The sequence below is a fragment of the Hyalella azteca genome, unplaced genomic scaffold, assembly GCF_000764305.2.
Source record: "Hyalella azteca isolate HAZT.00-mixed unplaced genomic scaffold, Hazt_2.0.2 contig1557, whole genome shotgun sequence".
NCBI classification, from domain to species: domain Eukaryota; kingdom Metazoa; phylum Arthropoda; class Malacostraca; order Amphipoda; family Hyalellidae; genus Hyalella; species Hyalella azteca.
In genome coordinates, this window is record NW_025931866.1 from 359,145 (window position 1) to 431,233 (window position 72,089).

The following is a 72,089-nucleotide window of genomic DNA, read 5'->3' on the forward strand; positions in this document are numbered from 1 at the left end:
GATGACTCCATTGATGTAGTTACCTGTCGTGTGCCGGTGCACGGTATCGTGGCGGGATGATAAGGGGTGATGACTCCATTGATGTAGTTACCTGTCGTGTGCCGGTCGGTGCACGGTATCGTGGCGGGATGATAAGGGGTGATGACTCCATTGATGTAGTTACCTGTCGTGCACCGGTGCACGGTATCGTGGCGGGATGATATGGGGTGGCGCGGAAACAAGTACTTGACTTTGATCTCGAGCGCTGGTGACGCCTATATGACTGAACCTGACATTAGGCCTACATTGCCTTGCCTCCCAATATAACGGAGACCTTTTGTCTATCAAATTTATTCGGGATGTCTCCATATTAGTAATTGGGATAATTTGTTTCAAGACATTTGCATTCTACTATTGACCAGGAATACTAAATTGTCGAACAAGACGTGCTAAGTCGAAATTAAGTTGCTAAATTTGTTTATGTTTACCGATCCAATTGATATTCCTATTTTCAAGTAATTTTTAATTTTAAAAGATAATTTATGGAACCAGCGTTGAAAATTACCTTGATTTGGTGCATTTCAAAGTTGATTATTTCTCCCATCTTTTTGTCCGGTGATATTGGTTTGAAACTGCCATATATTTCGCAGGTCTGGTGCAGAAGATTTATTGCGTATTTAAATTCCGTAATTATTAACTCCGCAGCGAAGAATAACTAACGAAACTCTGTTCGTTTATTGAACATGTATTCTTTACACAATTTGTTTTATTATACGTTGTTAATATTTATGTCGTTTTAAAATCTCTAGAATTTATTGATGAACCAATGTTGGTTATATGGATGTCGATGGCTGAAAGTTGGTTATTAGAAATGTATACATATTATTTTAGTTTTTATTCAATTAAACGCTTCAATTTAGATAAAAAAATTATTTATTTGTATTATAATTTGTAGAAGAAAGCCTTTTCAAGTTTGATTTTTCTGGCAGGAAAAAAGTAATTATTATTATATTATATATTCTATTATTATATCACATAGTAATTATAATTATTATCAATTCATCGATCAGATTTGGAGCGCTCTACAGGTTCAAACAGACACATCAGCTCAAATAACATATCAGCTTAATTCTCCAATGCTTTTAGGCGCACGAGTTCGGCAGGGCAATAAATGATTGAAGATAAAGTTTTAACGCCAGCTGAAGCTCTGATATCCGAATTAATGTCGTCTAACTGCCTAAACTATCTATCATATTGTCAGCGGTAGAACGTTGTCGTATCGTGTGAAGAACTTTCTTGGGATTGAGAAAGCCAATTCGCATATAAACAGAGCTATGTTATCTCGCTGGCTTTAGAATGGTTCACTTAGTTAACTCACACACAATATAATTTGATAAGCGATTCATTGACTTCTATGATTTGAAAGCGATTCTATTGTTTAATTGGTGAATATATTTCAATTGTTTCCATTCATTAATTGTTATCTCCATCATAAGCTGCCGATTTCGCCGAATTCCAATTTTCTGCACTGCCGAGATTATTTTGACGCTTAGGCTGCGAGAATATTGTAAAATGATCAGTCCAAATTTTTCAATATTAACGAAATCGTTTAAAATAAAATTTCTTATTTTACTAACTGAATTGAATCATGCATATTAAATAAACTGAGTAGACCGAAGTACTTACATGTTTAACTCAACTGTTTTCTACAATAAAAAGTCTTCTTCAGCGAGCCACGGACTCAGGCTGAGCAGCAACTCGCAGTAAAACAAGAAGAGGTAACAATAGAATTACGTTAGAATTTCCATAAGATCTTAGATCGACAACTTGAAAAAAAATCATATATCGATGAAAAAAACGTAGACGCCATAGGATCGCAGAATGCTGATAGCATCTACTGAGTGTGAATCTAGCATGGAAAATATAGAGCACTATAGCTTCGAGTGACAGACAGTCAAATCGGTCGTCGGGATCTATGTCTCAATGTAGATGAAAGGTGCATATGCGAACATTACCATAACACGGAGAGGTGAGAGTTCGGTAAGCTGGGCATCTGTAACAATATAATGATGTGGTTGGGGTTTGATAGAGCCATGTTGAATATCAGGTTTTGATGCCATCAGGCAAGCAGTATTCTATGTTTTTTCTCGCGCATATAAATATTTTCAGTGAAAGCGACGCATACTCAGGTGGCAGTGATTGCAGAAAATGTTTACATTCCGGTGTATAGACTTTTTTAAAGTAATGCAAAAAAAGGATTGCTGCTGTCATGTGTTAAAGCATTGCTCTAGTGATCTAATCTAAATATATAAAGTTTCGACATTAAACATATTACAAGCATTTTCAGGAGCCAATTTCCCGTAACAACCCACAATTTAATTATAAATACATAAGATCGTGTTTGGGACAGTACCGTACCTATAGAGTACTCCACCTCGAGTGCTCTATAAACAAATAATTACAACTTTTGCATATGGCGAGCTACCTAAATAGAAAACTACATTCATAGTGTCGTCTAATCTCCAGGCATATCCTAAATAGAGCAAAATCCTTAGATTCTAGCAGCCCAGTTCTAGCGTCGTCTCGTGGCCCAGTTCTGGAATTCCACCCTTGAACTTGACCGATGCTCAAGGCCCTAAAAAAGTACCAGTTTTTCTGGTGGAATTAGGAAAACAAACTCTCATCAAGTATGGAGGATGTTTTTGACAAGGCGCATTCAACTACTCAGTAGAATTAATTAAGGTTTGTTGGAAGTTTTGTGTAGTAACGCCGTTTGGGACTTACAAAAGACATAACAAACGACCCTGTCCTTCACGTCTGTTCTGGCCTATCATTACGTACTGTTCGCCATGCCTTTATAACCTGGAACCAAGCAAAGGACACCGCCTTAATTGTGAGGACGAAGAAAAAGATTTGTGAAGGAAATTTCTTGTGTACACTGAAGATATGAATTTTACGCAGTTTCCTGGAAATTGCTCTTGCATTATGCTTCCGTTGTCAACCTTCTTTCCTACGATGTGCATTAATTACCATTCAATCAATATAGTCATGCAAATCATAATCTAATTTTTCGTCGTTGCACTAAATATTTATGAGGTCAACAGTCAAGTATTGAATTTCTGAAGAGATTTTATGCCAAATTCGAATAAAATCTAAGAATTTATGTCGAAACTCAAACGACAATGGCACAGCAGTGATTAGTAACTTACTATTTTCAGTAATTGGAATCAATCACTATGGACGACATTCCTTATAAACGTGTGAATCTCAAAAGAAGTGAATTATTCATTAAAAATCTTTTGTGAGTGGAGAATAGGACCAGTAAGCGAATAGGGTAGCAAAATAAGTAAGCTGCAATTGATTATGTTTATCAGCGAGAATCGTGCGTGTGGTCCCTGCTATACTACTCTTTTCGAGAAAGTTGGTTGATGGCATCAATTGCTTTCAGTAGTAAATAGTTATGTTTTACACTCCAACTGGTCATCGACTGACGATTGGAATAGTCAAATATTCGACGAATAAAAATATTTATACAAACAAATCCTGCATATCTATCCTCATTCTAATTCCATTGGTTCTCATCATAACACTTGAATTTACTTCGAACATAACCTTGAATTTCTTCTGGTTTTGAGTTTTTGTAAACATACAGTGGTGTGCACTGAGTCCACGAGAACCTCGACAAGTTCTTTCCTATGTAAATTTTACTTTCAAAGAACTGATTAAAATAAAACGAACCGAGACACCCTGGGAATCTGACCCCATTTACGCATTGAATTTGGTCTTGATGCTTATATTATTTATCCAGGAATTGACGACGTAAAATATTATCGCTCAATTGTCTGATAGAAAACCGGTTCGGTGGCATTAACCTGCCCAGGACGAGCTAATGTCGTTGACGGCTTGATATGGGAACCGCGCAAGCACAGCACATCATTATAAACACGTGTGTTGTATCTGGGATCTAAACTTCCATTAATTATTCAAGCTAACCGAAATTTCATCTCTAGAAGCGTTAAGAAGTTTGCTAATAATGCTCCGCCCATGCTAAGTGCTACCGAAAAAAAGCCACTGGAAGAGTATGGTACAAAAAACAGGTCTGTTTACTGAAGGTCAGAGCTCTTCGTGTCTTGCTCTTAACCGGCACGCGCAGGGCAACTTGGTCGTATTTTTCTCAAGTATTTATAGGAATGTATGATGTTCCATTCTTCTACACGAGTATCATTGAAAAATTAAAACAGCTCTTGAAAGATCCAATAAGCAGGGAAGCGAATAATGATTGCGGTTTGGAAAGATTCGGAAGTAATTTGCATGCATATTTCTTGAGCGTCAATTGGTCATATGAAAAAATATAAGTTCAAATGTTTATTTCATTTTCCTCCATAATAGAAATGATCTTATTTCAACGTAGTTTATTTAGACGCAGGGAATCTAAAAGTTACCAATGTACTAAGACGCAAAAGGTGTAAATAAAATAAAAAAGGCGTAGAAGTATTGCATCAAGATGAATCTCCAAAGGAGAACTCGAGTAACCCTGAGCTTGAAAGCATCCTGCCACGAATGCAGGGATCAGTCAGTCATGGCTGCCCGTAAGATCTCTCTCTAGAAATCTAGACGCCAAGCAACAAGTTTTTCTGCGAAGACATCCTCCTCTGCTTATCACCGCGGTATTTTTTCGCCGTCTGGTTGGTTTTTAGGATAATGAACATAAGCCCCGAATTTGCGAGGCCATGGGAGCGGGCGAACACCGCCCGGCGGTACAAGGCTTCAATTTTGTTACCGATAATTTAACCTTGAATTTTCAGGATCGGCAAGCAGAACCCGAATAGTTTTTCTGTATCAAACTGCGTATGGAATCTATATCTGTGAACTGCATACTAGAACTTCTATGCGCTTCTTTTACTCTAATTGATTATGCACCTTAAGTTCGGAGATGAAATGTGGAAACAAATCTTTTGGTGCGTTAACTAATAACTCCAAATAAGTCATCAGTCGGTCAAATCGAAAGCTATGTTCATATAGAATAATAATATTTATTAATCGAGGAAACCCTTCAACATTTGCTTCTAAATGTATTTCCCATTGTGTTTCATACAACCGTATCTCAGTATTGGGAGGTGTCTTCTCCCTTTCCATTTTTCATACTATTCATACTATTTAAGATCGTAAACACGAGAAGAAATGCTGATTTTTTAATTTTATGCCTGCCATTAGCGATATTAGATACATGCTCGTATAAATTGTTTTTTTCTATATTTAATATATCTTATATTGCCCATGAACTTGTCAATAAAAGTGACGTCATTTTATAAATGCAAAAATTCTGTTTATCACTAATATGAATATATTTTCAAAATTAAGCCCAACTCACTAACACAAACTCGGCTCCGAAAACAGTACCTGTAGGTACCTGTAGTGCTGCTGCAGGCGTCACATCGCATGCTGAACATATGTCGTTTAGAAGCCATTGACTTAACTACCCATCAATGCCACCCCATAGTCGATTTTCGCCCATAGACATTCTATCCTTACATATTTTTTGTATAGTTGCATCGGCCTATGTTTGGTATATTATAAGAAGCAGCTCTTGTGAGGAATGTTGTCACCAGGATGTCTTGGAAGTGCAGGTTTTGAGCGAATTCAATGTCGCGCAAAGACAGCCTGAATTAGAGCGTCGATGTTGCGCCCCTCAATTCAGTTTTTTCTCTCATAGCTGCGTAGTTCATGAGCTCAACGGCCTAGTAATGATAGGACCTAATCAAGTAATTGTTATCGACTAATAAAACAGATAGTAACGATCCATTAGGAGAAATATAGAAAGATGTCGCCAATGCAGTAAATGAAATGGTTCAAATATTTATGTTTTACACACATCGACTCATGTCAAAGGGAGCACAGCCGTGCACCACCAGTTTTGTGCACCAATAAGCCCTGAATCGAGCTCCTAGGATCTTTCCGGACATCCACCAATCAGCCGTGAACCACGTACTCGGCTTTGTCTTCCTCCGGCCTCGCATAGAACCTGCCGTGCACCACCTGGCCGCAGATCAAATCTGACTTCCGGGCATCGTTAAATTACGTAATTTTGCGTTCACCGCATCTGAGCTGAGGTTTCAAATAGCATAGTTCTTTTCCAAAATTTATCGTCCTTCGACAAGTGGCCGTTCGACCGAGGGCTGGTTCGACCCACGGTCTAGATACGGACGGCTTGAAGTGTTGAAGGCTACGTTCCGGAAGGCAGGAATCATGATGGTCCATTACATCCAGGGCAGTTGTGGTCTTCGGCAGGCGACCCATGTCAAATTGTCTTTCCCCAAGGCAAAGTTGTTTGATTTCAAAGTCAACTGCTGAAATCATTATCCAGTTTTAGGAACTAAAAAATATGAAATAAATATTTCTTCCTAATGACTATGCAAATATAGCTTACCCGCTGTAGCAATTAACGGCTTAAATTAGTGCAAGACTCAACTCGATGGTCGTTAAGGTTTTTTACGTCCAACGAATATAATTAGACAAGTGTCCCATTTCAGGTACGAAGTTAGTGTGCCAGCTATATGCAGTGGTAAAAGTTCCAACCATCCAATATGTCGACCATCACTTCGATCGACCACAGGTTGAAATTTTTTTGTGTATGTCTGCAATTTGAATGAGTACAATTTTTGATCATAAAATTCTATAAATTAATTCTAAATTACAATATATCGCAGCACGGAACCATGTATTAAAATCTTTCTATTTATAACACCTTAAATATTTACAATGCCAAATTTTACTGCTGCAATCGTTTAAATGAAAATCGGCAGCGATTAAGCGTTCTAGTCAGAATCGACAGTTAGTGAAGCACGTGTAGATAAAAAAGTGTGAGTATAAATAGTATTTTATTTCATTAAATCAACTCTAGTTTTTCCATGGGCTCGGAGCAGAAAAGATAATTTTTCGAGTATTTTTATGTTTGTTTTTTGAATAAATAATGGGCGCAAATGAGAAGCCTTGTGGTCTGGTGCAAATTGTAGTTGAAATTCGAGTTTTTTGCCAAAATGAAACCTTGTTAACATTTCACACAAAATGAATTTTTCTATAAAGTATTCTCAAAGGTATACTTATAACAGCTATAGTAACCGCTTAATTATCGTCCGATAAGCGGTTACAATTTTCCCTTGAATTTCAGTTGTAAAACCCCGTTGGGTTAAAATTTAGCTAATTAAAATTGGTGCTCCTCACTGTTATAATTTAGAAAGCCGCTTAACTTCTATTGTGTTTGATGATAGCTATGTACGCCATAGGAATTTTTTTTCGCATTCCACCCTGGTTTTGGTCACGCTAAATATCTAGAGGAGTTGATACCCGCTATCCAAGCAATTAGTCAACTAACGACTTGCAGGAGTCTCTGAGCGTTAATTGTGATTGTCGAATATTAAGGCGAGTTGATTCACATTCAATGTTTATTATGAAATTACTTTTTCCTGTGCATATTTTTTGGCCTGCAGTAATTTTGATGAATTTCGACAACTTATAGGTATTCATATAAACAAAATATAATACGACACATGCGAGGGCCAAATTTTCCGAAAACATAAGACAGACGCCAATCAAACGACGAACCTTCAGACCATTTGATGCACCCGCAAAGCAGGCAATTAAATTAGTATTAGGACAGGACACGTATCTCTGAACTAGCATGATAACTTTTATTTTCTCTCTCCGTCCTGTAGTATCGCACCACACTCGTTCTCTAGGCATGCTCACACCTCGTACATGATGAGCACACTTCTTGTTCACAGCGAGAAGCCAATAGGAATTATTTCTTAAACTCGCTTGTTTCTTTCCCCCAGCCCTCCACCCCACCCTGTCAGGCCTCGGCACGCGTCTCAAGGCGCGAGCGACTCCACGCGCCACACGGAGTGCCATCAACCGCCGTGTGACAAATTCTTGCGTTTTGATGACGCTCTTTGATCGCTTAATAATTAATGTTCGGGGCACAAGAAGAAGCACTTCAGTGATAAGCACCCAAGAAGCGTCGTATCAGTTAAGTTCGTACAGATACGAACTTGGGCAGACAGAATTTCTTTGAGAGTCCGGACCGTCGGTAGCACTTGTGGGCGGGACTCGCGCATCGTTTCTTGCGTGAAGCGTCGGTGGGGTTTATCGCGGTTGAGCAGTTGTGCCGAGTGCGCCACGGGGAGTGAGTGTGAGGTGCAAGCAGCCTCCTGTGCCAGCATGTCTTCTCTTGGAGGACATCGACTGGTCCCCATAAGGCCTTCCCCTCAGAGGGGAAGCGAAGGAAAACCCCCACCGTTCGTTTCAAGTGCCTCTCAGTCACCTAATGGGTTCACTCCTCCAAATATATCTTTCAAACGCAAGTTTTCAGACGACGAATCGGACGATTCTGACGCAGAAAGCTGCAAACGTAAAATAAATTTTGCCGTAAATTATGTCGTGTCGCCCCAACCTGTTTCCATTTCTAGAAGAAATGCTAGAGAAAGAAACAGAGTAAAGCAAGTGAATAATGGTTTTGCTGCACTTCGCCAACACATCCCCAGTGCTGCTAAAGCCAAAAAAATAAGTAAAGTTGACACCCTGAAGCAGGCCGTCGAATATATTCAAAACTTACAACAGCTGCTAGCGGAGAATGATGAAGCCCTAATAAGAGAGCAGCAACAATATATGAACGGCTACGCTTCCGACATGTCAGATTTCTCCCAGGACAGGATAGGGAACGAAAGCCTCCAACATCAGACAATGCAAAATATTTTTGCAGGAGGTTCTAATTACATCTTCCAGCCCTATAGCCCTGATGACGAAAATATTTCCCCGACATCTTCTTTTTCTGACCAAAACTATTCTCCTGAGCCACATAATTTTTCTTGTTCGCCTCTTATCACAGGAACTAAATTCAATTTTTCAAATCAACTGCCAGTTCAAGAAGAAATTTCGTCGACCGATAAATTTACTCCAACCAAGCAACCCATGAAATTTATGACATCTCCTTCGGTAGAGTCCAGTCCAAGTATGTTGAATAATTTTCAAAAAATTAGTAATCAACAGAAAGGTATTTATCGGCAAGCAATAGCCAGTTCACCCAAACAATTTCATCGGCCTCCAGGTGCCCCAGGAAATGAGCTTTATACAGTCTCCTCTGGAACATCATCAAAAGAACTATGCATTAACAATCAGTATGATGGGAGTCCTTCAAAAGAAATCTGCGATTCTCGTCCTGACCTCTTATCGAAAGAAATTTACCCGAACAGAGAGGGTAATCCAAGGGAAGACTGTCCATTACTCACGCAAGAGAATTCCCCTAAAGCTATGTATCCAAGAGAGCAAGTCAATTCCTACAACAGGAATGGACCACAATCAGTTCTTCCTGTGGCGTCGGATCCATTCCGTGTGAATCCTACAGGCTTGAAGGGCTCAAATATTGTGCACCACTACAGCTTGAGCGACAAATCAATAATTAACAATATGAACATAAAATATTTAGTGAATTCAAACCCACTGGCAAGAAGTGTCAGAGTTCCATTGATAATGGACGATAACAAGAATTTTAGTAACTCAGTGAACACCCGTGTGATAAAACCTATGCAAACCATTTATGAGAACAAGCAGTTGGAAAATGGAATGAACGCCACTGTCACAAAAGAAATGGTTGTTGATGAGAACAAGCCGCTCACGACGGCCGTGAACGTGATTAACATGGAGCCCGTGCCTGTATGCAAGCCGTTTCTAAACGCAGTGATACCAAGTATCCACAAGCCTAAATCAACAAATGAAAACAACCAATTTATCGATATCCCTACAAGAATGAAAATACCGGTAACACCTCAAGAGGGCGATTGCCCAGTTCTCTCAGGGGATCTTCCTCCTGAACATCTAACAGACATCGACTGTGCTATGGCTTCGGGTTTTCCGTCCTTTGAAAATATTGATGAAGTATACAACGTCATCAATCCAACCTCACCCTTAGTGGAAGAGGACTTGCTAGACGCAATCGACTTGTGGGAGAAGTGCTAACAGGATGATGCAGGTTAGTGAATTATTTTTAAAGTGGTTAAGATAATGTTTTGATAACAACTTTTCCTTTTACTCTGCCTTAAGGCGTGGTACATAGACTTTTGATTTCACTCTGCCACAAAGTGTATATATATTTCATGAGGTTAAGATAATTCCTTGTTAAGTTCTTTTTCATTATGCCTTAAGGAGCATAATTATCTTTTGAACTGTGTCGGATATTTCGAATGTAAATTTTCGTCGAAATTTGCTGCTTTTCTGTTTTGCAAAGACTTTGCTAGCATAATGCTAATTAAATACTCGACCGATTTCTGTTTGGTCTGCTAGTTCAGTAAAAATCTATGGATTTGAATACAAATATTTCGATGCATAGATTACATACACGCACATACACGCATACACACACAAACACATGCTTGATCACTCACTTTATTTTGTGTAAACAAGAATGATTAGTTTATGTAAATTATTTTGTGTTTTCTACATCGCATAAGATCTTATTTTCTTCTCGCGCTGAAAGGGAATCTTTTAAGACGTCTTATATTTATCTACTCCTAATTGATATTTATGATGTTTATAACGTCATAATTAACGAATGACGTATAACATCTACTAAACATTATCAAAGTCAGGAAATTTATTATAATATTTTCCTTAATACATCAATCTCTGCATTTTGTGCATAATATACGAATATAGATGGTAGGCCATATCCAATTAAATCTTGTCCCAAACACCTCGAAAAAAGCTGTCAGGTTACCCATTTCTTATGATCAAATCAGCTGAATTTCGCGGGGAATTTTACAATTTTGGTGAAAAAACAGCGATGCTGTCAAGTTCAAGTCCAAGTAGACCTAAGACAAGGTACATTTCAACCGCTTTGGCGCCTAATGAATTTGGCGGAGATATTTAGATAAGAAAACCGGATTGCATTTTTTATCGATCTAATTTTTTCATGCATTGGAGTAGATAAAACAGAATTGGAGATGCATCTCAATTTTATGCACTAAAAGAACCAATTCAGACCAGAGATAATAATCACCGACCGCGCCTACCATTAGTGTTGAGACTGTTGATAAGGCAAACATTTTTTCTCGAATGTTTCAAGTATTTTCACAGCCGCCTTATAGCTAAGCTGAAGATGTGACGTCTTTCTTCCTAACGACAGATCACAAGTTGGAATTCTCGACAATGAAAAGTTTGAATAACGATTCTAAATTTTTAGTTTTTCGTGTTAGGAAAAACTCCGCAAATGAATATAAAATGGTAGAAAATATTATTTTTGTAGCCGTTAAGCACAAGTTTTTCTGTTAATTTCTACTCAAGGAAGGCTTTTGGCGCCAAAGTTTTTCATTTAGTCTGTAATAAAGAAACGTTTAGCACCAAAAGAGTCCGTATTAAATTTATCACCGTATCAACGATTGAAGAAATTTCTTTTGTACGAACTATGAGGAAAAGCATTCCTCTTTGCAATACCAAACCTAATTGAGGGCTGCTCACTTCCACTGCTCAATTTTCGGCAGAATAACAAACATGGCAGGCCAGCGTCTTCACTATTGCAGCTGTCTGTGCCAGTCCTCTGCAATTGTGTGGCTCGCATCACCTTTATAGTTCAATTAAAGCGTGTTTATGCGTCAAACTCGAGTCTTGGCTCAGCGTCGCGTCGTCTCCTTTATGTTTTCTGAGCATTCCAGGCAGAGGCTAATTTACCTTGAATTTTGCCTAATAAAATGAGCTGCGCTTATGATTTATGAATGATACGCAGAATATTGACACGCACGAACTGCGAGAAATTGAGAAATTCTTTGCCGTCGACTTGAAGTTCGTTGATTTGGTTTATGCGTTGTTGAGAAGAAAAATTTCAAACTGTGAATATTAGTAATTTCATTCGAAAGTTATCCCATCTTGAAATTCGATTGCGAGTTAGAGTCAGTCTGCGCTTAATATTTTGCTAAAGCTAACTTGATTTGAACGTCCAAAAACATTTTATTCATCCCTATATCTCTCGATTTCTATTCATCATTTAATTGGCATAATTAAACAACTGTTGATTAGTTGCATTAATGAAAAGATTCATTGAAAATATGATGCTTATGGTATTCAGCATATTCCTGCCACTGCGTTACAGATGTAAATAATAATGCAAGTGATGCCAGTGCCGACGTTCGCTCATGCCGACGTCGTGTGCCTTTTACCACCGTTTCATCCAAAGGCGATGCCGAAGTCGATAATAAATGGCAGCGATGTTCGTACACTCTCTTCACTATCGCTTCATCCATATCAACCCATAAGCGATGCTAATGTTAACAATTAATGGCAGAGATGATCAGACGTGCCGACGTTCATGCGAAACCGACTTGAATGCAACCGGCTGCCTCCATGATCGGCGCCGTGCATGCACGCAATCGAGTTTTTTGCTTCTTTGTTTTAATTTTATTTGTGCCATTGCACCTGCAGCCTTGCATATACCCTCCCATGCCTTGCATTTTTGATCAGGCTCTGGCCACGTAATTCATGTTTCCCTGCAACTATTTAAAACGAAAAAAACTGTAGAATTTCAAGTACAATTTTCCAGCTATTATAGCGCTTAATCTTCATCAAGTAATCAAGAATAAATTGATCGAATATAGGACGCAACTTTCCTTGTGAGTTTGAATAGCTTAATTCCATCTTAATTCCATATAAGTCATTTGTATTCTCTAGATTAGATAGAAACATCCAGACCACGCGGAAAAAAATATAGTTAAATTAAGACCGCATCCTTATTATTGCTGCAGCAATTTTCAAGTTTATCAGTCATTCCTCGATTCTTTTGATCCATATTTGGTGGCGTCCAGTTTTTGCATTCTTCAAGAGCACTCATCATCTTCGAACAAAACCTGTTTCGGAAATAATTGCTGGGCCACTTCGCTTCTGTCAGTCTTGGCATGGTCAATCATCAAACTCAAAGTTCTTTTATTTCTTGAAACACGCAACTTCGAAGTAAGTGAAGGCTCCTATGAACGTAACTGCCGGTGCATAGCAGTAACATATATCATTATGCAAATACGACCAATGCTAAACAAAACCCAAACCATTGATATTGCACTCCGAGAAAATGGATAATAGTACATACACAGGTTCTATTTAAAGCTTGTACTTGAGTATCTTTGACACAGAATTATAACTGTTCAACCTACTTCGATCCAACGCTGCATTGAAGCTTATGGTATATATAATGCGCGGCCTTCACAATACGCAACTTGACTCAAAAATTTGTTCGTTACTTGGACATGATTTGTTCGAAATTAATCCGTTCTATTGTAGGATGGTATAGATGAGCCTTAACAGTAATTTTGGGAATAAATAATTGTAAAAACTTACCTTAATTTCTATTCCTAAAAAAATTATATTAAATGGCGTAAAAGCCAATTGTTCTAGGCACCGACGTAGATCAATGCTTGGTGCAATAATTTTTATGTTTCATTACAATGAAGCATAATTGTTCGCGCTATTCATAAAAATAGTTTGACCTTGTGCGAATTTACCATATAAGTATTTTGCGAAAAATTTCTTTCACTCGTGAGTTATTTAAAACAGTCAACTTTATTTACAAGTGACCTAGAAGTAGCGTGAACTCTGCTATTCTTGCCATGTTTTGAACCTACCTCATAAATTTCATTATTGAGGAGTTAGATTACCGATCAATGAGCTCATTAAGAAAGCATGCTGTTGTCAGTCAGTTCCTAATCAGCATTAATTGCCCAATTAGTGTTAAATTATTAGTTTATCATCTTGTATATGGCAGGCAACGATAATAATATTATTTATCTTTATACGAATACAAAATTGCTAAGTGCCCAATAATATTTTTTCTTTCTTTTGTCTAGCGTCATTACAAAGGGCAAAAATTGTACGCTAAATTCGCCGTTTTAGGCAAGAAGCAATTTACGGACTTGTCTGCTGCTGTTGCTTCTCACTGTCCGGTCCATACGTACACGTGCCTTCATATTTTCGTTAACGTGGCTTTTATATTCTCGTACACATGTCTTTAGTATTTTCGAACACGTGCTTTAAAGACGTATCACCAGTGGCGTAGAATCAAGTAACTAATGTGCATAAAAAAAACTCGTCTCTCCAACTATATATTATATGTGTTATTTTAACTCGACGCTGTTGAATGAACTATCAGATTATAAGAGTAATGCAAAATATATTTATCTTTAATAGGTTTAAGTATGTCTTTCGTAATCGATTTAATTAATTTTTGCCCATGCGATCTCTTCATTATGATTGATCAGGTAAATACGAAGTAAATGCCCTCGAGATCCTTCTAACTTCCACAGTGTAACTTTTCTGTGCTCTCATCATCACCAAGGTCATTATTGAAGCTAGAAAAAGTTAGTATTCACCTGTGATCAAATTCGATCTAATTCGATTCATCTATGATCAAAATTGCACTAAGCGATCAAATTCCGTGAATATTTTTCTTTGAGGAAAATGGAATAAACAGATTGAAATTTACAATGGAATGTGATCGTTAATCAAAATGAAAATCAACGGTCTTTAAAAATCAAAGGGAAGAATTTTCAAGAGATAAATCCTTCCATCAGGGCTTTACAACGTTCGAACCTTGAGAATATCGTTCTAACCGTCGCACGGGTTTGTTCAAGATGGCGTTTTTACGAGACTCTTCAACGAACGTTGCTTTCAGAGCCATTCACCGAGTTTCAGCTACCAAGCAAGTCCGTTATTTGAGAGTATCAAGTCCACACACAGCCATCCTTTCCGCTCTTCCGCCCGACCATTTATCCCACGAAGCAAAAACCTGCTACACACAAGGATAAAAAGCCTCTCGCCGCACAGGAAATCGTCCTTCCCGTGCCGCCTTTTCTCTTTTCACTCAGTACGTTCACTAGGGTTCACTCCTGTCGTTACTATAATCACTATACCCGAGAATAATTTTGTAGATTTCTAAAAATCTCGCTTTTGAAGTAGTTTTTGAAATGGTTAATACGCAAAATTTCTTTAACTTATACTGAAATTGGTCATCCGAAATAATTAGACTAACTCGTCAATCCTTCGTAATGTAACGATACTAGAATTCAGTTCCATGGCAACTCTGATCCTAGATCGACCAACCTTGATGGCTCTACCATGCGTGCTGCGTGCAATTGGCCGTGAAACTGTCGTGTGGTGTCATTGGCCGCCGCGGTACGATTCACGTTCCGCTGTGTGAACCTTAATGACACGACATGCGTAACGCAGCGATACTAGCGTCAGGTAATTCGGGTGTATTATTTCGTTCATTTTACTTCGCTATTCAGGTTATGATATTAAAAATGTTTTTTTTAATGAATCATTTATTGAAACATAAAACTCACTTTTTGCGCATGACATTGAAAATGTATTTATGCAGAGATACAACGGCGGCTCTGTGTATGTATATTACCAAGCATCCTAAAACGTGCTTCAGTTTTTGTTCTATTATTCAAATGAGTGGGGCTTATTAATTCAGGCTTCGTTACAGATGTAGAGTTTGATCAGTAGCCTGCTCAATCCCAGGACAAGAATAGCCCATGAAGCAGAATATTAGAATATCCATGAACCCAATATCTGTCATGCTCGAGGCAAAAGCAGGATCCCAGCGTTGTGATTTATGCCTTTAAACTTCGGATCTGCAAATACCGATCACGGCAAGAATTTTGATCGCTGTTAACTGCTTTGATTTGTGTTTTTTGCTCTTTGAACAATCGAATAATGACAAATGATTGTGCATATAAAGCGAATAATAACTACGTCCGTTTATTTTTTATTTATTGCTTCGTAAGGCATTCATAAACTGTAGGTTTGCCTCTATAGTTACAGGCCAAACATATGTATAAATGAATATTTACTTACTGTCCAGCTGGCAGGCTGTTGTGACATGATCATTTTTTGTTGATCAATTTTCTACATACACGCGAGGAAATCTCATTCATATTAAGAAAAATATTCCTTAAAGTCGGAGCATTGAGAATAATTTTCAAGCAGGTCGAGTGTTAAAGTCTTTGTCAATGTGCATCCTGCGCATATAAATGGAAACAGATTTTGAAAGTTTCAATGGAGGATTTTTTATCAGCTTTCTCCCTTTCCTAGATTTAGTGTCCTTATTTTTCCATGGCATTAAAGCCACCATAAAGGCGACGACCCAACTCAGGTACAGAGGAGCACAAAATGACTCTATTTTGGCCGATCCAACGGCTCAGATTTGAAGGGCTGATGCATCATCGCATCCCCATGGAAGAATTTTCCAGGCAAGGCCCTGATAGGCCGAGGCGCTCGAATAGAAATTAGTTCTTTTGAGAGACGGGAACGCTGAGAATGGCATGTAGGATCGCCTTAGAATTCCTTTATTATGCCACGCATTGCCGGGACTCGGTCCCATGGATACAAAGGACGTCGTCGTCCATGTGTGGCACGCTTACCTTTAACTCCGAATCTTCGGTCGCATCCACAAGATTATTGAGGAACCAGCCAACGGATGTCTTCAAAATATTGAATTTTAGGATATCACTAACGAAATCTTCATGATGGAGGTGGTTAATATTCAAAATGGGTTGAAAATCTATGGCTTGGCGAATTTAATTTCAATTGCACGGCAGCGGGCATAATAATGCACGTATTGACATTGTTGAAGTTACAATCATTACTCATTAATACGTGCTGAATGAGAGCACCAGGTTTTTATCAGAAATTTTGAGGTACCACATTTTTAAGCATAACCATCATATGCAAAACCATCTTTCTGTTTTATGCTCATCTCCGTACTATTGTAGCACTTATTTCGTCTAAATAAAATTTTTTTAATATTTTATACTGTAAAATGTGAAACAACTGTGAAGAAGTCTTACAGCAATGGACTTTTCATAACTCACATTCTTATAATTTACTCTTTAACACTAGATATCGGCTCTAATTCATAATGATTCCTCTATTTCTGGAAGCTACATATATATTAGGACAGTTGTGCTACATTTGATGGTATTCTTAAATTTAACGGGAATGTGTCACTGCATCGAAAATGACACGGCAACAATCGTAAAGCATTAACTAAGTGTGTCATACATGATACATCGCCCATGTAATACGTATTCACACATATGTATGTTACCCATCCCTGACGCAGAAAATGCAGCTTGGTTTTCATTCAAAATTTTCTTCATTAATATTATAGAGGCTCGGGTGGTGGAGAGTTTGAGATCTCATTCTTCCTTCGTATGAACCCTTATAATTGAAGGTCGCCTTATAAGACGGGAACTGAGCACTAACAATAATTTTAATATGCATCGTCTTTAATTAACTTAGCAATAAGTTGATAGAAATAAATCAATAAATAGAAGCAAGTGCTCGATGGGTTTTTAGAGTAAGCAAGCAACAATTGTAAGCAGGGTATGTGATTGCTTATTATTTCGGATTTTATTTGTTACGTTTAGTGAAGATGACAGGATGCCAGGAAGAAACATGATAACATCGCTCGCAAGTTACAAGAATTTCGAATTTCTGTGAATGTTGGATTTAACCAAAAAACACACTTGAATAAAAAAAAAAACACTTCACTATTATTTTGGTAGCCGAAATTTGGAATACGAATCGTGTCATCATAATATATCGAAGATTTGCAGCCTAGTTAATCTTTAGTTACGTACAATGGAACAACCCATTACAAGATCCCAAAGTATTTTTGACTTTTTTATGGAAAAATTTCATATACGCACCATTTATTTAATGATTAAATAACCTCCTGTTGCAGATAATTTATATGAATTCATTACAGGCATGAATGATTTTGTTTTTGTTTATTATTCCTAAAATGCTAACAATTTTTCCTCTTCTTTGCAGGCTGAAGCGAACTGCAAGAAAGAGTCTCATCATCTAGTCACATCTACAACTTAAAAGACAGCAATTGCTCCTGCGTTGCAAACTGCGAGCCAACAGAATTGACGGTCGACTGGTCTCTAAATGACACCTATATTAATAGTTGATCATTTGTAAGCAACATGTAAGGAGGCGATGTTAAGCGCCACCTGACTAATAATATTATTAGTTTTACCTGGACCTGAGAACAAGAATTTATTGACTAAGTGGATGAGGGATAAGTAAGACACCCCTGTCCAGAGAACTTATCTTGATTCGCGCTGGATACATGAGAGTTACATACATACATTAGAGTTATAAGGCTAAGACGTCGACCGTTACGTAAAAGTAGCTCTAACATGAGTTACATATAGCGGCGTACTTGTCAGTTACTGGGGGGCCTTACTAAGGTTCCCAGCCCTTTTATAGCGTCACGACTTCCTCCCACTACTGAGGTCTTGATCGCGTGATCTGTTATGTGATGTTGTCCATGCTGATTCAGGTCTAGTACTTTTCCATCCATCTCTATAATGTCTAGTGAATACTGAGTATCAATTACAGATGATCTTATCTTAGAATATAATTATAATGAATATAATGGGACACCTGATTTGCTAGATAGAAGCTAATGCAGGTTTTGTTCAAGAACAGAGAGTTTCTAAATATGTATACGCTTAGGTTATTGTTGGCACCAATGATTATTATCATGATATCATTTAGTGAGATCTAGCTATATTTTACTAAAAAATTAAGAAAACATTACAACGCCCAGCAATTAATCTGCGCTTACAATGCCTTACTTTCATATGAACTTAAAACCGTACTCGAAATGTGCTGGCTTAAACCGCCTCCTAGTTAATGCATATTTTGTGCCACATCTCTCTTTTAAATGTTGCAAAAACTCAAATGTGTCTAGTTAAACAATACATGTACGGCTTATTTTTTCCCAGAGGTTCTGAAGAGTCCACAACCTCTTTATATGTTTTGAAGAATGTAAGCTTTTAGTTTGTTACTTCAATTTGTTTTGTTATTGCCAATTCATGTCAGGACTTAATACAATCATTATAAGAACGTCCTGCAGAAGAACGGCTTCAGAATTTATGTGCTCTTTTTATGGTCTATCACTGAGAGAACGCTTGCAAGGGTTTAGGCTAGTGGGGAACCACGCTGCCGGTTCGCTTTATTCTAGTACTGATTGTTTGAGGCATTATTGTTGTGGAAGCATGAACCATTTTTTCACATGTCTTCATTTTCTTTTTATTCTCTTACTCGTTCATCTTTTGCAACGATCGGTTCTAACACCACAGTTGTGTTTGAACTGTGTATCCAAGCATCGACTCCCATGATATGCAATCTTAGTCTACGAGTAGTATAGATCCATATGTAGTTTGCATATGTGTAACTATATTGTAGCAAACTGAATCTGCATTTTATTTCTTCATTGCACTGTGTCCTATCTTTTTAATATTCTGTATCGTCGCCTAATTCGAGCTCAACCCAATCTTAAGTTAATGTGATTACTCGAGTTTTCAATGACAAAACTTCCAATATTCGTTCCATGTGATGCAGTCGAGAATGTGCAGGTATATTCTCCCGCCTGAGTTAGGACGTGGATACCATCAGACATGACAACGGAGGTTTGAGCTGAACAAGCTCGCTATTACTGGCCGCTTGCTTGTCATCCATACACTGCAGGGCTCCTTCCTTCTACACATGAATATACATATAAGTGAAGTCTTTTGTATTATTATATTGTTATTTTACGTGTATATATGGGCATTTATGTGTGTATGAAATGAATTTATTCTGCAACATTACATGAAGAGGGATATACGACAAAGTTAATTTTGTATCAAAGTTCAAAATTACCAACCAAATCACTGTAATAAATTCTCATAAATCAAGAACACAAAGAGTGTGTGATAGATAGGGAGTTTAATAATACGTTAAATAAATTGTAACTTTGCAACACCGTTTTTTATTGTCGTATCGAATAAGCAGCATACGGTTGTAAAAATATTTTATTTCAATTTTCTTTAGTATTTCGAATAAATTTTATTTCAGTTTTGAATTTTGCAATATGGTCAAAATTAGTAGGTTTGATTGATAATTTCAAATATTTCTGAATTTGGAAGGCAATTAAGAATCGTCATGTTTTTTCTCACAACTTTCAAACAGGATTATGTGTTCAAATTGTTCGGAACATGATGATCTCTTATGCATGCATTTATTACGATAAAAGACGTTATTTGTATTTACTGTTAATTATTTTTTCCTATACATTGCGCTCTCTTCGTAGTGAACGATTGTAAAAATGATAAATATTTTACCTTCTATAGATCTTGATGAATGGTGTATATACTCAATAGCTTTGCTTTATTATAAACAGTTCCTGTATTTTGATACTTAATAAAATATCAAATTTGTTAAATGTTTTATTGACTGACAAAAACCTTAGCTGTTGCAATCACTGTGCTGAATTCCACTTACACGAAATATTTTTCCAGGGCGTTCTGAATCACTCCAAATTTTTCATCTGCAAAAAATTTACTGTCTAAAAAAGTTTGGAAGTTTATTGAAAATAATGACTTCTGTAGAAACAGGACCCGTGCAATTTTAAAATTGACTTGTGAGAACATTGTTAAATGCTTAGTTAATGAAAAAATATGATTATTTGCCTCTAGGCAATAATTGCAATAACTAAAAATTCGAAAAAAGACTAAAATTAATAGAAAAACAAATGGTAATTACCATTGAAAGTCTATAAGTTTTACATGATATAACTCCCCTATTAGAGAATCGTCTATCGTCTAGAATCCCCTATCGTCGTTAAGAAAATCACTAATTTGATAAACGAACGCTACTCCTCCCAATAAACTGCACGGTTACTGAGGTGGCGAAGGACCGTGTTCTTCCTGCGACAGTACTTGCCCAGTACATCTCCGTGTATCATGCAATTGGTTCCTAAGGCCTGGTATATCCTGGTGGCCTTGTTAGATAAGCAGGCTATTTTTTCGTACTTAAATATAACTCCTTACATGCGATTTGCTCCAGCGACAGCTGCAAGAGACGCGGCCTGCCGACCAGAGCTTGCAAGAAATCGTTCTCTGCACCTGCCTCGCCAATCAATCCGGCAGGCCGGTGGCTTTTTCGGTCTGTCGGTCACCTGCTTTTGAGGCGACTTTGACGCAGTATGGTCCTCTTGATAATATATAATAAACTCTGTAAACCGCATTATACGCCATCTGAGACCTTTACTTGGCTAACATTTTGTCTCCTCCTTCTTACGTTTTGCTAGAGAATTTCTTTTAACCGAGCAGAGCTATGGAGAGCACAAGAGCTATAAAAGTAGCGAAGCAAATAATCGCGATATATACTGTACATCTCTAGATGATGCACTGATCTTCTTGAACTCCTTGAATTAAACGTATTTCGTAGATCTGCGCTCATGCGTGCTCGATGATATAGCGCTCTGTAAACTCCTTGTAATCTACGGATGCTTGTCGCTCAATTTCATAAATAGATTCCCAAGCTTCGTAATTGTTGAAAACACGGTTGTGAATGCCCATCCACCAGTACAGTATGTTTTATTGTACTCGTATATCATTGTGAGAGAACAATATAAGCGTTGACCATATCATGAATATACATTTGCTCATATAATTTCTAATTACGTGTATAAATGAATCAATTTGATTTGCTAATTTCTCTTTTTATATAGTGCGAATAAACTTTTTATTTTAGTTTTGACTAATATGCATAATAGAAGGGTCGAAATTTATTGACGCCCCAAAATCTTAGCTGCTATCGCCATAAGAAGAGCAATATCCAGCTGAGGGAGACGTGCTTTATATGCTAACAATTAACTAGTTATATATGTTCATTTGTATAATGTACATTCGTGTCAACTGCAATATTTGATTCACTGCGGGATCAGGAATGTTTTTCACTGGTACCTCACTTGTAATTGAATACCGAGGCCACAAGCAGCTTAACCTCCAGCAATTTATTATGAGATATTATTAGATCCCTACAACAGCCTTGCGGTCAAATTTGTCTTCTCGTTAATAGTGCTATTCCTACGCAGCTTAATAATTGATGATGTTAATTGGTCCTAGAGTCACGACGGCTATTTCGCTACAAATGATTTTGATCTCACGCAGACACTGGTAAAAAAATACACGTTCCATAGCTGAGGACCAAGAAACTCTAATGAGCAACATATAATAAATGTCGCGAGCCTAGATCAATGATATCAATTATGTTGTAACCAATTAACGATAGTCCCGTGAAATATGAGGCCATGTAATGAATTCAGTACATCTCGATCAAACGATCAGCTCGATGTAAGTTATTGCTTTGGTTCAATAGCCAGATGCTTGGCTCTGACTTCAAATATCTTCACGTACGACTAAATTACCTGAACAAAATTTTCCTTGAATTCCATTCGCAAATTCCCAATCATGAATTCGATAATTTATCTGTATCCACACCATTATAGCCCCTCATGAGTTTTGAATTCTCAGCCACTTCACCCTTAATTGAGCCGAGCTACGGAGCAGCAGAATTAATTTCATTTCTATGATCGCCAAGGAATTCTGTGACTGAAGGCGGTAACAAACGCAAACCTTTTTAATAGTTTGTGTTTAAATGATTACTTCAATCAAATGCCCCTTCCAGATTGCTTATTAAGAACATACGAAAATGCCAGCATCTATTTTTCACTACTTATTTAAGCCTTATCTATCTTTGCTAGATTAAGTATTGGATAGTATTTATGATTAAGGCACGTTAATTATAAATACTATCCAATGGTTCTTATTAGTCGTTATTATTCAATGTTGGTGTTTTAAATAGGATGTAAAGTTTTAAAAATGCTCGTAACATTTTTCGGTCCGGTCTCGCAAACCGAGACTATTTTGGTGTCGGACCGTCGAGGGCAGGTACTAGCAATTTAGGATAGTGAAATAGGCCTTTATTTGTATATATGTTGTTTGGCTAGAAGTAAATTGTTTGTTAGTTTGCTATATTTGTAATTTTCTGTTTACTGGGAAAGAATCAAGTCTCACTCTTGAAAAGTGTTAGAAAACTTCCAAGATCAAGTATACCAATGATAGAATACGATGCGTCGACAGATTTGCATCTGTATTACCTGGTTTCATTGTGTTTATATCATTAGCTGAGAAGACTTAAATTCATGCGAACTTAAGTTTTTTCACCACAAACAGTAATTACCTTAGCTCTAATACAGTAATTTACGCATACGTATTCATAAGGAAATAGAATCCTCAATTTAAAACCTTGCCATAACGGAGAAGAGTAGAGGTAAATTTTAGAATTCAAATTCAAACACACGATACTATCACATGAAACCTGATGAAAATTTTTTCTAGAGTAGTCAAAAGGGAATGAATTTCATAGGTCAATTCAAACATTTTTATCTCCACGATAAAAATTTACTGGATTGGCGTACAAAAAGAGGACAGAATTTCATTAAATTTGCAACTCCAATTTGCAAAGTATGTTCCTAGCTTGGCCGAAGTTGCGCCTTATAGCGACTCCATTAGAGCTGGAGATTGCAACGCTGACAAGCAGTGATCAGCAGAGCCTGGCGATCGCAGCCATTCTTTGTTTGGTGAACCCACACGTGTCTTTGGCAGTACATTTGTTCTCATGCATCGGTGCACCTGTTCGACAACATGAACTTGTTGATTCGCTGCTGTAAAGCTGAGCGCGTGAACGACCAGACGAAACTTTGAGAATTGCTCTTCATTTGAGACATCGGTTGCGAAACAAGCACGGCAGGCCTTTAGCCGCTGAATGGGCTCAGATGCTCCACGCCATTGTTTATCTAACAGAAATATTCGATTCTCCATGGAAGACTATCCCAAAATTCGACTGCAGAGACGATTTACTAAGTGATTTCAAACTATAACGGCCGCAGATAAATAAAAGGAAACAAATTACCATTTGATCTCTACAAATCAAAGAATTCGTTGATCTGAAAACGCAATGATGAAATCTCAAATTAAGAAGTAAGCAAAGCTATGATATACAAAGCAACAAAATTTAGGAGTAACATAGAGTAAAATTTTTAGAGTATTTCATGTTGAAGTTAAAATTCAGAGCATGTACAGAAGTCGTTGTTTAAAAAATTAGTTACTAATATATTGTGTTTGTTACAGGAAGATTCGAACGACCTAGCTTCATTATATGCGAGCAAAAACTTATATCAAATTTAAATAAAATTCGTTAAAATATCATCATAAGTTTAGTGAGGTGCCATATTTTCATTATAACTGACAAAATTTTACAAAAAAGACACAAAATCCCATAGACATCATTGATAAATGCAGAAAAAGTAAAGAAAATAATGGCATAAGCAGTACGAAGTCAATTAACTATAACTTAATGAATGTTATTCAACGTTCCCTTTGAGAACGTATTTTTTTTTGTATTATATTGGTTAGTAATTCTTAGTTAGTATTATATTTGAACAATAATTTTGCCCGATTACAATTTAGCGAGTCTCATTTTCAAACCTAGACAGATCCTAAGCCCACAAATCTCAATTATACAAAGAAAATTTTGTTGCCAATCATTGTTGAATTATTAAATTACCATACAAGTTGTACACAAATGTATCCAAATTAAGTCATTGGCAACATATGCTAATGCACTCTACGAATAAAAACGTCCTTTACTGGAATTTAGCAAAGGTCGGTAGGCGTGAGCATCTGACACCTGCATTCTAAACAGGATCGGAACCTATGGTCAGCTTCACATGCAAGGCAGTTTTTGTCGCACTACAAATATACAATTTGTTGCCATGTAAGAATTATGTCAGCCCATACCGGGGCTCTAACACGACACACGCCGGCAACGATAATAAGAATTAGGGAAACCCAACACACTGTAGGAGTTCTGTGAATAGTTACTAATGATTATCCATCGTGGGTTCTTGAATTATTCAAATTTGACAATTCATGCTAGAGCCAGCGATAAATTGATCTAAAATATATTCGGTTGTTCATGTATCAACAAACAGCGGAACTTATATTATTTGGTTAAATTTTGCCATCAATATTGCTTAATTTTTTAACACGTATAACTTTTTAGACGCTTCCTTGCCTGAGGACCGTAATGTTGGGTGAAGGTCTGACCGTGGTAAATTTCAGAGATCGCTCAGAGATCGTTGGCTTCTTGCGAGGAAATTGGGCGGCTTGTTAATAATGTTGACACAAATTCAAACTATGGTCTCACATTTTAACGCTAAAATAGTTTTCTCCATTATTAATTTAATAAAAGACATGCTTTTGAATGAAACCAACGTAATTTTGCTTACATAAATGCGAATATTGAAATGAATCTGGGATACAAAACTATGTTTTTAGCGCATTTTCTCATTTATGGAAAAAATGCACTATTGTGCTCGCCATGTCCATCTGTCCGTCTGTTTTCCGTCTGTCCGTGACCTCAAGTTTCCGTCGACGAGAAAATGCGCTCTCTGTCACACCTGTCTCTTATACACATCTAGATGTGTATAAGAGACAGATATAATGGTCCTCTTGATAATATATAATAAACCCGGTAAACCGCATTATAATGGTCCTCTTGATAATATATAATAAATCCGGTAAATCGCATTATAATGGTCCTCTTGATAATATATAATAAACCCGGTTTTCATATATTATCTTGTTGCGCTTTTTGTTTATTGCTAGAGAATTTCATTGAACCGAACAGCAGCTATGGGGAGCATGACGAGCTGTAGAAGTAGCGCAAGCCAATAATATGGATTTATACATCTCTAGCTGATGCACTGATCTTCTCGAACTCCTTGAATTATAGGTATTTCTTAAATTTGAACACATGCGTATATACTCGATCCTATTGCGCTTTGTAAACTCCCTGTAATCTACGGATACGTGTCCCTCTATTTCATTAAATTAATAGACTACTAAGCTTCGTAATAGTTGAAAACACGGTTGTGAATGCTTATCCACCAGTAGAGTATGTTTTCTTGTATATCATTGTGCGGGAACAATATAAGCGTTGACCAAAACATGTATATAGGAGCTCAAATAATTTCGAATCGGGTGTATAGATGAATTTTTTCATTTGTTAATTTCTTTGTATTATATTGTGCTAATAAACTTTGCTTGTTTCAGTTTTATTAATATGCATAATGGAAGGGTCTACATTTATTGACGACCTGAAATCTCAGATACTATCGCCATAAGATGAGCAATATCCAGCTGAGAAAGAGATGTTCTTTATATGCTAACAAATAACTCGTTCACTTGTACAATATACATTCGTGTCAACTGCAATATTTGATTCACTGCGGGATCAGGAATGTTTTTCACTGGTACCTCACTTGTAATTGAATACCGAGGCCACAAGCAGCTTAACCTCCAGCAGTTTAATACGAGACATTATTAGATCCCTACAACAGCCTTGCGGTCAAATTTGTCTTCTCGTTAATAGTGCTATTCCTACGCAGCTTAATAATTGATGATGTTAATTGGTCCTAGAGCTGTCTCTTATACACATCTAGATGTGTATAAGAGACAGGTATATACCAGCTGCCTTTGCGTGCTTGTATATACCAGCTGCCTTTGCGTGCTTGTATATACCAGCTGCCTTTGCAAGCCTGTATATACCAGCTGCCTTTGTGTGCTTGTATATACCCTGTCTCTTATACACATCTAGATGTGTATAAGAGAGAAATCCTATAGGCATCATTAATGACTGCTGAAAAAGGAAAGAAAATAATGGGATAAAAAACGAAGTCAATTCACTATAACTTAATGAATGTTTTTCAATATTCTCTTTGAGAACGTATTTTTTTGGTATTCTATTGGCTAGTAATTCTTAACTTAGTTTTATATTTGACCAATAATTTTACCCGATTACAATTTAGCGAGTCTCATTTTCAAACCTAGACAGATCCTAAGCCCACAAATCTCAATTATACAAAGAAAATTTTGTTGCCAATCATTGTTGAATTATTAAATTACCATACAAGTTGTACACAAATGTATCCAAATTAAGTCATTGGCAACATATGCTAATGCACTCTACGAATAAAAACGTCCTTTACTGGAATTTAGCAAAGGTCGGTAGGCGTGAGCATCTGACACCTGCATTCTAAACAGGATCGGAACCTATGGTCAGCTTCACATGCAAGGCAGTTTTTGTCGCACTACAAATATACAATTTGTTGCCATGTAAGAATTATGTCAGCCCATACCGGGGCTCTAACACGACACACGCCGGCAACGATAATAAGAATTAGGGAAACCCAACACACTGTAGGAGTTCTGTGAATAGTTACTAATGATTATCCATCGTGGGTTCTTGATTTATTCAAATTTGACAATTCATTCTAAAGCCAGCGATAAATCGATCTAAAATATATTCGGTTGTACATGTCTCAACAACCAGCAGAACTTAAATTATTTGGATAAATTTTGCCATCTATATTGCTTAATTTTTTAACACGTATAACTTTTTAGACGCTTCCTTGCCTGAGGACCGTAATGTTGGGTGAAGGTCTGACCGTGGTAAATTTCAGAGATCGCTCAGAGATCGTTGGCTTCTTGCGAGGAAATTGGGCGGCTTGTTAATAATGTTGACACAAATTCAAACTATGGTCTCACATTTTAACGCTAAAATAGTTTTCTCCATTATTAATTTAATAAAAGACATGCTTTTGAATGAAACCAACGTAATTTTGCTTACATAAATGCGAATATTGAAATGAATCTGGGATACAAAACTATGTTTTTAGCGCATTTTCTCATTTATGGAAAAAATGCACTATTGTGCTCGCCATGTCCGTCTGTCTGTCTGTTCGTCCGTCTGTCCGTGACCTCAAGTTTCCGTCGACGAGAAAATGCGCTCTCTGTCACACACTGCAGTGAGTACTGAGTTATATTTTTTTATAAAAACTGCCTTGAAATTTCATAGTTATCGCAGCATTTCTGTCAAATCCCTGTCAACTTATCGGACGTGTTTGTCACTTTTCAATGTTAATAATGCTAGTGCTTTGCTTTGTTTGCATGAGCTAAATAGTATAGATGCATAAGCTAAATTTTTGACTTAGGATATTAAGTGTAGTTTTTTGTGCCGAGCATCTGAAGATTATTTTTTTATTCTAGAATTTTTGCAATTCTATTTCAGCGGTAATTTTGGCTGCGGTATTTTTTTGTGGGCTAATTCATTACCTTCAGTACTTTCCAGTTACGCTGGAAACATTTGTGGGAAAATATACTGTACACCTTTACCGTCAATCAATTTCTTGAAGGTAAGATTCGCATGAAATTGAGGATAAGTCTTTGTAGGTGGCGTCTTCTTATACAATTGCTCTATAACTTAAGAAAGCTGCATCATTAAGGAAGCGAATCTTAAGCTCATATAGGCATGAAATTAAGAAAGTGAAACTGACTTGGTTTGACATCGAATTTTCATATCAGCATTGAAAAAAGAATCAATTCTGGTAAAAAAATGAAGCCTAATTAATTAATGAGTTTAACCGTCTGCAATATTTTTTGATTAATGGGACCATATGTATAAATAGTTTTAAATTAAATTCATAAGATCATCTTTTATAAATGCCGGCTGTGAAGAATATTTTTTCAGTCTAATTCATTCACCTGGTAGAACTTTTAGTTTTTTTATTATTTTTGCAACGACTTTATCGGTATCGGCTCAAGCGTCTGTTCCTGTGAGGAATTTCGTCTAGTGGCTAAACGGTTATCGGCTTGACAGCTTCTTTTATATCATAGTTTACGATCTTCTTTTACTATCATAGTTTATATCTCTAATGGTCTCTATACATCGTATTTTCTCTCAACAACGAGATTCAGTTTGACTTATGAGATCTTTGACTGAGCAAAGACTGGCCTCTCACTTCAGGCCTCATAAAACAGAAGCCGCAGGAAAGCTCATTTCTTGATCTGAGAACATGGCAGGATATCATCGATTCTATTAATGGGTTTGTCTGCACCTTTCATATGGGCCACCTAATCGCTAACGACGAGTAGATCTTAGCATTTGCTGATCACTTAGGCCGAAAAGTTACGGCAAGCCTTTTGTGAATACTAAAGAGAAAATTGATAAAAAAAAGTTTCGGACCGAAATGGCCATCGCATGAGAATTTGTCCTACTTTTGCAAGATATTGATCATTGGTATATTTCAAAAAAGAATAAAATAATACAAAAAAAAAGAGACGATGATGAAATTGATTTGTATTGACGAACCCTTACTCCTGAACAAGGTCTAATAACTCCAACCTAATTCAAGTGACTTCAATCATTCATCCAATTTCATCCCGGCCTGTAATTGACATTTTTTCTCTATATTCTTAGTGAGCGTTTCTACCAAGAAAATTCGGCCAAATCAGGATTGATACATCCTCTTCTGACGTTATCGACAGCAAGTAATAAGCGCCTCAAATTGCACGGCAATTATCGGCTAAGGATCGATAATTGATGGCTAACGCCACGGAAAGTCTTCAATCAAAGCCACTGATCGGCAGACCGCGCTGATGGAATCCGATGGAACTTCGCACCCGAGACGGTCTACTTTCTACCGACAAGTGGCGTGGCTGACCGCTTCATAAAGTAGAGAAATATCTCCATCTTTCATGAAGAAATATTTCGCATTTTACAGGGGAAGTGGATCGTAAAAAATCGTATCACTTTTAAATGATTATCGTATAACCGATTCGAATGCTAATTTGAAAACGTTCAATGGAAGCATCAATTTGCTCATCAAGAAAGTAGAATCTAATTTAAACTATTGCCTAATATGTGGCGAATGGAGATGCAATAAATTCTTAATAGATGTAACGGAATGTTATAACAAACTCTAGAAATACCATCTTTAATTAATATAACCCGTATTTTTATCTTATGGTACAGGCAGGTTAAATCCGAACACCGGCCCGTGAACGCACGAGTTTGAACACAAGCGTGTGGTGGAACAAAATAATCAACAAATAAATGATTTATTTTTCAACATAAAAAAGTATAGATTTCCTTCGCCATTATAAAATCCTATGAATATGAAGGTGATGAGCTACGATATATACTTTAATGACTTCGAATCATGCACGAAATTTTTTAAAATTGAAGCGAGGAATGATTTACTGGCCAACTTGGAGAAGTCAATTCAATTCAATTGCATCTTGCAAGCTGTAGATCTGCAGCCGCACCACCGTCACATATATGGGCTATGCAATTATGACATTAGCTTTGCACTAACTACTATGGGGAATGAACTGTAAGTGATTCATCGAACGCTCCATGATTTGCATGTAACACGCGGCCCAAATTTCATTTTAGTGAGAAAGATTTAGCGTAGGCTGAGTGCTTGCTAATTAAAACCTAATAGTTCGTGGTCTTGTACTCTGACTTTAGTATTATGTATGAGCATACTAGTATCATATACTATAACTATAACTAATTATTATCATCTATAGATGAATACATAATAGAAATATAATTTCCGTTATATTATACAATTTGGTTTCCATTGAGTTCGAAAAATTCTAAGGGGAGAGGGGTTTGCATGTTAATCCCCAGAAGGGATTTACATTAATTTGATTCACCACAATGAGGGATTAGCCAGAAGCCATCAAACTCGTAGACTCAAATATCACGTAAAATTGAATATTTTAATGAAGATGAAGATGATTGAGTCCTCGATTTATTTTAGTGTCCACAACTTGCAATAGACTTTAAAGCAGCATGCAACCATTACGGAACGGCTTCAATCTTAATTTAAAACATCTTACAATTTCGAATTGAGCAAATAAAATAAGGTGTGCATGAGCGCAATAAACTTCTAGATTATTAAAAATTACTTCACTTGCAATTTTTTACAACTTCTGTTCACGTCATTCTGATATATTGACCATGAAAATCACATCAAGCTGTATTTTCCATTGTTTAGATCTATTATATTTTCCATTGTTTAGAGCTATTATATTTTCCATTGTTTAGAACAAGCTTGAATTCTAGGATACTCCATACATCAGATATGGTAATTTTCGCATAGATTACTGTTCATAAACACCGCAATGCTCAGCAAATATGGAAGTGGGCAACGAATGGCTGCCCAGGTCAAAGGTTGCTTGTTGTAGGTGATGAGTTCTTTTGGTTTGCACAATGCACGATGCAGCTGGTATGAAGTTTGCATTATAAGTCATACAGTCTATAAGTGAATGTTGTGCAAATATGGGTGCGAGATTATTCTTCTTACAAGCTCCAATGCTGCTTATTGCGTGTGCGGTGCCTTGCTTCTCTGCTGCGCAGCTCAACTTTAAAATATCGGCCGCCCTATAGAACCATTTAACGAATATGGCTCCAGTGAAGATTATTCATATTCGAAATTTATTACATAGAGGTTATTCCCATCCCAATCAAATATGAACATAGGAATATTCTGCTGCAGCTTGAAACTTTTGTTGCATCGCTCTCTGCCGCCTCTGAATGAAGAACCTCAATGAGCCCATTATTTAATTTTCAATGGTTTAATTGTTAATCGCGATATTTCCCTACATAATGGTTCTCTATGCTCTATGGCCTATTATGAAGAGCAACATTCGGCACGGGCTCCCTCATGAATAAATTAGAGTACATAAGTAAAATTTGAATAGCGGCAATGTACAAAAGTTTATGCAATACTTGGTGTATCAAATCTTATCTCCATTTATCAAGTTCTTAATGCTACAAATATATTGGAAGATGAATAATAAATTGGGTGAAATGCAGGAGAAGATTATTAGAGAACATTTGAGTGAACGAATAAAGTTCGGTATAATCAAGAATGCAAATGATCGGGGAAAACTTGCAGCTGCATCGAATAAATATTGTTGATGTCTTCTCGTTTTGAAATCTATTTTGAGCTTTGCAAAATATTTTTTTTAATTCAGTAGCGATAATATCCAACTGAGAAACCTGCATATATAAGTCAAAATATGCTGATGAAGAAATGAAGTTGCACAAAAGTAACTAACTTGCAAAGCACAAACCTACATACTCGGTTAGACAATCTTCACAGAAAGAGCCAAACAATTATTATAAGCATTACTGGATGTTTTAGTTACATAACATATAATATGAGCTTGCTGACAATTGTGACCGGTACCGATGGTTCTTCGTAGATTTAGCTTTAACTGAAGCTCTATGAAATTTTCCTGGAGTTTCTCCGCCTGGCCTAGACATCGGGGCCTGTCAGCCTAGCCTAGACATCAAGGCCTGTCAGCCTAGCCTAGACATGGAGGCCTGTCAGCCTAGCCTAGACATCGAGGCCTGTCAGCCTAACCTAGACATCGAGGTCTGTCAGCCTAGCCTAGACATCGAGGCCTGTCAGCCTAGCCTAGACATCGAGGCCTGTCAGCCTAGCCTAGACATCGAGATTATAGGCAATAGTTTTTGAATGAATTCTAAGCCCAAGCAATCGGTGTTCCCATCGGAGATTTTATTTGACTTCGATTAGTGCTAATCAATAAATATTAGAATAAGATCCTAAAACGTCCAACGTTTAGTATTAAGCCATTGATCGTTTGACATCGGGAACCGCTTCTCCTTACACCATTTAGTATTTAAATAGGAATTTACAAAGGAAATTTCATTGACGCGCACGCAAGACGCTGCAGAAGGCGCTTTATCCTGTCGTTATGTAGCGATAAAATCTTCGTTTTATGACACTCTTACGAAAATAAGTGGCAATTACCTTTCTTGAAGCTGTGCAATAAACAGCCATGTTTGGACTAGACGCACGTACGCTAAAGTGGAGACAAATCGAGGTGCGCGAGGGCCATTATTTACGGCTTCATTGTTGTTTCCTTATATGAAGTCGATATTATATGGTAATTTATATGTAGGTTCACAAGCAATTAACCTCTTCCTTAAGAGGAGATTATTTGTTAATTTTGACCATTCATCACACCGCATGGTCTTACAAGCGATCACAATCTGTTATTTATGATGCAAGTGGTCACCAATCATTCTCTGAATTCTGTCAAAAATTCGTGAACAAATAATAAAGCGATAAAATTAATGAAAAATTCAGTGTACACATTTTATTTAAATAATTTTTCTTAATATGAAGAATTAAGGAACAAAAAAGGATTCTTTTACTGTTGTAGTAATGGTCTAGACGGTTTCACCTTCTTTGGAATAACGATTGTAAAATTGGTAAATAATTGGTTAGACCTACCGTAGCATTTACGGGGACCTTCATGCATACGAAGCGAAGAAACTGCAATTGAGAACAACGGTTCAGGAAGCCAATATGTAGTGGCGGCCATCAAAATTCGAAATTACTAACCGCCATTATATATTACCCTGTTAATGGCCTCCAGTACAGGCGCTGGTGGTCCAGTAAGAACCCTATTTACTTATCCTGCTGAGGTCAGCAGCATAATAATTATTTTCGGTTAGTATATGAAAGTTTTAGTGGCCGCTATTAGTGGCCTGGTGCACAAACTCCTCGACCTTTCTACAAATATTTTCATTGCGGCGTACTGTTTATTCATCTCTGCTTAGTAATTTAATTTGCTCACATTCTTAATACTCATATTTTCCAAAGTGTGTGAATATAGGTTATGCCTTTCTGTCACGCGTGGAGCACGGGCTCCACGTACGGTTCCTCCTGAGCGCTTCTAGAGCGCTTCATATGGAATATTCCGGCAATACCGTATAGTGGCAGTTGAAAGTTGACATTCGAGAAAGAGTTTCGTGCCTGCAACTTGGATGTAATTTGTGGCTTGCTTCACGTATATCAGTTCCAAAAATATCAGCATGCCAATTCTCCACCAAATTTATCTTCCTATTCATGCAAACTCAATCACATAAATATTTTTCCCGAACCTACTCCCATCATAATCGAAATTTTGCTCGCAGGTACCGTTGATATTTGGGAACATTGTAACTCTTGGATAACGTTTAGGCCCGACTTGTTCAGAGCTTCAACAAGCAAAAAGGTAATTTCAGGAATTTGTCTAGTGGATGCTGATGAATATCAGCACTCTGATGTCACGTATTAAATTTTTTGTTGCATGCGCCTAAAGGCTAAATCGAGAATGCGATATTGTGTTGAAAGTTCTTGTATCGATGTGATCACGCGGAGTTAGGACCAGCAAAACATTAAATAGATAAGACGTATTATTTGGAACAATTTACCATAATACATAATGCAGATTACATCGAAAACTAAATGGTTATGTTTTGCATTTTCATTCCGAAGGAATATAACTGCGGTAACGTTGATTTTATTTAGATAGCAAGCACCCATAAATTATAGATTCAAAATTTTAGATTCAAGCACACACAAATTAGAGCCAGCAATTTTAGTAACTGGCACAATTTTAGTAACTGTCAAAAGCTGCTATATAGCAGCTATCGATAAAAATCCTTCGTTCGTTTAAGTCGAAGTTTTTCAAGATTTTCACTATCGACTATAATCTATATGCTGAGTAAAAAAATAACATAATATTTCGAATGTAGCAGTAAATTCCTCGCGCCCCGTTCGGCTTGCGTTTTTTGCGCAGCTTTGAACAAAGCAAAGAAGAATTAACCAAATAAAAGTCGTGTGAAATTTTCATTTCAATATTGCGAATAATACTTACATTTAACAAGAAATATTCATTGAATATTGGCAATTTTCAGTTTCATAAAACGACTGAGAGGGAATAGTCAATTATATCTTAATTAATTCTCTAGTGCATGACTGATATTATTTCTCTAGTGAAATAAATTTTACACTGAGATTTATAGTCTGTGTATTTAAGAAGTTCATACGACATAAAAAAATTCTAATTTATGAAATGTGACTTCTACATTCACGCGGAACGAGTAATGTCAAAAAACTTCCCATACAATAGCACCCTGAAGACGTATGCGAAACCACTGTCAAAAAATGTACCTATGTTGAATTAAATGTATTTCAAGCAGGTTTCAATGAAGACCAAAGAATTTGTTTTATTGAAAGTTTTCTTATTACTTTTTTTCAATATATCGAACAATATTTTTCGTTCGTACTGGTAAAACAAAATATCCATCGGTACCCAGATTTTCGATTGGACATCGGTACCCTGATCGGATTGCATGTACATCGGTACGTACAATCGGTATCGATTGGACATGTCCAACGGTACCCTGACTTTCGATTTACCTAGGCAAACGAAAAATATTGTTCGATATATTAAAAAAACTAATAAGAAAATTGCCAATAAAGCAAATTCTCTGGTCTTCAATGAAACTTGCTTAAAGGAACAAATTCTGCCAACCTATAATAATAAATTTGTATGAGGATTTGAAGAATGTATGTGAAGACGTGAAGAATGTATATTAAGATGTGAAGCATGCATATGAAGAAGTGAAGAATGTATATGAAGATGTGAAGAATGCATATGAAGATGTGAGGAATGCATATGAAGATGTGAAGAAAGTATATAAAGATTTAAACGAAGAACGGAATCCGAATTGAAAAAAGCAAGAAATAAATACGAGGCAAAACGCATTTTTTTCAGCAGATAAAAAGTTCTAGTCACACGCAGTTCAGCGAATCATGTGTCAAGAGAAAAGTGTTGTGCACGCTTCCGTTGAATTTTATGATTCATTATTGGGATAAGAAGTCTGGAGCGACACTATGATTTTATTTAGATAGCAAGCACCCATAAATTATAGATTCAAAATTTTAGATTCAAGCACACACAAATTAGAGCCAGCAATTTTAGTAACTGGCTCTAGAAGTCAAAAGCTGCTATAGCAGCTATATCGATAAAAATCCTGCGTTCGTTTAAGTTGAAGTTTATCAAGATCTTTACATACGGACTATAATCTACATGTTGAGTAAAAAATAACATAATGATTCGAATATCGCAGTAAGTTCCTAGCACCTCGTTTGGCTTGCGTTTTTTGTGCAGCTTTGAACAAAGCAAAGAAGAATTTACCAAATAAAAGTCGTGTGAAATTTTCATTTCAATCTTGCGAATAATACTTACATTTAACAAGAAATAATCATTGAAAATTTAAAATTTTTTATTTCAAAGAAAAAATGAGAGAGAACAATCAATTATATCTTGATTACTTTTCTAGTGCATGATTGATATTATTTCTCTAGTGAATTGAATTTTACACTGAGTTTTGTGGTCTGTGTATTTAACAAGTTCATATAACATAAATTAATTTCTAATTTATGAAATGCGTCTTCTACATTCACGCGGGACGAGCAATGTCAAAAAAACTTCCCATACAATAACACCCTGAAGACATATGCGAATCCACTGTTAAAAAATGTATTTTTTAAATAAATGTATCTGAAGATGTGAAGAATGCATAGGAAGATTGAAACGAAGAACGAAATAAGAATTGAAAAAGCAAAAAAATAAAACGTATTTTTTCAGGAGATAAAAAGTTCTAGTCACACTCAGTTCAGCGAATCATGTGTCAAGAGAAAAGTGTTGTGCACGCTTCCATTGAATTTTATGATTCATTATTGGGATAAGAAGTCTGGAGCGACACTCGATATTAGCCTGGAAGAAGAGATAAAATTTTGACGTTCGTCACGACGGCCTCTCGTCGCTGCCGGCATGCGTGACAGCAATTATTGGCAATGAGGCTCTGCTTAGAAAATTCTTCAAGAACTTGCGCAAGATGATCCTATTATATGAAAAGCCAGAATTTATCAATGAAGTTTCAGAAATTTAGGTTTCAGCTGAAAGATTTCAGAGTTTCTTAAACTTTTAGAAATTCAGTTTTAGAATCAATCTTATTTTTATATTTGAAATTTATAGCAAATAAAATGATGCCCATATGCAGGTGAAATTATGAATAACAAGCTCAAATTAGCATTAATTACGTGATGGAGTACGCTAATTGAAAGAATATTTTTTTAACACAGAAAGTTTAGCGTGGCATATTTTTTCGCAATTAAATCATTAAAAAAATATATAAATTTCAATATTTTCGTTCATTTCAATCCTTATATCTTAAGATATCATATGCCATGAAAATATAAGCTTCACAGTTAAATGAACTGGGGATCTATTATTCATGGTCGCTCAGGCTGATTTTAAAAATAGCGCACATTAATTGACCCGGGATTCCAAAAATAAAACTATATTTGAGACAGAATATTAAATCCAGTAGAAAGATTCATTCAATATGTGTGTTATATTTGTATGATGTAATTTATCAGTCCACATGAAAGACAGAAGCCGTTAAAAACTCATAACATTAGGCCTTATTTTAGGAGGCACACATTAGGCAATTATGGTCATTATATATAGGCCAAAACTTAGCAGCCTATAACTCACACTAGCAGCGTAGTACCAGCTATCATCAACTATCTTTTGTAGTCAACATTTGATTAGGTAATTAGGAAGGCGTCAACTGTGTTGGAATTAAAGTCCCTACATTTTTTGTTTCATGCGGAAAAAAATGCGACATAAAGAGCAAATCTTGAGCAGGGATTGATTAGTACACGCCAGGGTCGACAGCCAAGCGTGGTCTTTACACAACGTGGACCACTTCTTTGCTCACAGCCGTCATTAGGATTCTGAACTAACACCTTGCCATCCAAAAATTAGGACGCGAGATAACAACACCTTTGTGGCTCAAGAGCGATCATCCGAACACCTTACACGCTGAAAAATCTGCAGCTCCTTCCTGAGCTTGAAAAATGACGATCTGCTTTGTTTGCGTTAGGCAGCAGCGAGCTGTGAACAAGAGCCTATAATGACTTCTTCATTTCTTCCAAAAAATCTTTGAAGCTCAAAGAAAAATTGCTATGCATGTTGGAGCGTTACATTTTTAATTTTGGGGTAGCTGCTTACTAAACAATTCAATAAGTCGTAGAAATGTGCATTGAAAGTGAAATTTGAATTAATGGTCAAAATTTTGAAATTCCACATGGGTAACTCGAACATGTATTCACATTTGTAGCATGTTTTCAAGACTTAATTTTCTCATTTCCATCTCAAGAACCGATATGTTAACGAAGTGAAAGTACTGGTATAAATAACACAGGGATCGAAGTAAGTCGTAGGAAAACCAAAATAAGTATACGGATGATAGATCCCGCAGCGATAATCGGGTCTAATGTGTAGTCGCTTGCGTCTCTGCATGTCACTACAGATAAGGAAGGAAATCGTGTTTGTTCGCGCCTGATTTTCACCCAAGAACAACTTGATTTGGAGTTTTTTAGTCCATGTAAGGACGAGGGACCTTGTTCCTAAGAGTTCCGAGGTGTCGAAAATCCTAAACATGGCAGATTTACGGCAGTTACGGTTCATTATCTAGGCCAGCTGAAAATGTACAGGCGACAAAATTCCAACGAGAGAGTATATGAAAAGACTAATCATGTAATCAATTCGCACGGAACTCAAGAAATTCTATGGAATTAAACTTTTTGGAGTCGGTAGGAAGGCAGGAGCTTATCAGGTGACATTTCTACCGCTGATTAGCATTTCTCGTAGGCACACGTTTCTCCGACTACAAGAATACGATACGCGTGCCGCGAGTTATCTAAAGCACTGCAAGTTTTTGTGTCAGTGCATCAGCAATTAGGTTGCGAAAACAGCAGAGATATGTTAAATGATGAATGAAAGCCTGGATTTAAATGATCAAATCTTTGGTTAAAATCATCACTAGTCTGATAATTTTATTACAATTTTTATCAAAACTGGTCTCAGCAAATTTGAAAAACTATCTATTCAATAATATGATTACAAATACTTCTTTAAAGGCTTAAAAATCTGGATTTAGGAAGCGATATGCATTCTTTAGGTAGGTAAAATATTCGGTTGAGATACAATGAACTTGATTCGTCCGTTCATTGTTCATCAAAATTAAACGTCACGGATGTAAGCCGAGTTAGAATCGAACGTGTTTCTCATTTTTATAACTCCGACTGGCATTTTCCACTCCGACAATTATTATATTTATTGTTAATTAATTCGTTATCAAAATTCTCTTTCGATCGCACTATCAGTGACTGACATACGAATAAAACAAATTGAAGAGAAAAACTGTTGTGTTTCTTCAGTTGTGCTAAAGAATAGAAAATTAGTTACTGTAGGATCGTTATCAACAACGTACTCCATGAATTATAGTAAATTTATACGACTTTTGACCCTACGAAAAAATATAACGGGCACGTATACGGAGGATAACATCAGTGAACATAATTCACCTCGACTATGGCTATTCAAGGACGAGCTATAGGCGCTGATTCTCACAAGCTGAACATGCCTTGGGAATAGATAACATCGAAGTAAAAATAAGATTTTAATACAATTCGTACCGTTTTAATTGGAGTAGATTATTCCAACATAATTCTTTTTAATTAAAGAATTCAGTTAAGGGACGGTGGTTTGGTCCGGAAAACAAACAATCTTTGCCCAAAACAAGCAAAGGCTCGAGTTTCATCGCTGACATTAGCATCCAGGTAACGATGCCCGTAAGATAAAGGCACAAATCGTAGTTACCGTAGAAGGACCGCTGTTTTCCTATCAAGATATATAAAATTTGTTGTTAATACACAAGTTTTATTGAAGAAATAATAAACCCGTATAATATGTAAAAAACATAGAATGATACGTACCGAAATGTGTACATATGTGTGCTTGCGCTAATTGTCCAAGCATAAGAAATAGAATCTCTATCGTATAAATTACAATAAAAAATTGTGTGAATAATGCTGAAGAACTATTATATATTCAGATATTACAGTTTTAAAGAAAAGTTCACCGTAACATAAGAACAGATTCCTGAAAATAAGAAACTTCAAGTATCTACTTCAACACGGAATGAAAATGCATTGAAAACCATCAGAAATTACAATAATGATGTATAAAAAGTGTTGTTCGTGTTTTATGAACTTTTGCATGACGATTTCAGTATTTAATAATTCCCAGTAGAAATCGTCATTGATCAAATATAGTGGCAACGCAATAAAATTTATTACATTCCAGAAAACGTAGTTTTAACAAAATTAGATATTTTATTAAAAATTCGTGCAGCGGTTTCACATTCACGGCAATCTCAATATCTTTGGAAATCTGTAAAATTACATGGAAATCGATCATTCTTCTCAGCCTCGCTGCTTATAGTGATTAAGCAAAGTCCGGCATTCATGACCAAAACATTATAATTTTCTAAAAAACCCAGCGTGTAAATTTTAGCCCAGAAGCATATTAATAATATTAATAATATCAATATTATTATATTAACACACGATTTTTTTGCCCGAGTTCTTGGCTAAAGTGCCAGCCTATAGCACCGTGAAGCTGAAATTAGAAGAAATGAACGCGAGCTGTCGTGTGGAATAAGCAATCATAGGCAGTAGTTGGGATGCTGGAGGGATAGAAAAGATTGTGAGATGTAATAATCGCTCATTATTTCATCGATAATCAATTTGATTAATGATCAGTTGCATCCTTGTGTAAAATGGATAGGGTCTATAACGTCTGTTGTGCAAATTTCACTCTTAAAATTAAAAATCTAATTCAGTTACTTTTTAAAATACTCCTACATTCACTGATCCATATATGAAATTATATTGTTTAAATCCTATAAAAATTGAATAAAAATCTCGCAATGTAACCGTAATATTTTATTCTTATTTCAGCCTCTCTGATAGTTTTCAAAGATAAAGCAAAATTCCTAACTTTACAGTGTCTGACGACAGCTATAGAGAAGGAAGATACGGTGCTAAATCGCAAAATTTTAGAATGTGTCTGATTATTTTTTGAGTATCGATAATCAGAGATAATTATCGTAAATATTTTCTTTCAAAGTGCACGAGATATAGAATTTGTAGGTGTATTTTAACCTAAAAGTTAAAATTTTCGGTTAGTTTTCAGAAATTAAGAGCATTCTATTGATTTAATCATTTTTCTGAAACAGAATATTTTTATTAAATTTGATGCAAAGCAGTATTATAATTAGGAGAGTCTTGGACATGAACGTACTACTAGCTTTTATATTAGATTATCTTGTGCCAACAAAATCTTCATTACAGCAAAGTAACGCAGGACATGGGCATTTAATTAGCAGGTATGACAGATGATAGCTCTAATTTTATCAGTACCATTCAACACAACATTATTCCAATAACTCTAAAATAATTTAATTATAATCTTATCAGAGCATTTCAACACTGTGCTCCCTACGAGGTCTCAATATTGTCTAGTTTATAGTTAAAAAAACATGGCCAAAGTCACAAATTATGCAAATTATTCATTTCTCTTCTTCCGCTGCCCATTCATGGAACTCAATTATGATAATATGAGTTATCCTAGTAATTAAATGAAAACAATGTAGTGCTGAAATATTCAGCACATTTGCATGAACAACAAATAAAAATGTAGTAATAGTTGAAGTATGACATAAATATTGCTTTTTTCTTTTTTAAATCTAAAAGACATGACGTGTTCAAACTAACTCGACCCAGTCTTTAATAAGAGAATGTTTTGAAAAATATTTCGCACTTACTTCCCCAGCAGTAAAATTAATGGAAGACCTCGCAAAATAACTCTCCATCAATCTCAACTAACTCCTCATCTTGTTTAACCGTCAAGAAATCTTTTTAATATTTATTGATAGAAATTAACATATTTATCTAAAATTCGCCGAGCGACGCCAAATTCATCAAGATTTTATGCTTTCGGAGATCTTCAAGACGAAAAATTCAAGTATCCTTCAGAGCCGTGCTTTATATAGTGATCACTGATCAAGCACATCCTGAATTTATGACAAAAAAGCATAGTAATTTTGCGCAAAACCCGTGCGAGGAAATTATCAGTTGATTAACTAAGATAAAAACACTATTTTTGCCTCAGTTTTGCGCTAAAGTGCTAGCTAAGCACTGAAAGCCTGAAATTAAGGAAAAAAATCCACAAGCAGTCATGTGGAACGAGCAGTCATTGCAGAAGTTCTAATTTTGGCGTGAAATTAAGGGAAGCCTTTGCGGTGAAATAACCGACAGTTTGTTACCTAAAAAATCTTGGGACTTTTCACTTAATTGTGCTCCATGAACACTTAAGCATAAAAACGTAGCATGGTATTGTCTAATACATGCCTACACTCAAATACAAAAACGTTAATATAAAACAATTTTCATTTTATAAATTATAAAATTTGAAGTTATTATATGTCCAGGAACGGTTTTTTTAATAATTACACAGAGCAGGTATATTAACTTTTCTTTTGTTCGAACTCGCTAATCTTCGAATGTTTCCAAAGGAAGAACAAAAACAAGCATATCAAACAAAACAACGAACAAAATTATGAAGCTGTTTTTGCAGTCAGACGATCAAGTTGAGTAGCGTTCTTATCACAGTAATAAATCTTGTAATTTGCAGAGGGGGTTGATCTTTTTATGGGCATAAAAAATTTGGAAATAATTTCTGTAGAGGCGAAAGCGTAGGATAAAAATCGGTTCGTAAGTCCTGTAGTCACTAAATAAATGCATTTGTCCGTAAAGGTATTTTATTATGCGGTATTATTCAATGAATACAGCTTTTAACTTTGCTGTGAAATCTGATCGACAACGAATATGATGACTCCTAGAAGCTTCTATTCAAAGCTGGTCTCACCTGTCACTCAATATTCTTCAGGAGATAACGTAAGTAGCTTTCCCATCCTGTTCATTAAAGAGATGTTCGTTCAATCCAACAGTCGATTTCAAACTACCATGCGAAATTACAGTGTTCCAAACATATTATTTGCATCAAACAAACCAAAACGCAAACTTTCAAAACATATAATAGATGCATGTGGCCGCAGCTCATTAATTTAGAGATTATGCACTTTGAAGCGCGCATATGGCAACACTTGCTATAGAATAAGCAATTTACGGACACGTATCTCAGCCGGCCACTTTTACTTTGTCCGCGACCAGGGTCGCTTTACCTGTTCAGTGTTCTTAGTTCATATTCTTTTTGTGTATTTACTGGTGTATTTTTTGAGGTGCTCTGGTATTTATTTGTCATAACCGTGCCAAAGTTAGTATTATGTATTCATTTTTCGGGTTTGTGCAGATTTATTCAATAATTGCAACTGATCAGTTCCTTCACTGTTAAACGAAGAAACTTAGTATAAATTATTGAACTATTCTTAAGCCTAAAGCTCAGTACGTCAGGAGGCGTAAGTAGTGCTGAACCATTCTAGGCGTAGTGTCCTTTGAGGAAGGCGTTACAATAGATATTAAATTGTTTTGAAACTGCTGCAATCAAACAAACATAATATACGTTTAAGAATTACTTTTTAAATACAACACTTCTAAAGAATCCAGGCATGTTTCCAATGTTACAGATGTACAATGAATTTCTCATTTTATTTTCGAATATTAAAAAAGTAATTTTCCAATTTTATTAATATATAACATTTTTTCAAAATTATTTATTCTGTCAATTGATTTATGCATTGCCTCCAACTTCACCCAAGTGTGCCAAATTTCATATCAATTGGACAGGTAAAAGTGTGTCAAATATCAATTATAAGATTAGTAGGTGACAAAATTATTTTTTTATGTTTTTTTAATATTAAAAAATTTTTATTCATAAAATTATTTATTTTGTCATTTGATTCATGCATTGTCTCCAACTTTGCGCAAGTGTGCAAAATTTTAGATCGATAGGATACGTAGAAGTGTAATAAGTAATTTACGGACACGTATCTCCGCCGGCCACTTTTACTGTGTCCGCGACCAGGGTCGCTTTACCTGTTCAGTGTTCCTAGTTCTTAAGCTTTTTGTGCATTTACTGGTGTATTTTTTGAGGTGGTCTGATATTTATTTGTCATAACCGTGCCAAAGTTTGTTTTATGTATTCATTTTTCGGGTTTGTGCAGATTTATTCAATAATTGCAACTGATCAGTTCCTTCACTGTTAAACGAAGAAACTTGGTATAAAATTATTGAACCTCCTTTTAATTAAGCCTAGATCTCAGTACGTCAGGAGGCGTAACTAGTGCTGAACCGTTCTAGGCGTAGTGTCCTTTGAGGAAGGCGTTACAATAGATATTAAATTGTTTTGAAACTGCTGCAAGCAAACAAACATAATATACGTTCAAAAATTACTTTTTACAGACAACACTTCTAAAGAATCCAATGTTTGCAATGTTACAGATGTACAATGAATTTCTCTTTTTATTTCGAATATTAAAAAAATTAATTTTCGAATTTTTTTAATATATAAATTTTTTTCAAAATTATTTAGTCTGTCAATTGATTCATGCATTGCCTCCAACTTCACACAAGTGTGCAAAATTTTATATCAATTGGACTGGTAAAAGTGTGACAAATATCAATTATAAGATTTGTAGCTGACAAAATTTTTTCAGTTTTTTTTTAATATTGAAAAAAAATTATTCATTAAATTATTTATTTTGTCATTTGATTCAGGCATTGTCTCCAACTTTGCGCAAGTGTGCAAAATTTTAGATCGGTAGGATACGTAGAAGTGTATTCAATTTCGATTAACAAGATTTGTAGCAGACAGACAAACAGACAAACAAGAAGTGAATTTAAAGAGAAGTGTTGTAAAAAGGGGTAATGATTTAGTGTTTAGGTATTTTTCTTTGGGTATTCTATTCTTGCGTTTAGTTTGGGATTCATTGTTTGGTAATTCGCCAGCAATGTCGTCGATACGAGCGCTGGCGAAGGAAAGCTTGCGTCGAGTCAGCAACTTGCCGGTTGTTTACAGGTTACCAGTTTTGTTGGAGGTGAAATGGTTTTATTTTATTAGTTTAGCCTATATATTGAGGCAACATTCAGATATTGTTTAAACTACTATAACAATCTTTTTGAAATCAGTTCTCCTATGATGATAGTTTTAAGGTGGTTGAGAATCATTCTGGTACTAATAAATATTTCCGGTACTAAACTGGTATATATATGGCTTTATGGAGTGAAAATAAATTTTATTTAAATTTCTTGCCTGTGCTGCATTAAATATCATAAATAATATTATGGTTTTGATTTCATTAACATCGTCCTGTATACATTATGTAAGGTTCCAGTGCAAAATCTTGCATGCATACCGGAGTATATAGTGCCTTGCAATCTTCGACGTCTGACAGGACGCATCAACCGAGTACCAAGTTTTTAGGAGACACTAATTTATACATGTAAAGAGGCTAGTTTAACATTCTTTAACAACGTATGAACAATTATGCTGGAGATCAATGGTGCTAATTATGAGAGGATTAGGTTTTTTGCACTTAAATTGTGATGGGCATGGCGGTTCTGCTAATGGTGTAATAATTGACAGTGATGAACACACGTGGAGGCACTTTTCTTGCGCTCTAAATTTTTTTGATTGATTTCTAACTAAATCGGATTGGTCTAATTGCAATAAAAGTTACGCATCAACTCTGTTCGAAAACGAGACAAAATATATGTTGCGTCCAAATTTAATCTAAATAATTATTACCCGTGTTTATTAATATCTCGAAGCTGACAATTACAATTAGCTATAGTATAAAAATCCCTTTTTTTAGCTGCATGATGTGTGGGAAGGACTTGATTAATGCTGATTAATTGATTAATTTACATTTATTAAGGCTAGGCCCAAGGCTTATTCAATAGTCCCCTCAGGAATGGGTGAACACCGCGAACAAAAAATATTTTTATTCATTTTTCTTTAACACATCTTGCTAGTCATGTCGTAATGTATTCACACAAATATTAAACATCACATAAGCTCTACCATTGAGCTTATTGAAAGTATAAGGATTAATGATGACAAACTTTTTTATTGCTATACATGATAAATTTTTTTTAATTAAACCGATATATAATGAAAATATTATCAAATAGCATGCATAATTTACTAAAATATTTATCATATGGCTGAAAATTATAATTAATCAGGTAGAAAATGAGCCTAAAAACTCACCGCCAAATCAAAAAAAGTTTAGAAGCTCGTATAAACATACGGCCAAAAGTCGGGAGCTTTCAAACAATTTGCCGACTGTTCAATTTAGCACGGGCTTATAATTTCCTGGCAATATATCAAAACAAAAATAAATATTATAATCTTGAAATTCCAAGCAAAGCCAAGTACGACTGTTTGATGCTCTGATTGTAGAGGCAGTACAATCAGTGGTCTACAATCAACGCCTCGAGTAGACAAGCTAATGACTGGATGCTTGGGTGAAGAGGTTCTACGGCACTCTTGAGTACGGTTGTTGAGTCCCAATTCACTGGTATGAAATATAGGTATACGAATCAATTAAGGTAGGGTAAGTCCTACGTCTGGAACAACTCAACGACTAGCGTACAAATTTATTGAATAGTAAAGAAGATGATGCGTAACAACTATTAGAGATGCATTTATCTGAATTGGTGCAAATTTCCTGGACTATTCGAGATTTTTATGAATCTAGCTCGAGATCAGAAGCCAACTCCATGATATAGCTGTTATAGTAGGTCATGAGCTAATTATCGGTCTTATCATCTTTATTCGGGTAATTGTTTTACATTTATTGGAGGAGTAGAGCGGCACTAATTGCATATCAAAATTTTCCAGCACATTCTTCACGATTCGTCAGCTTTTCCCTTGATTATTTTGGCAATCTAAAATGCACCAGTCAGCATGAATCTCAAATCGACTATTGGTTTAATCGGAAGTCTGTACATTGTCACTTACATTACTGTATTTGCTTGGAGACTCTGAACTTTGAATCTCCTGCATTTTCGTGCTTTATTTAAAATAAAAAAGCGTAAAAACTTGTTTGGCAGATTGCAACTTTAAAATTCAGCTCGTTTCGACACTTGCAGTCCATGAAATAAAATAAAATCTAAAATGCTCATCGCTCAGAGCCTCTGTAGAAAGAATGTTCATCTGGGCAAGCAATGCTATATGCCATCAGCTAATTTCGCGTGCTTGTATATACCAGCTGCCTTTGCGTGCTTGTATATACCAGCTGCCTTTGCGTGCTTGTATAGACCATCTGCCTTTGCGTGCTTGTATATACCAGCTGCCTTTGCAAGCCTGTATATACCAGCTGCCTTTGTGTGCTTGTATATACCAGCTGCCTTTGGGTGCTTGTATATACCAGCTGCCTTTGCGTGCTTGTATATACTAGCTGCCTTTGCATGCTTGTATATACCAGGTGCCTTTGCATGCTTGTATATACCAGCTGCCTTTGCAAGCCTGTATAGACCAGCTGCCTTTGCGTGCTTGTATGCTTCAATTTATACATGAGTTTGCTGCGGTCCGGTAATTTGTAGTTCGGGATCTGCCTGAGATTGAAGACAAGATATTCCAGCCGGCCAAACCAGTCACTCCTGATAAGGAATAGTCTGCTTTTGTTTCGGTATTTCTATTCGTTAAAGTTACGATAGGCTTTCCAAGTTAAGTATGGTATGGAAATTTTTTCCTGATGAGGTACAAATGACACCGTTTGGTTAAATGTCATTGCACGTTTAATCGAGTTTTATCTTATTACGCTTCGTTATAGTGCGTACTATCGCTTCTTAAGTTCATCATGACTAGACCTGTGAACGATTTTTCTTAACCGCTCTTAAATTAAATGCTGGACTTACGCAAAATATTAAGGATACATAATTCTTTAAAATTATAGGTTATTTTTTACCAATGACATTGACAACTACTATCATTAAACTATGTAAACTGTTAAGAAGTACTGAAGGAGTAAAATAAACTAATTGATCGCCAAATACTCTTTTAAATGTTAAAAAATTAGAATGTGGGTAAGAAATACTAAACTATTTGAACCATTCAAACTTTTCTATTGCCTCATCTCTATTCAAACTAACATTGTGAAAGGAAGTGTAATTTTACCCAAGTTTCAAATAATAATACACAAATGTTTGCATTCGTTCCAATCCTGCTACTTTCGTGTTATAGAATTTCTTGTGAATAACGACTCATAGTGTTAAAATAGAGTAAATGTAAAGTGATAATAATGCCTTTAATTAATGTAGCATCTTCAATATCAAATAAATTGACACACAAAATCATGAAATTAAAGAAAGTATAAATAAATTCTTTATTATGTAAAAGCCAAAAACTCAGGCAATGAAAAATCGGCGAATTAGACCAATTTTGAAGTGATTCAATAGCGATTTTGAAGATTGACTTACATGAATGTCAGTTATGATGCCCGCACTAACGGCTGCCCGATCAGCCGAGGTAATGCTCGTCGAGACGCACCTAAAATCAAAAGCTTCATCGGCCTACATTAAAATTTAAGATCTTGAATGGAGTCGACTTGACGCCGAATCGAGTAAACGATGCCTGCTTGACTGTTCCAAGCCGAGATGGCCGTCTAGACAAGCTAATAATACGGTGGCTGAGTCTGAGTGGAAGAACAATTTGCTCTGTGCTTTAAAGCCCCGAAGAATTTTTTTCGAGTGAAATTTAAAAAAAAATATGCACTTGGTAGCGCGCTCGTTGAGCCTCAGTGCGCTGAAAAATAGTTATCAACTACTGTAGCGCTCGTGAGCTTTATATTGCATTTTACATAGGCATTCTTCTCATGTTTGAGTAAAGGTATTGCAATTAAGTCAAGATCACTTTACGAAGGATATCTTTGATGTTCTTTTAACTGCAGAGAAATGGGAGTTACATGTAAAAGTTGGGCTTGAACGGGTATTTTTCAACGACCATTACAATTTTGTTATCATTGAGGAGAAACTGGTTAGTGGGATTCTCTAATCTCAGGGTAAAAAAACTTAATACGTACAATTTTTATACAGAAACTGCAAGTTTCAATTTCTTACATACTACATCATAATTGAAAATACATTGAATTTAGATAATGTATATTCAAGTATACAAGTATACATGAATATTCAAGTATATAAATTGTATAATGTCCGTATGTTCAAGCGAATCTTCCACAAATTTGCCTACCCTTGCTTTTATTTATTAACGGGATTAGAGTTGAGAATCCAAAAACGGGTATTCAAGATAACGCTATAATTAAATCTCAGGGCAATTGTGAGTTTAATTAAAATTAAACTCACAATTTCCTTGAAAAAAAAATAAAAATTAAATAATTTAAAAAATTAAAAATTAAATAATTTAAAAAATTAAAAATTAAATTTATTTGTCACAATGACAAATAAATTTAATTGTATTTCCGCTTGGAACAAAGGTGATGTTTCCATTGATATTTAAACCTACTGCTCACAAATGCTTCTACCCAAACTTACTATAATTTAGCCGCAGTAAGCTCACAGGCAAGAATTATCAAGTTGAATTTCATAGCTTGAGTTCGGACTGCCACCGCATCATTCAGCTCATCATTGTCACCTTGCATCGTGCAGCCTTAAGTTGAGCATAAGTAGCTAAGTAAAAGATAATAAGGAAGTGATAGAATTTTTGATCCCATAGCAAGGCGCTGTATAAATAAAGTGGCCGATGAAATTGCCGGAGCCGCCTTATAAGTAGGCTAGAAAATGCGTCAGTTAGGAATGCCTCATCCGAGTGACCTTACGCGACATATCATTTAGAACAAACGCCTATACGCATTCCATAAGCAATTCATAACTTGAATAGATTCAATTGGAATGAAAAAATTGCACTTATCCCATTCGAGCGACATAGTTATCGTAAGAAGGGTCTACTTGAAATTGATTTCATGAACAATTTGTTCAATGTAGCATAGTTGTATTTCTTCAGTATTCTCGCCGTGGTATCCTTGAGAGATAAGTTCGAATAACTCTAGAGATTAAAAAGCTTTTAGGCGTTGGTCTTTTTTCCTTTATCGTCCTATAAAAGATTAGCGTGAGATTACAATGAACTTCTAAGAAGTAGATTGAAAATATGGTAAGGTTAATCGCTACCGACAATTCCTAGGCCGGAGTAGCCATGCAGTGTAGTTTACATTTAAATTGTGGACTACGTGTTGCCTTATATACTCTGTGCAGAAATGCCGTAACGCCTACTCGGGGCCTCAAGATTCGAGGCTCAAACTAGATAATTTTCAGACGCTCTTGTTAATTATTTTCACTAAATAATTTAACTGTAATTTCGACTGACTGTGGGAGCAATATCATGTATGTTATTCATCATATATCCCACAAATAAATTCAGCATTTTCGATGCGATGCAAATACTTCTGCGTGCATTTATCGCTCTTAACTTCAACGTAATATGAATTTTAATGCTTTATTCCATTGGGTGAATAAGCATTGCGTCTGTAGAGCTGCTCAATGTGAGTCGCTCCGGTCGAGGCCTCCAGAAGAACACCAGCGCGATCGATATTTCTCACGCGTAATTTACCTCCAGAGGAAGTTCATCCAGCGTCGAGTGTCATTTATGCGCCGGAGAAGCTACAGTCATTGTTCTTTCTAACACAGGATATTGGAAATTGAAAGAATACTTGAAAATTGAAAGAATATTGGAAATTGAAAGAATACAGTCAACTTATTTAAAGTAAATTCATTTGTTTCAACCAACAGCAGTTAGAAGGTTTTCGAGGAAGTTTCATTAAGAGGCATCTGTGTAAGAGTGTACACTGCGCAGTTTACAGGTGTGGTGGAATAATCGAATGCAGGCATTCAGAAATTGCTTCTGGATGCCGGCATTCTAAAATTATTGCACAATATAGTGTGCATGTCATAATTTGTATGATCTGCAAGTCGATAATATGATCTGTTCATGAGATCAAGAAAATATCGGCCAATGAGATCGAGAAGAGGATCAGTTGATGAAATCGATGAGAGGATCGGTCTATGAGATCGAGGAAAGGCTTATGAGATCGAGGATAGGAACATTCAAAAAGATCGTTCCATGAGATTGAGGAAAAGATCAGCTTATGAGATCGAGGAGAGAAATGCAGGCATTCAGAAATTGCTTCTGGATGCCGGCATTCTAAAATTATTGCACAATATAGTGTGCATGTCATAATTTGTATGATCTGCAAGTCGATAATATGATCTGTTCATGAGATCAAGAAAATATCGGCTAATGAGATTGAGAAGAGGATCAGTTGATGAAATCGATAATAGGATCGGTCCATCGAGGATAGTATAGCACTCGATAAGAACTGAATGATCGGTCCATGAGATCGAGGAAAGGACAGGCTTATGAGATCGATGATAGGAACGCTCTATAAGATCTAAATGATCGGTCCATGAGATCGAGGAAAGGATCTGCGGGTGATGACCGATCTGCGGTGTGTGCACATCCTGCGCAGGATCGTCAGGATCGCACGTGATCCCGTGGTTCCCACGCCGCCACACACGCCCTTCAGTCCCTGCCGACGGATCTTAAGTTGATCTGATCGGCATGATGATCCGCTGCTGATCTCAATGATTTTTCGATAATAATAATTTAACTGTGTAAATCATTCTGCTCTTCGATTAAAACATCACGGCTTGAGTATTAACTCAGCAATGATTAAATCAATTATCTTTTAGTGATCTATTTCCGAAAATCTAGGGAAGAAAATAAATTATTAGGCAAGTGAAAATCATATATACGCAAGGTTTCAGGAGTTTGTGACAAACTTCATACTTTCAGCATCAATTTTATTATCCTTAAACTGTTCTTATGTGTTTCCACGCGCATCTCCTCATAGCAAATCCACGGCGTATTCCCGCTTTGTTTGCAAAATCCAAGCGATATACTTCAAAGTATCAACAGCAAAGTACCTAAAGATATAAATAGACCAAAAAAAGTAATGGGAATCGCGTTATCTTCTGATAAGATAATAAAAATAGTAAAAGGAGTTTTTAACGCGACAGAATGGCTTCCGTACATTGTAGTAGAATTACTGCCTCAAAATAGAAACTTCTGCACTCTTATCTTGCACAGAAGACCTGGTAATCTATCACGAATATTCGATATAAGTGCATTTTTACAAAATTATTTGTTTTCATTCGTAATAAGAAGAAATGCCATGCAGGAGCCTGAGTCCTTAGTTCCGCAAACTTTCAATTTTAGTCTAGGGGAGAATTGCATTGGACTCTAAGAACGAGTTCTATTAAATGTCCAATTTGCATAATTATCTACTCAACAGGCTCTCCTTCTCACTGAATGAGTTGACTCTTAAACTGCATGTGCTACACGACATGATTCTTCCTTATGTATACTTTGAATTTTATTTTTTTGATTTGAGTTTTTTACTTTGAACTTAATCTCAAACGTCCAATTCTTATTCAAAATCCTCTAAGGAAACATATACTACGTATTTTAATTCCTAACTTGCAAAAAAGTGTTTCTATTGCATGTTTGAATTTATAGTTTCTTGGAAAACATCTAATAAGCTTAGAAGCATATATTTTAATTTAATCAATTTTCTTTGCGAAGACTTTCATGATTCTTGTTGTGTTGTGAGAAAAGGTTCCACGTAATTATGACTGAAAAATAATAGAACACAAATAAAATATATCCCAAATGCCTCTAGCCATCCACCAATAGGGGGGCATCAACGATAACAACTCGGTGCGAGTTTCCCGTACGTAAGAACTCATTAGAGTTTCCTCTAACGACGTCGCGACGCTGCGGTGATTGGTGGTTGAAGCTTGACTCCAGGAACGGAAATTCCATCGTAAGGACTTAGGAAGCGTGGCGGCGGTGGCGACGAACGCCGCTGTTTCCGCAAGTGCACCGCCGTAGGCAATCAAACTTTTTCTGTAGGTTTCCATGGGCGGTGATGCGATTTTGGAGGCCCTCAGAGAGTCTCGGACAACTCGGAATAAGGAATATTTCATAATAAATATGAAATACTTGGTTAATTACAGGAGGGCAAGATAGTCTTAGAGCCATGGGGGGATAAGGGTCTTGTTAAAAAAATTGTCTTGCACCACTTGTTTATGAATTTAGCAATTTTTCGAATTTTGATTATTGAAACCTCGGCCATAAGGATTGTTTTAATTTGAGTTCTGCAGTAAAAGGAATAAACACTAGGTCAAAATACATCGAAAGTCGAAATTCGAAACACAAAAAACAAGCACGTAATAAAAAAATTTAAACTAACACTTTAAAACGCTGCTGAAATATCAAAAGTTTTCATAATTATTAACATTTTTGGTGTGCATTGTAAATGCTAGGAGATGGAAAAAACGAAGTCTGCTCCAATAAGTTAATGGTTTCTGCGAAGGGCAGCGTCACCGGGAGGCCAGGGTCTGGGAGCTCCGGAAAGGCGCAATGCATCACAGAAAATGGAGTGAAATTTTTTTCGTAAGATGCATGTCTAAATTGCGGCCTGACGGCGCACGATGTGCAGCCTGAGGCACGACAAGTAGATGAACGTTTATAGGGAAATCAAAAATTACCAATGGGGTATTAGAGTTAAATCCCTTCGTAAGTAATAATATTGATAACCGTTTTGTTTCTCATAGCTACCTACGTGTTTCTATGCAAATAACTTACAAATTAAAACTTAAATGACCAACATTATTCCTAATGCATTGTATTAGTATATCCCTCTGTAAGATGATTTAATGTATTGAAAATTTATTTTTCTATCAACATAACCTTATGAGATTAACACAATAAAAGCTTGACGCAGTAAAGATCATTTCTGGCGGCAAGTCACATGCCTGGATCCACTCGAAGGATCACTTTGTTGTCATTATCTGATAATTTCTTAGCACATAATCGAGAAATAAATATCATTGAACTGCGCCCTGTTTCATTAATACAACAAAGATTGGAAATTTATTAAATACACTGGAGTAATTACGCCGCAAGTACTTCACTTTTCGACTAAGATTTTTACTAAATTGCTTGTAACAGCGCCAAACATTTTTGCATTAAATTAAGTAGCAAATATCTACCTCGCTGCTACTTGCAGAATAAAAAAAGGAACTAAGTCTGAAAAGTTAAAAACTTATTCAATAAATGTGTTCAAGTCTTATCAACGGGAAAAAAAACTTTCCGGCAATTTAGCATTGGACAGATTCTTTGCGCCACTCCAGCAGGCTTCAGTTCCGAAGAAAGAAGTTCGCTGAATGTGGTCAGTGAGCCGAACTCTGCCATGTCTGTGTCACGTCTCAGTAGCTCAGCCGCTCGGGCCAGCGAGCTGCTTAAATTAATTATTCTATTCAATTAAAAACTTGCCAAGAGTTGACCCAGCTTAAGGATATAACCTCATGTTTTTATTCCTAAATACTTTAAAAAATTGTTTCATACGTAAATTCTAACGAAAGTTTCCATGAAAGTATAACGGAAGAAAAATTTTTGCAATTATACTGAACATGATAAGATCTGCAGCAGCAGAAATATAAATTACTCATATGAAGTTAATCGAGAATATTTCAAAAACATACCTATATAAATATTTTGAGAGTAGAATCGTGCAAATAATTATTTCTTGGAACTAGAAATTCATTAAAAAAATATATGAGCGAAACGGTGTCACCGATTTCATGATCTCGAACAATGATCGTCATGAGAACACTAGAAAAAATCTACAATAACATCGACAGGAGACAACAGTTTATAAACTGAACACAAACGAGTACAGCTCTTCAAGAGACAATAGCAGGTAAAAGCTTACCTTTTGGGCGCTCGCTTCGCATGGAGTAGCGTGTGCATCGCGCGTAACTTTATTAGCGAACAGGTGGAGTGCGGCAGGAAGCAGCAGCGGTGACGCCAACCTAACCTTGAACCTCACACGACCATGCGCCGGATGTTGCCACACGATCGCCGCCGCTGATTCTCTCTGCGCACAAAAACGTTTGTCAAAAACCGCCAGGAAAATAATGAATATTAAAGTTAAGATCACAATCACGGTAAATTATGAGGATTCAATGATATCCAGTTATAATCGTGCCCAAGTAAATTTCGAGATAAATTCAACAGTGTTTGATTATGTACCTGAAATTATGTAATTTATACATAATGTCATACATAATTTTTGAATTATACTTGATAATAAAACCTTACAAGGTACATAAGTTTTCTTATTTTCTCCCTGATAAGAAATGTCAAGCCCTTTGTCATTTATAAAAACGTGGTACCAAAAAAAATATACAGTAAGTTGATCTACACTATCGGCGACTTGGCAGAAACGTTACAAATGTACAAAAATATGCATTTTAAAGCAATTCTTAGCGCTTGATTATTTCTTTCAGCTTCTGGATGACTGATGCTTATAGATGTAGTGTATTAATAAATCATTGCCGTACTCATTGTCTAAACTTTTAGTGTCTAGAGTTATTGTCTGAAGTGTCTTGTCCCTGTTTTTTCAATTTAGCTTCATCCCGTTTTTAATAAAAAAATTTCTGTGCAAATTCATTTAAGAACACAATTGGAGCAGCAATAAATTAAAAAAAGGAGCTTTTGGGTTGATGTATTTTTTGCTTTAGTGGGTGAGTTAAAAAGAGTCCCTGTTAACGTTTCACAAAGCAAACGCCGGCATTCTACTTCTCAACACAGCGATTTATTTAAATCAAGTTTTCCGCGCACACCAAAGTATTAGCACTGGAATAAAGGGTGACTGCCGTTTTTTACGGGAATAGTTTGATCATTCAATGAATCAATCAAGATCAATTATTTTCTAAATGAAAATATTAGCTAATATGGATCCATATGCCACTTCACAAAAGATCTATTTATTTATAGTTAGCCTTAGCAAATCCTGTCTGGAATATTGGACCGTGGACTTCAAATTACACGCAAGATGTGGCCTCATCATTTGTTAAAATGCTTTTCGGTTTTTCACCGAGACGTCGTTGTAGAAACAAAAAGTTGTGATATATTTTTCTCGAATCTCAACAAATATTCTAATGAATTGACGCGTTGGTGGCAGCCTAAAATTGCACAACTCTCAGAAGTACACCGTTCTCATGCGTTTAAAAACCAAAACGATGATTCTGGAAAGTTTTAATCACACATATTGAGAAATATGCTGGCTGAAATATATGTATTTATCAGCTATTAATTAAAGCCAGAAACGACTCCAATCAATGTTATGAATTTTTGCGACTTTATTACAAGCCAAAGTGATTTTTCCTGTGAAAAATTTTATGGTTTTGGAGTGGTGAGAAGAAAAGAAGCCTTGCTCCAAGTTAGAAACTTTGCTGCTTGCGGCGATATCCGATTCATAGTAAAGTGGTATTTTTAAATCCTGGTGATTTTGTTGAGAAGAATTCATTGAATCATGAGAGCTCAAGTCTCGATGCCTCAAACCATCAAAAGCACATATGAGCCAGAAATTCGTGCTGAATTATCATTTTACTAATTTGCTTTCAAAAGTCTTGCTTGCGTTTACTGTATATTTTTATGAAATATATTATAACTTATAACTAACGCAAGATTGGCTTCATGGGAAATGAATTTTATGTCATGCTGAAAGCATTCACATGCATCCTTTAATGCTTTACTGCTTATGCTTGATCAATCATATATCGTAGTGAAAGAAACATAAACCACTAAACCAACGTAAATAAGTTAAACAAAAGCAAATACGGCAATGCTCCAGCTTCCCGCTACGATGACCTGGGCGAGGAGTAAAGTTCCTGATATGCATGTTTTTGCTTGATGACAGAATCTCGTTCAGCCGTTACGATCGGGTACACTTTTTCGTCTACTCCAGATAGTTGCCAGCAGTTGAACGAGGTAATGATACCATTTCTAGAAGTTCGGCAAACTCGTATTAAGAATCTGCTGAGATTCGGTAATGCAGTTACTCGATTACTAAAAAAGATGCAGTACCGGCCTACATTTCGTGGCGGTTTGGTTGGCCTCTTTTTTCGCCGAATTCTATCCAGCAATTCCGATCGTGGCTTGAGCATCAACTTTTTCATTGCTATCCCCGGCTTAAAATTTGCTCAAATGCCCAAAACTTGCTTATGTTCCAGCTTCATGCCTCCTACAGTAAATTTATAAGAAATTTCTACACTACGTACCCTAATATGTTTACTGATACCTTTTTGAAGTTTAATAATGCCTATTACGGGAGCAATTTGCATCGCAATTTCATTTAATAACCAGCAATCTTGGCACATTGCGGTGCAGCTCAAGCGTTGTTGAGCTTGCCATAATAAAACAAGAAATTGAAGCACATGGATATCAACATTTATATGGAGTATTTTATTAGATGAGTTCGCAATTCGTACAATTCAATCTCAAAGTAACTTGATTTGAATTAAGAGAACATAGAATTAGTTTGCCTTATTTATATCATGCTAAGAAATGAATCGTCGCGGTGGTTAACTATCATTCAAATGACGCCATTACCGTGACCCGCCTGCCCGCTGGTCCGCAACAGGGTACAGACGACATGAATAATTCATCTTTCTTGTTATCATCAATCATTCAGTTCGGTGAATGATGGCTTCGCTCATTAAGGCCGTAGAACAATGTGAGAATGACAATTTACACCGATGAACGCTTCATGAGAATCATTCGATCAGGTCATTACGGATTTACAAAATTACTCACGTAAGTGTTATGGGGCTTCATTTGTGATGGTCGAAAACAAACTTGGTGGCATCTGTTAGTTTCTAAATTCCTGATGATCGGAAGTTCACTAGGGTTTATGCAATTGACAATTTACACCGATGAACGCTTCATGAGAATCATTCGATCAGGTCATTACGGATTTACAAAATTACTCACGTAAAAGAAGTGTTATGGGGCTTCATTTGTGATGGTCGAAAACAAGCTTGGTGGCATCTGTTAGTTTCTCAATTCCTGATGATCGGAAGTTCACTAGGGTTTATGCAATTTACAAATTATATTCCAAATAACGGAAAGACCATGAAAAAATAAACTCTTCAGAAGTTTACATTGTGGCCTCCCAAACTCTCTTTTGTCATCTATCCCAAGGCCCTAAATTTTCGAGCTTCATTTTCGCTTGCAAACAAGCCTTCACCTATGAAAGGCCTAGCTGCTGCTAATTGATGAAAGATGGACATTTGCTTGCAGAAAAACATCTGATCAAAGAACTGATGGACCGCCAACAGCAAGGTGCAAATTATGCAGTTGCAATGGAAATTACTGAAGAACTTGCAAGATGCTGTGGGCTCGGATATTTTCATTTTGCAAGCTCATAACCGAGTTAGTGTCGAGCAACGTGGTAATGATGGAGCTGTGATGGAGGGGCACAGCTTCTTGCATTTAGTGGCTCTCATAATGATTGATGAGAGAAGAGAAAAGAACGTGATTTGCATACCTTTTTGAATGATGATCATTCATCTTCATTGCGTACATCGAACTTTCTCATCCGATCCCCTTTCCCCTAACTTTCTCAACGATCCCCAATTCGATCCTCTCAACGTTAGAAGATGGTCAACTGACTTCAAGACAAATGGTTCAATATTCTTTAACTTCAATTTAAAGGGCCTTAATAGCGAAAAACCTCTAAAAATTCAAGTTAATTATTCAATTTCCTCAAGCTCGTGCACGCCATGTTGGTATTTGGAATTTCTGACGATTCTTTTTTTTTAATACTTATTATTACGTCATTTTCTTTGATCGTCATCAGATTGATCATTATGAAAACACTTGCTTTAATTTAACGTTTCGGGCTTGTGAAAGAAAAGAAAATATCATCAGCTGAGGGAGTATCCTTCTCTCAACCTACATTGTCCTCAAAATTTACTCGACGGGAAACTCAGAAAATGTTTCGGATTAATTTGTCCACTAATTAAAATAAATAAAAGTCCCCCCATCAATTTCATGCTATGAGCCTTTTATTCTGACAATGAAAAAATGTTACGAAGAAGTAACTTCAATGGCTCTGGCATGATTTATATTTTTATTTTAGTTTACCAGCACATAAGTTTTAAGTTATTCAAGGATGAATGCGTGGCTAAAAATTGATTTGGGTCGACAACAATAATTTATCGAATGCTCATATATGTGGAGAAATCCATAACTAATAAATGATAGTACATGCTCGTATATCATTTATCTATAGCTGCCTCTTCCATCTGATGTCGATTACATAATTATCTGTTGATTTGAAGTTTTTCTGAACTCCATACCATATAATAATTACTTGGTTATGTGAATCCGCATTTTTCTTTGTTTTGCTGAATTTTTCTTAGCAAATCTTTAATGTAATTAACTTGTTTGAAATAATTTTTCTCTTAACTTAGAGTCCTACATACAAATTAAGCAATGGTTCTGGCTAGCAATACGTTTCGTTGGATAGCATATTAGATACGAGAGTTAGTCACATAGTCGAAATCGAATAAAGCAATCTAATGTACACTGTCCCATCTGTAAGACGTCTGAGTTTTCGGTCGTGAATCACCAGTGTCTTGTTCTAATCCTTCATGAGACGCGTCCTACCAAAACTTTACGATCACAAACGGCTTTTGTGTAGTGGTTGCCACGTGTAAACTGTGACAGCGTGTGCGCAACGATAGCGTCTAGCCTGAAAATGGGTCAATAAAAAACTTTCGGCCATGAAGCCCGTGTTATGGAATGATAGAAGTTGGACGAGTGCGTATTCAATCAGTTCAAAATCTTTCGTTTGTTTCGCGTATTTACTGGCTTTTGTAGAAAAAATTTTATATATCAATAAGAAGTCTGAGCCTCATCATCAACATCAATAAAACAACATCAATAAAAATTTCAACTTAGGTCCAAATGAGAAATAGAGTTTTCCTGACCAGAATTTAAAATGTGTGATACTCACTATATGATTAGTACCTCTGAGAAGAAAAACGAAGTTTCTTATTGAAAGATGTTGTACTGCAGCGTATCTTCTGCCATTTCCGACACTGTCAGGTTCTAATTTATGCTTCTATGATTGAATAGCGTGCCACAAAGCATTTGACGTTGAAATAAACTTAATTAAATGTTGATTCTAGGAAATCAACTCGTTATCAACGTTGTTTCAACATATCAGTACATGGGAGGGTATTACGTATGTACATTGATTCTGCTCCTTATGCACGCTGGACAAATTCTTGCCCGAGAGAATCATTGTCTCCCATAAAGACAACTTTCTTGACGATCACGACTAAAATATTAAACAATTTTTCAAGCTAAATATCCTAATCTAACTGATCATAGCTCTGATAAATGTTAGTAAGGGGCATTTTTACATTTAATAAGCGAATACAAAAACGGAAATCGTATTAAGCCCAGCAACTGATCAAATATTGCCAGTATAAAATTATAAAAAAATTGCTAGATTACAGTAGCTGCTTCTCCTTTTATTATATGTTATATATGTACATATCTTTTGACTCAATGTACTACAACAGTTACCATTGTTTTGATGCTTGAATTTTTTTTTATATTTGCAGGAGTTACGGTGTTCGTAAGTTGCCAATCTGTTCTGCATTGTTAAAAGCAAGGGTAGAATTTTTTAATTAAACCTTATCTAACGCTATCTAAAGAGTGTCTTTGGTACAAGCATGCCTTCAATTAGACACTTCCAAACTGGGCTTTTTAACAATTATCTGCATAACGAAGGCAATTGCGTTGCGGCCTAATGTCCTTTTATGAGATACCGAATCAAATTTATTTTGCAAAATAAGAATTTGATCCCGTTAGTCCCAGCAAAATGATGTAGCAAAATGTCCCAGCAAAATGAATGCGCTAAGAGAGCGCATTCTGATGCTTAAGTTCGAAAAGAAATGACTTAACGCGTAGGAATTATATAGCGTTCAATCTAATTTAGTTTGATTTTAACATGGCATTATACAATTGCTCGAGGTAGCGGAAATAAATAAACGCTGCATAAAAATAATCTGTATAAACGCTGCATAATATATATAAATAATATAAACGCTGCATAAAAAATAATCTGTATCTCGATTCGGCAGCAAAGTTGCCGCCATGTAGCATACGTAACCCATGTAGGATTAGAATTAAACTTAAGCCAAATTAGATTAATGTGCAACATGAAGGCTTAGACACTGTATACGGCGGTACAATCAACGCTAAATTTTTTGGGAAAGTACTTGCGGTTATTTTATTAAAGCGACGAATAAATAATACACAAAAATAAAGTTTAAAATCTTCACTTGAGAAGAAATTTGGGTGAGTGATCATCTAGCAGCTGCAACCCAAGAAGTATTAAATTTTATTTATTTAAAGTGCTTTATCATATAGAAGTGAAGTGAGGAACGAAAATTTCGCTTGACAAAGGCGTGACAAAGAAATGTATGTTATTGATAAGAAAAAATTTCAATATAGAAGACGAGAGACCATTAATTTACCACTTTTAAATTATACATTTTATTTAGAGCCCACCAGTAGCCACAAGGTTTTTTACTGATTAGTGTTATTCGTTAATCGTAAATTTCAAACCCTGAATATAGCTCCTCATTTAAAAATCATTATTCAAATTGCGTAAAATACATTTGTTTGAAGGCACTGCACAGGTAATTTTACAATACATTATTTGTGTTGAAACTTTGGATTCTCTCAATAGACGCATGGTGCCTGAATATTTGCCTGAGTAAAAATCAAGTCTTAAATTGACCTCGTCTGCCATTTCCGAAATTATAAAAAATTTACTGGCAGAAAGGAAGCCAATTAATAACTGCAAGATTTTCATTCACATGCCAAATATGTCGACACCACATGAGTGAGTGATTGTGAGGATGATTTACGTGTTACGCAGATAATTACGATCATGAGCGAAAATCATGAGTTTTGCTTGTAAATAATGTTCAGTTAGACTCAGAATGTTACCCCGCTAGTCTGGTCTAACTTACCACTTGTCTGTCCACTTTTTATTTTGTAATGAACGCCACATTTCTTGATCAGTTATCGCTGAAATCTACGTCTTTTTACGAGTCTCATTCCATAAATAATGGAGAAGTATCCGTTTTTCTACCGAATACGATGCCTGCTGTAATGGTTTTCATGAAACCGGCGAAAAAAATCGCGCTTTGGAATTTATGTTGTGTCGTTAAGGTCGTTAATGTGGCTGTTATACGCGACTGAAAGGCTTCGACAAGACGAGAATCTATTTATAGTTCATTACTTTTACAATCGTTAACCGTGACATTGAGAGAGACTTGACCCGAGAAAAAAAGTGATTATTTTAACAGAATTCAATGAGATAAATCCATCAGCAGTTCTTGTATGACTTGTTTAATTAAGTATAACTTCAATTCAATTTCAATAGGCGTTTTCAAATATTTTGCATTTGGTAGACTAGCTATTTCATAATTGCACTCGAGATCTTACGAACAGAAATGGTTGGAGACACGAATTTTTACATCACAGAGGAATAAAATTTTTACATCCCGGAGTGATCGAAAAGTATCACAATGTTTCGATTGAAAACGCATCAAACTTATTTCATTTATTACCACTTTCGGAATGATTATTTTTTAAATCCAACAGAAGATGCTTCACGTCGTAAGACGGGCATGCGATTTTACCATCATCAAATTCAAATTTAAAAGTTCTCGATTTAAATGACAGTCATGCGTATGAAATTGGCCTTCAGTATAACAATTAAAAGTTCATTATCATAGCGCAGTTTTTTCTACAACCCAGAGATATTCTATGGTTCTATCAATATCGCATTCAGAAGTCATTATATGCCTGATATCTGCCGTGCATCTCCCAATTAAGAGTTATGACTATGATAAGGAATTTGCTTCTCTGAAGACTTGTCTTCAGCAACTGGATTAACAAGGATGAGAGCTTGTACCGTAAGGGATAATTGTGTACAACATACATTCATGAGTAAAACTAGAGAAAAATAATCCGTCAATTGTAAATTAACAGTAAACTGAGCATCTTTAGGAGCGCTTGTACTTTCGATTGAATAAATATAATTAGATCTCGATTTTGATTCTTTCCATGAAGATTTCTTCAATTAAATTCGATTCCTTGGAGTCTGAGGCATATTGAAACTCGATAAACTCATAGATTCAGTATTTATGAGTAACTACCGAAGCACACATGTAGAATTAAATTCTTTTAAATTGAGTAATTTTAGCCGTGAGAAAAGTATTACATTCCTTAGCTCAAAACAGCGATCACAGACCATACAGCAGACATTTTCTTGGCCACATCACCTAACTTCATGGTTGCGATGCTTGGAAAATTATAGGTTTTAAAAAATTTCGCCTGAATACCAAGTATAAGTGGCGAGATAATGGCCGTATGCTCTGAGACGAGTAGAATTATATTTCTGAGACTTGGGCACTTCTGTCATTCAGGTTGTTTTGGAAGCTGCTTCGTGTCCATAGGCCGTTTCGGCGTCATAAAAATGTCAAAACAGACTCGAACTCTGCAATTTATATCCTATTGTTTTTTTATTGACATCATTGTCAGAGTAAATGAACGCTTAATCGAAGCTAGCTGTAGAACTCCTCGTCGTTTACCGTTAAATTTAAATTAGTTACGATCAAGCAACTGCTGTTCCAACTTTTATCTACTCCCGATATGTCGTTACCAGATTTGTAGTTGCGAATAGCATTAATTCTTACGGTTCATGTACGGTTCAGAGACAGAGTTCACCTTTTGCTCACATATGATAAATCGTGTTAAAAAGGCCTTTATAAACAAATGATATCCACAACGGGTAATATATTTGTCGCTAGATACAGGATTGAGTGTTCAATGAATTGAGCGGGACTATAAAAGGTAGTTATTGAGTATTCACAAAGTGGCGTCGGCGAAGTGTGCACATTTAAGTCGGTCCTATATTGAATTTGAAGAGCAAGCAGGCTACTGAAATATCAAAAAATTCACGAATACTACAACATCAAATTCTGGCCAAAAATCTTCTACCGGCAAGTGGATTATATTAAAAAATCTATCATATATTGACCTCATATTTTTTTTCGATTTATCAGAACATTTATACTTTTCGTTTTATGAAGAACATAAATATTAACATAATTGATTGCGTAGCTTGGGATCCGGGAATTACATCGAGAAGTATAATTCACCTCAAATTTGTTAAGTATTCAAGGAGTATGTATGGGTTCGTTCAGAAAAATAGTACAAGTAATTAAGTAAGTTCGCCAGTGGCAGGCGGTACCTCATTCAAGAATTTTCAAGTCGTGCCCACTACTAAATTGTCACCGGCGATCGCGGCGCTAATCATTGACAATTAATAATAGTACTGCTAATTAATAATAATCCCGCAGACGGTTGAGCGAGAGGCTTAACGCCGGGTCCACGCCCTCCATCAGCTTTCATCACCCTTAAGCCGTAGAAATTATGAGCCCAACTGTGCATTTTTAACGAGGACAACATTCCTATTTAGGCTGATGGATTGGCAACAATGCAGCCCCTGCTGCTAGTTTGGAGCTTAAAAGTGGTCTATTTTAATTGTATTTAGACACTACTTCCTAGTGAATGCACGTCTAGCATAATGTTTTAGTCACTCCTGTTTAGTGAAGGCACGTCTATATAGCAAATAGCTTTATCTGCAGCTACTTTGTGAAGGCATTTGAACGGATTGCATTACTCACTCCTGTTTAGTTAGATCACTCACAGCTGATCAATAATAGCTAAAAGCGGCACATTTTATTCCTTAATTACCATCAAGACACATTACATCTTTTGTCCTTCACTCACACTCCATCGATCTGGTCCCTAATAACTGAGCTATTTACAATGCTATGCTCTACAAACATGCAATAAGAATAAAGTTCATTCAATAAAGTTCAATTAGCTCAATAGCTCTTAAGAAAACTATGCGATGATAAATATTAACTAAGCAATAAGATATTAATAAGACAAAATTTAAATAGCAATAGGTCTTTTGGAGGGAATATTATCAGAAAATTTGAAACTTAAATTTTGATCGAGCAATGTATCCCATGGAATAATCAGATGTAAATAGGTAAAATTCCCGTCATTGAATGGTCACTGATATTAAACTACCAGGAGATCAATATCTGAGGGGTGATCACGAGATCAATATCTGCAATGAACGAAATTGTTATTATTTTCGAGCTATAAAAGCGGTTTTTCTTTATTGGATCAGGACCAGACTATTTACGGCTTTAAATCTAAAGGGCACAGACTCCAAGCGTATCTTATTAGATTGCCTTATCTGTGAAAAGGATCGCGCACAAGTTCTACTAGCATGTAATATGTTATATCTTCACAGTAAAACATTTATGTAAATTGCAGGACAATTGGAGAATAATTTTCTGAGTTTTGAGCCTTCAATGGGATGAAAAAATATGGCAGATATTCGTATTAAGCGGGCAAATTTTTGTTCTATAATGAACCGTTACTCATTCTAATTTGTATTGAATTGAAATGAGTATAGAAGCTACTTAATGGAAACTAATTAATTATCAGTACCTGCATGCATGTGGCTTCCAATTATACATCAATATCCTGAGCTATTGTTAACACATATTAACATATTAAATGTGCTATACTCAAATATGGAATGAATATTTATTTTTCGGTAACATTATAATTTAAGCAATTTTCATGGGTTAGGGTTTGCATTTTGGGTCTTTGATTTGAATGTTTTTACGTTGTTTTCATGCTTTGAAACTCAACAGCATTTCTGTGAATCAGTCACTCAGTAAACTGAATAGTTGATTCAATTTAAATTCAAGTAATTCTTCAATTAATATTACTTGAACTTTTGCATGATATTAAAAGTTGTCAACTATGCCGACACGTTTTTCGCGAGTTGTGATGTCAACATGTTGCTTATTCGTTGATAAACCCATGAACCGAGAAAAATGTGAGGAGAAGCTTCAATTCATGGTAGGATAGAAATCTATGTTTACGTTTTATGCACTACGTATGGTGAACTTCTGTTGATGCCTGTCACTTCATTAAGTAAAAATGTAAGTTTTATTTTACGCATTATATCACTATAATATATATGGAGACCTCTTAAAATATGGAAGTTTAATGCTTAACACATTTCAGGAAATTTGGCGTTGGTGAATTTGTAAGATGTTTCATTGTGAACTTCACCGTATAACATACGAATAGAATTAATTTAATAGACATGAATTAAAAAAGGAGGGTAACCCTTAAAATTACAATTTGTTCTGCACATAACAGTATAATGGAATGGTTCTAAAGATCAAATTAATTAAGGTGGTCAGCAATGAAGATGAATATCTTGGTTTGCTACAACTTTTTCATTTAATTTAGATTGAACGCCTCTTTTGCGGACTTCAATGAATGAATTCTCTGATCTCGTCTCCATTGGAGTCAAACTTTTGTATCCGCTCAAGATTATTTTCGCCTAGCCAGGCTAAATGGAAGTGTTGTGGTCAGCGAACAGGAATACCCCAAAAAAATTCAGTGATTTTCAACTAAGAAAAGAGGTTGTTGAAATAATTTTTGCCTGTCCTTAATATGTAACTTTCATGTAACACATGTGATGCTGTTGGTCGCTAAAGTAAAAAGAAGTGCTAATCGCCTAAAACTTAAATGTGATATTACCAATGTAGCTTGATTTCTTCCCGCTTATGCAAATGGATTTGTGCTAGGTAAAAATTGGACCTTTCATCTTTTGAGTATTTATTGTCGCACATCTATTTAATTTTTCAACTTGTTTTTTTGTATTAGATTGACTGATTTACGGCCAGTTTATTAGAGTGTGAAGCGCTTCTCTGTCAACGTCTTGGGTGGTCCTTTAAAACAATCTGTGACATTAATCAGCCTACGGCTTCTCGGAAGCGTTTTATTTCTTCGAATACAACACATAATCGGCTAATCAGTCGACAGACAAGAATAAATGATGACATGTATGGCGTAAACGTTCACGACTTGGATTTTATTATTCATTAATTTTATCAATTTGGATCATAAAAGGCTGGTTCACAGGCCTATTCTGTATGCTACTCGTCTCTGCTGAGATCACCTGCGATATAAGTGATCTTAATTTAGACCGCGATCGATTAGAGGAAGATTCGCTACATTATATTAACTGGTTAGGCTTTCTTAATGAGATAATAATTAAATGGTTCCTTAATCTTTGTCTCGTAAATTTGCTTTTTAGTTAGAGCCTTTAAGTCATTGCGGGAGGGTAGGTCCGGTAGTTTAAAATTGAAAATTGGCGTGTGATGACGATGTGGGAAGCGACATGACGTTTTAATCTCACATTATAAGCTGATTGCATTTCTTCGTAGCAGACATTTAACATAACATAACATAGTGTTGTGGTCTCTGTGGTGTAGTGTTGGTGTGGTGTGGCGTGTCGCCGATTCTTTTCCTTTTCGTGCCTTGTTCATAGAACTAAACTCGTGTCATTTGACCGGATCTTTTCATGACTGACGATAGTTTGAAGCAGCTACTAGACTTCCACCGGATTCGATAAGGTGCTAGGCATTTCAAATCTGAACATATATTTTTCCTTAGCTTTAAATAAAATAAGTGTTATTATTGAACGCATTGCTACATACGTACGTTTAGAACAAGACTGACGCTCAGGCAACACACAGGAAAGTTTGTGTAAAAATTAATTATAATTAATTAACGTTCATCATTGTAACTCTGTCTCTTATACACATCTAGATGTGTATAAGAGACAGGATATTGACTGATCACTTGACATTGATATTTATTCTTAGAGCCATAGGAACTGTGGGGCTTTGCAATGTGCGATCAAGGTATGAGGTATGAGGTTTAAGGTAAGAATATTAAGGTATGAGGTATGAGGTACGAGGTTTAAGGTATGAGGTACGAGGTTTAAGGTATGAGATATGAGGTTTAAGGTATGAGGTTTAAAGTATGAGGTATGAGGTACGAGGTTTAAGGTATGAGGTTTAAGGTATGAGGTAAGAGGTACGAGGTTTAAAGTAGGAGGTATAAGGCATGAGGCATGAGTTTTGAGGTATGAGGCATGAGTTTTGAGGTATGAGGTAGGAGGCATGAGGTATAAAGCATGAGGTATGAAGTATGAGGTATGAGGTACGACGTACGAGGTATGAGGTATGAGGCATGAGTTATGAGTTATGAGTTATGAGGTAGGAGGTTGGAGGTATGAGGTATGAGGTACGAAGTATGAGGTATGAAGTAAGAGAAATGAGCTATCTACATATGAATATCTAAAGATTTTCAAACGTGATACCGAAATGAATAGGATTAATTTTTGAGAGTTATTAAGATAACAAAAAACAAACGTTACATACGTTATTAATCGACCGAAGTGTTTGCATGAAAGATAGTTAAATTGTCGCTAAATCACATCTCTAAACGCGTACTTGTGATTAAATGGAGAACCGCGATACTTTTTACGAAAATGAACGGTGGGTGAAACTATAACTCACGACTATGATTCATATATGCAAGCTCTAACTGTGACGAATCTGTGTCACTCTTTCAAACAAACTGTGATGAAACGTTCTCGAAGATTATTTAATTTTCAAAATAGTACTTGAAGAAAATTATTGTTCAACATGTTAATGAATCTAACATACCAAAGACTCTCATGTATTCAAATTTTTGTGAGCGTTAAACATGAGAAAACTACAGAAAATTTACAGCCGTATTTCTTCATGATTGAAGTCAAGCATGTTGCGCTTTTCATAAGGTCTATTTATTGGGACGACGAAAATCTTCAACGAAATTTACTTTCTATTAATTGCTTAGGTCTTGCATGATGTACTAAAGAACCATAAGAAAAGCTGCAATGTGATTGACAATATATCTAAATTTAATATGTTTTATATTCAGTTGATTTTAAAAGTGTAATTTTAGTACTAGAAATATTGATACGATCCTGATGATATACAAAACTGAAGACTTGTATACGAAACCATGCAAATGAAGAGTTTCGAACCCAAACAATTCGTACACTTTAAATTAAGCCCTTGTTCTACAGGACCAATTGCATATTATATATAGTTGTTCACAAGCAGCACTCATATTCATGACACTGACTGACCAGCGATTGAGCAACAATTAAAATAAGTTTTTTCCAGGTACAAAAATGATAAACTTTTGGATATATAATTATTTTGTAAATGATAATCCGAATTGGAATGACGTTCGATATTTGGAGGCCAAACTAACCCAATTGGCTTATAATTCCTTATGTGGAACGAATTTTTTGTATCTATCAGTAACTCTAGCCTAAGCTGCAAGCGCTGCCCCAACAAGCCTTATTTTTGCTGCTCGCCGGGATAATTACGAACTAGCTCATACATCAGTTCTTCCTTAAGTACACTGGCATATCCGCATGTAGAGGCTGCACCGTAGAAATAATTACGGCTGGTGATAAGGAAGCTTAAAGAGTTTCTATGTAGTCGAAGCGTTCATCGCGGTGAGCTTCTATTTCGTGGGCTTCGGTGGAAATTTCTCGTGCAAGCATCGCGGCAAATTTAAGATAATCATTTTTGCTATCAGATTTCATGGAATCTATAAAGATTTTCTATCGTTGGATTAATAAAATCTATTACAGTTTAAACACTGGAAGAAAAAACTCAATGAAACATTGACAGGTCAATTAAGAAATAGAATAATTCAGTAAAGAACGTATTTAATAAAATAAATCAATTAGACTATAAGGCACGGCTATTTCAAACTAAACAAAAATAAATTGAAGTTAAAGTTCTCACGACTAGAGGCATTCCTGCTTTAGTGGCACACAAGTAAAAAATTTATAGGAAGAAATACAGATGCCAGGGAGCCAGAAGCTTGTCTGAGTGACGAATTGTTGAGGTTCTTAGGACGCTCGCAAACAATGTGTTGCATATTATAAAACTTTGTGCGCAAAGGATTTCTGGAGCTCAGCATCTGTAAACGCTTCTCAAAATAAAATAATAACGTATTTTCTTAGAATTTGTTATCTAGCTGCTCAATAAATAATTTGGCTACGAGGCGAACGCTTATCATGGCCAGTACTAAATTGTTTGATGAATAAAGCCAGGAATAAAAATTTTATAATTGGTTTTCCATTACCAATTTTTTTTAAACTGAACTTCTGCGAAGTATTTATAGAATATTTGTAATCTCGGCAAAACAAAAGAAACTTGAAAATAATACATATTAATAAGTTATCTGGACGAGTCTGTCGTCTGGAACTTCCTGGTTATTATGAATAATTTATTATTAGAAGACATGGCGTAAGATTCCTACTTCCCATTGCTAATTCGTTGGAACAAAATATAATTTGTTCTAATGAAATATGAATATTATTTCAGCAACAGCAAGTGTCGTTCAGTTTAATTTGAAAGCTCTTTTGAACTTAAAGGCAACAATATTGGGCCATACGTCAACGCAATCACAAGTCATTTTAAAGTGCCCACCGTCTCCTTATCTCTAATCAATGAAGTCCAATGATTGGATTAATGGCCATCAAGGCTAAACGTAAGGACATACATCGCACCTCAAGTTCATCATTACTGACGGAATAAAGTACCGACAACGAGTTTTGTCGATGAGAAAGAATATAGGAACTAGTTGAGGGGATAAACAACGAGATAAACATCGGCGAGCTCGACTTCGCTGTTGTAAACGCAATTAAAATCTCAGCTCGACGTGTCGGCAGCAGCGATACCAAGAAGGATTTTTTCATCGTTTGTGATGCACGACTCTATTCCCGGTATCATACTTGATGGTTGTTATCAAATAAAACGTGATATTATTGGAACAATATAAGTTAGTGTACGATAGCATATAACTTATCCATTAATGGACCTGTTTGTCGTGGAAAAAAAATCACTAAAACATTACATTTTAATTTTTCGTTCGACAATTGAAATATGCATTTAGGAGATATTTCAATTTAGTCATTTAGGAGATTTTTTTTGAAGATCTACGAACAAACTTTCCATTATTCAAAGCAACATTCCAGCATGTTTTCATACAGCGCAAGTAAAATCCTTCAAATAAGTGAAGAGAAGCTATTTTTTAATTATCTATTACTACTAAGACTTTAATAGGTTTCTTTTTTTTTTGTTCGCCAAACAATTTCTACGTAAATTGAAACATTTATACTGCCCAGAACTTACGGTAGACAAAAAGTGAATTTTGTTTTTCCTACTACAGTCACGAAGTCTACCTTCATACAATAGATAATAGAGTCATTTTGACCCCAGAAAATACGATAAATCATCAGTAATGGTCAGCTTTGGTCGTAATATTGTGCGCTCTGCAGCCTGCAGCAAGACACGCGTGCTGATGGGTAGTTACCGCCGCCTCTTCTCTGGCTGTCCGGTGGCCAATAAGTGGCCGCCGGTATGCCAGTCAGTGTATATATGACTGGTATTTCTGAAAGTTTGAATGGAATGATATTTTTACCTTGCAAATGTTCAGAAGCGGCGGCTTAGGCTTATGTGAATATCCTTCAGAGGTTTTGAACGGATTTGTTTGGCGCATGTTCCAAATTATTTACCTTGACCTCATGTTTCTATTTTGAGCGCTCAATAACTTGCAACGGGAAATTAATTGCCTATGATTAAGTTTCTACGAGTAAGATTAATTGCCGCATTTAATTGCCAAAGGATCCTGTATCGTAATTAGTAACAAGTTTAAGTTCAGTCGTATTTCCCGAGCTCAGTGTAAAGCCAATTTCCAGAAGTCTTCCGAAGAAATTCGTATCCATGATTTAAATTATGGTGAATTTTGTCTTCTGATTTTGTATGCAATCATCTTGACAAACGTGGCTGGATTTTGTATTTGAATTATTTTTTTTTTTTTGCTGTCAGATGTTAAGGAATTTCGTTGATTATTAATGTTTGGATTGATAAACATGTTCTATTAGTATTTATCAATTAGGATCTAGATGTAGCTGATCTACCGATATAGCTAATTTACGTAAAATTTGTACATTAGCACAAAAACGTCCGCCATAATTGCATAAATGCCTTGATAAAGCATTTATTTATTCACATTTACTTTGCCCTGATCACGCACTGCATTTTGTTATAGATGTCAAGTCAATTACACGGAGTATAAAGAATTGATTTTTATTTATTAAAACTGATATTAGAATATCTCACTTAAATAGGGAACGAAATTATTCGCAGGCTCACAAAATTGATGTGAATAAATCATGTGAGACGATGACCGAAGTCTCTAGATTTATCCCAAATAATAAAACATTAAAGAAAGCAGATCATAAAGACGGGTTACGATAATAAGTGGTTCAAGATTAAGAAGAGTTGAGACCAGCAAGGCAGGATTTATGAGGCAAGAATTAATTCGGAATCAAAGGTCGATAACTGAGGTGACGCGAGAAAGATAGTGTTCAGTGTTCAAATTGTTCACAATATGGGTTGTGGAATATAAAATTTAACCAGCTAAGCTGGTCTACAAATCTTTGTTGCGAGAAAACCCAACTAAAAACTGCACTGTATTTAACCTCATATGAATAATAGAGATTGTATTGACTTTTAAAGGCAA

The 72,089-nt window shown here is 36.0% G+C and overlaps 1 protein-coding gene across 1 annotated transcript; it reads left to right on the forward strand.

The window, feature by feature from the left end:
- Window positions 1-8,139: 8,139 nt before the first annotated feature.
- On the forward strand, window positions 8,140-18,311 carry LOC108683181. Its single transcript, XM_018172471.2, has 2 exons — window positions 8,140-10,003; window positions 17,848-18,311. Exon 1 carries the CDS (start codon window positions 8,197-8,199, stop codon window positions 9,988-9,990), a length of 1,794 nt encoding a protein of 597 aa, XP_018027960.1. The 5' UTR covers window positions 8,140-8,196; the 3' UTR covers window positions 9,991-10,003; window positions 17,848-18,311.
- Window positions 18,312-72,089: the final 53,778 nt, after the last annotated feature.

Bases quoted from the DNA above. Each gene is read 5' to 3' on its own strand.
- LOC108683181 (XM_018172471.2), top strand. From the start codon at position 8,197: ATGTCTTCTCTTGGAGGACATCGACTGGTCCCCATAAGGCCTTCCCCT.